At 39.7% G+C, this 72,089-nt stretch overlaps 1 long non-coding RNA gene across 1 annotated transcript; it reads left to right on the top strand.

Annotated features, from left to right (window-relative positions):
* The first annotated feature begins 432 nt into the window (after positions 1–432).
* Positions 433–52,014, top strand: Gm46823. Its single transcript, XR_001783983.1, has 3 exons — positions 433–499; positions 1,416–1,534; positions 51,749–52,014. It is a non-coding gene; the product is annotated as a predicted gene, 46823 (long non-coding RNA).
* Positions 52,015–72,089: the final 20,075 nt, after the last annotated feature.

Consider the following 72,089-nt stretch of genomic DNA (forward strand, 5'->3'; position numbering starts at 1 on the left):
ACGGGTATGTGGACAACCATAAAATAAGATCCATTTTATTATGAAAGTCCTTTTTTTTCTCAATATTTGCTAAGGTTTCAAAGGACACTGATGAAATATTTTAGAAAGTAGGCTGAATTATCCTGACAAATACCATTTCTAAGCCATAAAATAGATTGAAAATCAGACTGTTCTGTGATATTTTATACTTATTTTAGACTTCTGTTCTCTGTTTGTGTCATCCAAGACTTTTCTACAAGATTATTCTGCTGTGTTTTGTTTACTGGATATAAAAGTAACTCGGTGTTCTTAGAAATAGAAGGAATATAAAGTACAGAAAAGAAAATGAGAATCAAATTTTAATATCCAGGGAAGTGATTATAGTTAACATTTATTAAGATCTTTCTTCGTGTGAACACTTGTGTCCTAGTTTCTGTTCTATTGCTGTGAGGAGGTACTGTGACCAAGGCAACTGAAGAAATACAGCATTTCATGGGGGGCTTGGCTGCAGTTTCAGAGGGTGAGTTCATGAACATCATGGTGGATATTATAGGAGCAGGCATGCAGGCAGGGTGCTGGAGCAGTAGCTGAGTGCTCACATCTGATCCTTAAGTTGTAGAAAAAGAGGAAAGGAGAGAAGGAGGGAGGGAGGAATGGAGGAAAGAAGAGAAGGAGGAAGAAACAGGAAGAGAGGGAGGGAGAGGGGGTGGAAAGGAACTGGGCCTGGCATGAGTTTTTGAAACCAAAAAGCCCATTCCCACTGACACATTTCCTCCAACAAGGCCTCGTCTCCTAATCATTCTTCAACAGTTCCAGGAACTAGAGACCAAGCATTCAAACATATGTACCTATGATAGCCATTCTCATTCAAACCACCGTAACTTGCTTCATAATTCCCAGCAAGAGGACGAGGAAGAACACACTGTTTAACCCTACTTTAGAGCTGAAGAGAATATGGCTCAGTGAGGCTCATTAAATGATTCCCTAAATAGCACTAATAAGGGCAAATTTGGGACACTTGATGTAGTATGTCAATTTTATTTATTTGTTCATTTTCGATATGTATTAGAGCATGGACTATATATAAAAATAGAGATAGATGGTCCCTTCATTATTAGTAGCCTTACAGCTGAAACCTGATTCTGCTATGTGCAATTATGGGTTTCTACCTATTCTGAAAATTTTACAAGCATTTAAAATCCTGCTGCCTTGCCCAGAATTGTTTTGAGCTGGACAATGAGACATCCTTCACAGACAATTTTAACACAGTAAACAAATAAAGAATGAGTTTCCTTAGAAGAACTGCAGGGGTAGGCAGAAGAACGCATAGATAATTTTGTAAGATATGAGCAGGGACCTGGTCATCTTTCTTCTCTGTCATCCTGAACAGTCAGGTCCTTCTCCTCCTGTTACATTTTGTTCTTGTCATATTTTAGAAACAAGTAAAAGAAGGGGAAATGAGAAACACGCCTGCAGCCTCTCACACGCGGAAGACCCTCCTACACTACAAGCTACATCTGGTGCACGTAGTGTTTATGCTACCTGCTACTGCATGGTAAGTCACTCCAGTTCTCCACAAGGAAATGACACGTGTCTGCCATCTGGATACGTATCAAGAGGGAAAGGCTAAGCTCTGGTCTGTCCAGGCAATATCATTTGAAATAGCAATGTGGGCACTGGAAGATGAAAACAGGGCTGCCCCTAACTCCCGCCAACCCCCCACCCCCCCCCCCCCCCACACACACACACAAATCCATCACCCACAATAAAGTTCTGGCTGGTCCTTTCTTGTTCTCCTTATAAATTCTCGTATTATAAATTTTTTCTAGACAGGTGATTGACACTCTTCATATGATTAGAGGCTCTCTAAGAGATGTTAAATGGAAACTACTAAGTGTGTGAATATGTTTTCTCAATTAATTTTTCAAAGTTAGCATGCAGAGTAGCAGGCATCATTACAGCATTTTCTTTTTCTTTTTTTCTCTTTTTTATTAGATATTTTCTTCATTTACATTTCAAATGCTATCTCCAAAGTCCCCTATAGCCTCCCCCTGCCCTGCTCCCCCAACCTACCCACTCCTGTGTTCCTGGCCCTGGCATTCCCCTGTACTGGGGCATATGATCTTCTCAAGACCAAGGTCCTCTCTTTCCATTGATGGCCGACTAGGCCATTCTCTGCTACATAGGCAACTAGAGACACAGCTCTGGGGGGTAGTGGTGAGTTCATATTGTTGATCCTCCTATAGGGTTGCCAACACCTTTAGCTCCTTGGGTATTTTCTCTAGCTCCTTCTTTAGGGGCCTACGGCATTTTCATACATAAGGTCATTATACTTTGTTGCAATTCATCTTTCTGACTTCAGTGCCCTCCTTCGTGCCTCTGTTCTCTTCATCTGGCCAGACCTTTTCTTCTCCAAAGTCTTCTCATGACATAGGAATTCCATTATCTCTCCTTTCTTTCCTCCCTTTAGTTTCTCTCTCTCTCTCTCTCTCTCTCTCTCTCTCTCTCTCTCTCTCTCTCTCTCTCTTTCTGAAGGATTCCTGTTCTGATTTACACACACACACACACACACACACACACACACACACACACACACACACCACATACCTACAAACATCTATGTTATTTTTCAATATAGGATCAACATATAAGGAAAAGCATAGTGTTTATCTTTCTCAGACCTCCTTATTTTGTTTAACAGTGATTTCCAATATCATCCATTTTCCTCACAATGTGATTTTTAATAGTTAAGTAAAATTCCATTGTGTGTATTCCCTATCCATTTTCTATAGGCTATTTCCATTTCCTGGCTATTGTGAATAATGAAGCAATAATCATGATGTGCAAGAATTTATGGGTGTTGAACTGAGTCTTGATATGTACAGAGGCTGAGATAACTGGGTCACATGACAGCTCTATTTTTCAGTTCTTTGAGAAACTTCCACCCTGAACTGTATACTGATGACAGAGAAATCTACTCTTTGCTTGAATGGCCAGCAGCAATAGCTACTGTATATAGAATTGGTATCATAGTTTTCAGTTTCATCCACAATTGCTAAGACAATTTCAATCTTAACGATAAGGCAGCCTGTTTCACTAGATTTTTGTAATGTTGCTGTTCAACATTATAATAATTGTTTGTGACCTGTGAAGCCCCACCTTATCAGTTATCTGTTTAGACAAGCGGGGCAAAAATGTTTCATTTGCATACTTGATTTCTATAATTTCAGTAGAGCCCACTTTCCTGAAAAAATCAAAGGATTTAAGGACAAAAGAAAGAGATTTTTACCTTCAAATCAACAAAAGGCATACACGTCCAGGGATGAAATCCCACAATGGCCATCTTCACTAAGATAAAATCATGTAAAAAAATAATATTAATTGTACAATTTATTTTTAGCTTTAAGAATAGGAGAGGAGGGATGGAGAGATGGCTCAGTGGTTAAGAGCACCGACTGCTCTTCCAAAGGTCCTGAGTTGAAATCCCAGCAACCACATGGTAGCTCACAACCATCCGTAATGAGATCTGACATCCTCTTCTGGTGCATCTGAAGACAGCTACAGTGTACTTAGATATAATAATAAATAAATCTTAAAAAAAAAAAAGAATAGAGGAAAGCACACATTTGAAAAGAGTTTTCTGGGTAGATGGCTTATAATGATAACAGAAGAAAAATTGAGATTCTCCACTTAGGAGTCTTTTTTTTTCATTTATTTTATTTTTTTATTTTTATTAGATATTTTCTTCATTTACATTACAAATGCTATCCCAAAAGTCCCCTGTACCCTCCCCCCACCCCCGCCCTGCTCCCCTACCCACCCACTTCCACTTCTTGGCCCTGGCGTTCCCCTGTACTGGGGCATATAAAGTTTGAAGGACCAAGGGGCCTCTCTTCCCAATGATGGCAGACTAGGCCTTCTTCTGCTACATATGCAGCTAGAGACACAAGCTCTCACTAACAAAAGAAAGTAGGAGCAGACAAAAATGCATGCTCAAGGATGCTAAAATATAAACCAACCAGTACTCCCAGAGCTCCTAGGGACTAAACCAACAACCAAAGAGTACACATGAAGCAACTCATGGCTCCAGCCGCATATGTAGCAGAGGATGGTCTTGCTGGTCATCGATGGGAGGAGAGGCCTTTGTTCCTGTGAAGTTTCTATGCCCCAGTGTAGGGGGATGCCTGGATCAGGAAGCAAGAGTGGGTGGGTTGATTTGCAGGGGGTTGGGCGAGAGGATGGAGGTTTTCAGAGGGGAAACGAGGAAAGGGGATAATAATTGAAATGTAAATAAAGAAAGTATCTAATAAAAAAATGAAAAAAAAAAAAAGAAAGAAAAGCCCTGAGGCAGGCAAGCTGTAATATCAACAGCTCCCAAGAAGAGTAGAATGGAGAAAAGAAAGGAAGAATGTCAGCTATTGAGTAAAGCAGGCAGATGAGGACCACTTGGCAGGGAGAAGAGCCTTGGAGATTCAGTAACCAAGCCCTCTGTGTTAGAGAAAGCATACTGAGACAAGACATTAGAGAGAAAACATGGAGAGGTGTGTTTGCCTACTCAGAAAAGTGGGCAACAATGCCTGATTAGCCAGAACTTAAAAATAAAATGCTCAATAGAAGGAGTAGGTTACTGTTTTTGGAGTTATTGGCCAGCGTCTATAGACCCCCAATTAATGCTTTTTGTTACCCTTCAGAACTTGGCAGCAAAACTCTGTTGCTGAAGATAACATGTGCTTGCATCATAGAACAATGGAATATCAAATTGATACTCACCTAGACTCTTCATCTCTATTGGCTAGCATTCAATACGCTAAAAGGTGATATGCAGGACACCCGAGAAGAAAACCATCAACAATTCTCACCCTGTTGTGGACCCTGAAATTTAGAGTACGTGCCTGCTGGTAACATACTAGATCAAATGCCACACATGGGAGTAACCAACTTCTTTCTTGGAGACACTTAATGTATATCATGTTGCTAACAAAAGAACATTTTTGTCTAATTTGCTTCAAAAAAAGTTATTACCTTTTTAATCTAACATCTTATATGTTGACCTGAATCTCAGAATACAGTCCTGTGATTTGCCTCATTCACATAGTGGCTCATTTCCCTCTTCTAGTCTGTGTTAGAGTCTGATATTTTTCTATTTTAAAACATTAAAATAAGTTGACATAGTCATCACATTTTTCTAATGTTTCTCAGACTTTTTAATATGAGGAAATTTTTCCTGCCTGCCCCACTGACCTTTCCTTCCCTCTCCCTTTCTCTGCTGTGTATTGGCAGTGCAAATTTTGCCTTCCTAACCACTACAAAGGTTCAAACCATGGTCACTCACTAGCTGTTTCAGAAGTACATGAATAACTGACATAGTTTTCAGTCAGAGATCTGTCTCTGTAGAGTGATTATTGAACAAACAGGGATGTGTTTGTTCAATAAGCATATCCAGCAGGCCTGCTGCCATATTTGTTTATTGCACAAGGCCACTTTTAACGTTAAGGAGTGTCATCTCCTCTGAATGAGAACTCTTGACTTGCTTGTTTCGGCTGCTTACTATCTTCAAACTGTAACCTGGAGAGAGTTGGCCTCTTTGCTCATGTGAACTTTAGAAAGAAAGGTTGACAAGGTCAGAGCAGGAGGAAACCACTCTTTTCTCAAATCAGTGATGTTCCCTAATAAATTGTAAGATCTGACTACCTTAAGAGCACAGATCTTATATTTTGGCTGTGAGCCTAGCATTTGAGGGCTGAACCATCTCTCCAGCCCAAGAGCACAGATCTAATAGAACCTTTGTTCTTGCCTTTTTTCCTAAGCTGATCCATTCCAATTTTTAAAAACAAAAGCAAGTACTACGAGATAAATATTGCATCATTGCTAGAGTACTTCTGGACATGCCCCCAAAGAGTGAGCTGATAATGCCAAATTGTATCATTTTGTTGTTTAGAAAACAAGTGTGTTAAGTATTTATAAAGAAAAGCTGATGGTTAATTCCTACTGTAAGCTTGACTTTATGGAGAAATGACAAAGACACTAGAAAAAGTACCCAAGTGTGTGTCCGAGATGCCTTCCCTAGACATCTACTTGGGCGCTCTAGCTCAAGAGCAGTGGGCTCCAGTGATGACTCAAAATCTGAACAAAACAACTGGAGAGGGAATGAACAGATGCAGCTGAGTGAAGGAAGTGGGTCAGTGGAGGCCCATCCTTGGCCTCAGTTCCCTAGGGCTAGGTGTCCCTACTGTGGCATCACAGCCATCATGTGAGCTACTTCACTTGGCTCAGCTTCTCAAAAGTAAACTAAGACCTCTGAACCTCAACAACAACCAAAAACACCAATGCCTTCCTTCTTTCATTTGGCTGTATCAGCTGTTTTTCCCATAGCAATGTAAAGCCTGATAGGGGATAATTCAGGACTGTCTGTGATGTGTGAATGGTTTCAGAGACAAGCCCCATTTTTTTCATTGTATATAAATCATTAGCATATGGATGCTGCTTTTGTGTGTTAAAATTAATGTTTCAAAAATTATTACAGGAGAAATTCTAGACAGATACAGTGCTAGGTAATAAACAGAATATCAAGGAATAAGTCGTTTTGATATAAGATTCACAGTTAGGCTCGCATGTATAGGACTTAGGGAAGAAAGGGGCATGCAAATTAAAATTTTTCTAATTCCGTATTACCTCTCAGAGGGAGCCTAGACAGTCATGAATGGTATAAACTATAACAAAAGTTGACCAGGAAATTAAGTGGCTGTGTTTGGTTCTAAAAATACATATAGCATTTTCTAAATGACACCAGCACTCTTTCATAGAAGCGAAATGTCATAAGAAATCAGATATCATTTGTGAACAATGTTTCTGTAGCTATATTTATATCTTGAATCAATTCTTTCTTCATAACAAATTATAAATAAAATATGAAACCTCTGCCTCACACATTCATAGCAAATGCATGTACAGTGAATGCCCAAATTAGTTTTCACTCTGCTCAATGAATCCAGCCCTGATATGGAATAAGTACTTGCTATTTTAAAAGTCTATAGCCTAGTTTAATCTAAACTAACACACACTAGAGAGAAATCATTTCTAAAAGATGGCCAAGCTCACAGAGAAGATTGAAATCTAATGGCTCTCATAGAGAGCTAAGCCGGGTATAGCATCAGCTGACACTGCCTCCCTAGGTTACCTGAAATTCAATCTTTCAGTGACTCTGGGACTGACTTCCAGAAACTCTAGATCGATGAGGAGAATGAGAAGAGATGAAAGCCACTGGATGCTTTTCAAGACCCAAACTGACAGTATTGCAGAGCAGTTTTCAGTATTAAGCTTTCTTTTATCTACATTGGTACATGTATATGTGTTTTACCTATAGGTGTTTATATGGGCATGTAACCACTTACACATGCATTCTCATTATCCCTGAATACATCATGAAGCATTTCATTTAACCCTATGTCTTTGTGTCAAAGGAGATCTTGTGAATTGTCAATGGATGCAGTAACGCTTTGAAATTTGAGTGTGGGCTTTGGGACACTAACACATGAAAATGTTCTGAAACTTAGAAAATTTATTAAAACAGAAGACACAAGAAAATATATAAAACAATGGTTTCAATTATATTCCAATAGCATGACTAAAACAGTATTAAATATAATTGTTGTAAAATTATGTTTATACAGAGTGGATATATGTGCATATAAGGCATTAGTTCCCATATACATATGTTTTTATTTCATAATTTTAAATATGTAAATTCATATATAATCATTTAAATAGGTTATATGCATATAATACTGTGTACTCATCCCATTTTATTGCTAACTAATTCTTGCAACAATTATGTATATAGTATTAATAAATATTATTGTTACTCCCACTTTTTTAATACACAAATTGGAAGGAGAGAGAAGATCAATAACCTGACCAAAGGTGCACACATAGTAGTGATGGACCAGAGGGATTTAAACATAGGCAGTCCTGTATCAACATCCTTACTCCTAAACTACTTAAAAAGTATATTTCAGGATATACTTTTTCCTGGATATATGTATATTTCATGACATATATATATATATGTGTGTGTGTGTATATACATTATGTGTGTATATGATGTATACGTGATGCACATAGATACAGAATTGTTACTACCATTTTATAGTAGTTGGTTTTTGGGGATTGTCTTAGTTTTCCTGTTGGCTTTTTCTTTTCTTTTTAGACACTGTCTTGCTATGCAAGCATAGCTAGCCTGAAACATACTATGTAGTACAGGTTGGTCTCTAAATTAAGGTAACCCTCCTGCCTCATCCTTCCAATTGCTGAGATTACAGGCTTACAGGCATTCACTACTACTATTTGCTAGAAACAATTTCCAAATAGAGGGAGAAGTTATGTGACTAAATAACAACATGGTTAAGCATGCATACAAACACACACACACACACACACACACACACACACACACACACACACACACACACAAACCTATTGCATTATTAGCCCCTAAAAATCTAAACAGAGTACATGTGTCTGCATGTGTACTTGACTGTACCTGTGTTGGTTTCATGTGTGAAGTGTTTACAGATAAGTTTAAAAGAGCATCTGAGTGAGAAAGTTACTGCTTAAGGAACATCCACTGTCTATCTACTAGACTACCAAGTTGATCAGGGATTCTTTTTTCCTGCTTTTTAACCAGAAGGTTGGACCCTAAAGTGGATTTGTGCATTCAGTTGGACATTCTTCATCCATTCACAGCATCTTTCTAGATTCAACCTCCACCCTTCTCTGTCTAATCTTTTATCCTATATCACTTGCTATGGAATATTCATGTGTAAAACTCATCAATAATTAAGATCTCTTGTCCTGTGAAATCAATTTCGGCTTTGTCTACAAATGACAAATAATATTTTGAATTCTCACTTCTTTTCTTGGAATGTAAACCCCCTTGGAGGATTTTTACTTCTTTCTATAACCCACAGAATCAGCTAAAGTGCTTTGCTTGAAACATAAATAGTAATTAAAGTCATTATCATGAGAGAATCTCCATCATGTCTTTTCATTTGACCACGTATCTCCATGTCAAAGGAAATCACTTGAGTTGTTGGCAGTTGTGGTAAGGCTTCAGTGTGTGGACTTCTGAAACTTAGAAAATGTATTAAAACAGAAGACACATAAAAATACACAAAATAATGGTTTCATTTATGTCCCACGAACATTTAAATATGAATATTTTATTCCTCATTAAGTGGTATTATTACTTCTCATTCCTATTTTATGCTTGAGTTTCAGCTCTAAGTAGCCCCTGGGCAAGAACACAGAATGGCAAAATAATTTGTAAAGTAAAACTAATTGTTCATTAATTCTCCAAGGAATTCAGTTTTTAATATTAACTTTTTCATTACCTCACACCTTTCATAACCCAACACTTTATAAAAAATAAATCTATTAAATTACATAGCTTCTATAAAGTAATTTCCCCTTAAACTTATGTTATCATTTGTCTCTTGAGAAAAATATATTTTTAAAAATTAATATTAGAGATATTATCAGTTCAAGCCTTATGTAATGCAAATATAGAAGTTGCATTCAACACTGCTGCTTTCTCACTTATTCATAATGTGAAGAGTTCCATTTAAGCAAACCTGCTTAACACCATGCTCTGGTTCCAGTGCATAAACAACAGGATGTGAACAGCCTCAAGAAAGAAGTAGCTTAAGGCATATTAAAACTTACACTGTCTTGGTTTTTTGTTTTTAATTCATTTCTCTTACTTGTGTGTGTGGGGGGGTAATATCTTTTGGTGAGAGAAATAATTAGATAAACAGGACAAGTCAAGAAAAGAAATAGCAGCAATAAAGCAAAAGTGATGAACAGATTAAATTCTACGTCGGCCATGCTAACAGCACGTTGGTTTTAGGCATTTAATGTGCAGATGATTATGGTTTGAATACCCAACAGGATAATATGTTGAAAGTTTGGTCCTCATTAGTGGCAGGATTTGAGGACATGGTTGAAGCTTCAGGAGTAAAGACTAGCTGGAGGAAGTAGGTTCCTGAGAGGTGTGCCTTTGAGAACGATACATAGTCTGGTGGTTTGAATAGGAATGGCCCCCATAGGCTCAGAGATTCCAATGCTTGGTCACCAGGAAGTGACGCTATTAATATGGTGGTCTGGCTTTGTTGCAGGTAGTGTGCCATTGCAGGTGGGATTGAGGTTTCTAATGTTAATGCCAGGTCAAGCCAGTCTCTCTCTCTCTCTCTCTCTCTCTCTCTCTCTCTCTCTCTCTCTCTCTCTCTCTCTCTCTCCTTTCTCTCTCCTTCTCTAGCACCTGTGTCTACTGCACTCAGTAATGCTTTCTGTCCCATGGTGATAATAGACTAAACCTCTGAAACATAAATCAACACTAATTAAATGCTAAATGCCTTCCTTTATAAGAGTTTCTCTGGTCATGGTGTCTCTTTACAGCAGTAGGACATTACCTTAGACACATAGTCCCTAGTCTCTCTCTCTCTCTCTCTCTCTCTCTCTCATTCTGCATCTCTCCATCCCTCTTTCCCTATCCTCAGCCCTCTCCTGTCTCTTGACTTTAAAAACCTCTTTTACCACATATAATGTTCTTCCCAAAGGCATAGGACCAAGGATACATGCACCAAGCCTTCTGAAGTTTTAATTCAAAATAAATCCCTTTTCCCTCAAGGTGTTCATGTGTTCTGTTTTCTAGCAGGAATGTAAAACCTGGCTAAAACAGAAAATTGATACCAGAAAAAAAATGTGATTTCTATGACTACTTGACCACTTGATTCAGAAGCCTCAGAAACAGCTTTGAAAATGTGGGTTATATAAGCTCTGGTTAGCTATAACACAGAGTAATGGGTGATTCTGGTGAGAGTAGAAAAGAACAGAATGTTGACAAAAATGCAAACAATGAAGTCTGTGAGATTTCAAATGGGAACAAAGACTCTGTATGGACCTGGACTTCAGGTCCTTTGTCTTATATTCTGGCAAAGAGCATTATGTTGAGGTAGATCCTGAGACACTAAGGAAGGCTGAATTTGATGGTGGCTAATTAACTCAGCAGAAGAAAGTCCAAGGCTTTCAAGATACGTTATGGTTTGATAACTATTGTAAGGCTGGCTCACTTATAAAAAAAAAAGTGGAAAGCTTTATAAATGGAGGAATAAAATGTGCAGAGAAGTTGGTGTAAAGTTGAGGTGCTGGAAGCAATAGTTTCAGAAAAAATCTATGCCAACACAAAGAAACCAAGTTCTTTGTATTACCACAACAGGGCAGATGCTTTGAGGACATCTCAGGAATTAGCCTGACCCCATTCAAAAGTCCCCACCCATCCCAAATTCATGTCACAAATAGAACCATGGTCTGCAGGTATCGCAGTTCCCACTGGATATGTCCACAAACTGACATCCATCATTTATGTCAGCTTCTCAGCCATATGAAAATCAGTCATGGGGTCATGGAGACTTGCTCCCAAATTTACAGGAAGACATGAGATGTAGTGTAATGTGTAACAACATCAGGCTCCTGCAGGAGATTCCTGAGATGATGTGCAAAGCTCTGAGGGTGAAATCCTAGCCACAGTGAGGCATCTAAGAGGTGGGAAGTGACAGAATGCTGGAACATACACTAGAAAGGCTGTAGGCAATCAGTAGTCCCAAGACAATAGAGCACTACATGGGATGCAGCCAACGTGGGTAAAGGACAAGGGCTTCTAATCCTTGGGAACTCACATCATGTGCCACATGCCTCTAAGTAAAGACAAGGAACTATAGGACTTAGTGTTTGTCCTTCTAGACTCAATTGATCTTCATTCCTTATTCTTCTCATGTTGTTCCTTCTTTGAATAGGAACACTTACTTAGCGTCAGTGAATGGTGGAAGTATGTAACCTATTTCTATGTTTAAAGGTGCTCACAATTAAGGGTTTAACTTGTTTTAAAGCAGTCTTTTATTTAACACTTTCAAGCAATAGTGGAATTTTTATATTTGGACTCTTGGAAATGGATTAGATATACTTTTATTATGAGAGGAACATGAGCTTTTACATAACATATTATAGCTTACATATGAAATGTCCATGCAAAACACCCATGGAGTAGAGGCTTGGTTCCCAGCTACAGGCATTATTTTAAAGTGTGCCTCAGAAGTGTGATATAACTGATATAATATTCCTCAGAATATTATAAAAAATTAATGATATAAAAACCTCAGAAGTGTGATATAACTGATATAATATTCTCCTGGCATGTAGGCATCTGGGTTTGGGATGATTATAGCCTAGGTTCATCCTCAGGTATGTAGCACTAAACCTGTCGTGGTCTCCCTTTCTTCTCTTACCTTATTCCTAATGGATCACAAAACCTGCTCTTCTAACCTTCCTTCTCCTAACTCATCCCAGCACAGTATCCCAGGCTCCAACACCAGTAGGCACTCACTGTGAACACATGATCTGGGCAGGCCACGAAAACAAGCAACACACACATGTCACACTATCTGAAAATCCAGATAGGAAATAGAAACCAAGGAATAAAATACTCACCCAACAAAGACAAATCCAGAAATCAGAACCTAGAAGATAATCATCCCAAATCCAGATGCCTACATGCCAAGGTAATATGACATCACCAGAGCCTAGCTATACTACCATGCTAGGCTCTAGATATTCTAAATTAGTTGAAGCACAAGAAAAGGGCCTTAAAATAGCCTTTATGAAGTAGATACCAGGTCCTTAAAATTGACAAATCCCTTTTAAAATCCAGGAAAACATGAACAAGCTGTGGAAAGAGAAGGAAATGAATAAAAGTGTTTCATACCTGAAATTAGAAGTAGAATCAATAAAGAAAACACAAACTGACAAAATTCTGGAAATGAAGTATTTAAGAAAGCAAATAGAAACTATAGAGGCAAGCTTTGTCAATAAAGTACAAGAGATGGAAGAGAGACTCTTGGTCATTGAAGATACAATAAAAGAAATAGATACATCTATCAAAGAAAATGTTAAATCTAAAATACTTCTGACCCCAAACATCCAGGAAATCTGAGACATAAAAAGACTAGCCCTAAGATTAATAAGAATAAAATATAGGCAAGAATACAGCTCAAAGTCCAGAAAAAAGTTTTAATAAAATTATAGAAGAAAAATTTTCTAACCTAAATGAAATGCCTATAAAGTTATAAGAAGCATACAGAGCACCAAATAGATTAGACCTGAAAAGAAAGCACCCTTGCCAAATAATCAAAACAATAAACATACAGAACAAAGAAAAATATTAAAAGCTGTAAGGGAAAAAGACCAAATAACATATAAAGGCAGACCTATTAAAATTACATATGACTTCTCAAAGGAGATTCCAAAAGCCAGAAAGGCCTGTACAGTTGAGCTGCAGACTCAAAGAAACCACAGATGTCAGTCAGACTACTATACCTATCAAAACTTGCATTCATTATTGACAAAGAAAATAAGATACTCTCTGATAAAGTGAAATTTAAGCCATATCTAGCTACAAATTTAGCCCCACAAAAGATGCTAGAAGAAAAGCTCCAACCTAAGGAGGTAAACTACACCCAAGAAAACATAGGAAATAAATTATCTCACACCAGCAAAATTTAAAGAAGAGACACATACACACACAAACACACACACATATACACACATGCACACGCACAAACACACACAGACATACATACATGCACACAAACATACTACCACTACTACCTCTTGCAAACAAAATGATAGGAATAAAAAAATCATTGGTCATTGATATTTCTTGATATCAATGGTTTCAATTCAGAGACTAACAGAATAGATTAAGAAACAGCATACATCCCTCTACTGTATCCACAAAACACAACTCAACATCAAGAAGAGGCCTCATAGTAAAAGGTTGGAAATAGATATTCCAAGAAAATAGACTTAAGAATACCGGTAGCACAATCACTGAGATTGACAATTAATCAGTGGTACCTCATGAAACTGAACAGCTTCTGTAAGCCAAACGATACCATCAGTCAGACAAAGCAGCAGCCTAGAGAATGGGAAAGGATTTTACAAACTCTACATCCAATAGTGCACTAATATAGAAAATATAAAAAGAAGTCAAGAAATTAGATGCCAAAAGCCCAAATAATCTCATTTTAAAATGGAGTACAAATCTAAACAGAATTCTTAACAGGGGAATCTCAAATGACTAAGAAACACTTAAAGAAGTGTTCAACATCCTTAGTAATCAAGGAAATGCAAATCAAAACTACTCTGAGATTCATTCTTACACCTGTCAGAATGACTAAGATCAGCAACATAAGTGACAGCTCATGATGATGAGGGTATGCAGCAATGAGAACACTCCTTCATTGCTAGTGAGAGTTCAAACTTATACAGCCACTATGGAAATCAATATGGTGCTTCATCAGAAAACTGGGAATCCATATACCTCAAGACCCAGCTATATAACTCTTGGGCATATACCAAAAGGATGCTCTATCCTATTACAAGGACATTTGCTCAACCATGTTCATAGTGCCTTCATTCATAATATCCAGAAACTGAAAACAATTTAGATAACTCTCAAGAGAAGAATGAATAATGGAATTATGGTACATTTACATAATAGAATATTACTCAGCTGTTTAAAAAAGTGACATCAGGAAATTTGCAGGCAAATGACTGGAACTCAAAAAAAAGAAAGAAAAAAAACAAACAAAAACAAACAAACAAACAAAAAAACCCACCACTACCACCACCAATAAAAGCATCCTGAGTGAGATAACACAGACCAAGAAAGATAAATATCTTTGCATTCAGTTATAAGTGGATATTAGTCATTAAATAAATGATAACTAAGCTACAATCCATAGACCCAGAGAGATCTGGTAAAGAAGAGGGGTCTAGGAGGGAGCATATGGATATCCTGTGGATGGGGAAATAGAATAAATTTATGGGTAAAGTGAGGGGGGTGGTGAAGAAGAGGGTGGGGATCAGATGTTGGGGGAGATAGGATAGAGGGAAAGAGTGCAGGAAGAGACAGCTAGAATTTGGGAGGGGGTAGGGCATTTGGGAATAGTATGGAACCCTAGTGCAGTGAGAACTTCCTGGAGTCTATGAAGGTGATACTAATGAAGACTCCTACTAATGGGAGAGATGGACTCTACATTGGCTATATTTTATAGCCAGGAAAAGCTTCCAGTGGAGGGACTGGGCTGCATTCAATTGATATTTTTTGCCAAGCGTATCCCATGTAAATTCCCAAATAATCCAGGCTGATGCTAAGACAAAGGGTAGCTCTGTGCAAGCCAAGATCAGAGCCCCATTGCTGAAGACAATACCCATGCAATTCAATAAACATGGAGGAGTTGAGCTGGCCTGTACATGGAGCCTTTACCCCTACATACTACACTCTGGTGTTGGAAGGTACACAGAAGGCTATCAAAAAGAAACATGGACACCAACCCAGTCACAAAACCAACCTACAATCTGTCCTGCTTGAAAAATACCCTAGAGCAGGGGTGGTACAGAACTTGTGGGAGTAGCCAAACAATGTCTGATCTGACTTAAGGTTCACTCCACAAAAAGGAACCCATACTGCTTGGGTAACTAAGAACCAGCAACTAGATAGCCCAAAGTCCTAGAGTAAAACCAAATACAACTGGTCTAAACAAAATAGTATCAATAATGGCCTCCTAATGTTATTCTGCTATACTAATGGGTCAGTGTCTCCTGATATGTCTTATCATCAGAAAAGCTTCCTCCAGCCTCAGATAAGGACCAACAGCCAAATATTACATGGAAAGAAAGTCTAAATGGGAGGCCTCCACCAAATTCCTCCTTCAGAGTGCAGGGAATCCAGAAGAAGATGAAGCAGAGATTATAAGAGACTGAGAGGGTAGAGGACTACAGGAGAACAAGATTCTTGAAATCAACTAAGCAGGGTACATACAAGCTCATAGAGACTAAAGCAGCAAGCACAGTGTTTACATAGCTGTACACAAGACCCTCTGCTTTTACTATAGCTATTAGCTTAGTATTTTTATGTCATTCTTTTCTGTGAAAACAAATTGGTCTCTGACGCTTGAGCCTGCTCTTGGGACTGTTTTCCTTGTGTTGGGTTGCCATGTCCAACTTTTATAAGATAGGGGTTTTTCATCTTATATGTTTTTCCTTTTTATTGAATAATTTCTTTATTTATATTTCAAATTATATCCTCTTTTCCTGTTTCTTCCTTGGAAAACCCCTATCCCATCCCCTCTTCCCCTGCGTCTATGAGTGTGTTCCCCCACCTACCCAATTCCCTCCTCCCCACCTTGACATTCCCTTACCCTGTCTTTCACAGGACAAAGGGCCTCCTCCCATGAATGTTCAACAAGGCCATCCTCTGCTACTTATGCAGCTGGGACCATGGGTTCCTCCATGTGTACTCTTTAGTTGGTGATTTAGTCCCTGTGAGTTTTGAGGAGTCTGGTTGTTTCATATTTTTGTTCTTCCTATGGGGTTGCAAACCCCTTCAGCTCCTTCAGTCCTTTCTTTAACTCCTAATTGGGGATCCCATGCTCATCCCAGTGGTTGACTGTGAGCATCCACTTCTGTATTTGTCAGGCTCAAGCAGGGCCTCTCAGAAGACAGCTATGTCAGGGTCCTGTCAGCAAGCACTTGTTGGCATCTGCAATAGCATCTGCTTTTGGTGACTATTTATGGAATGGATCCCCAGGTGGGGCAGTCTCTGGATGGCCTTTCCTTCAGTCTCTGCTCCACACTTTGTCTCCATATTTTCTCCCATGTCTATTTTGTTCCCCCTTTGAAGAAGGACCAAAGTATCCACACTTTGGTCTTCCTTCTTCTTGAGCTTCATGTGGTCTGTGAATTGTATCTTGGGTATTCTGAGCTTTAGGGCTAATATCCACTTATCAGTGAGTGTATACCATGTGTTGTATTTTGTGACTGGGTTTCTAGTTCTATCCATTTGCCTAAGAATTTCATGAAGTCGTTGTTTTTAATAGCTGAATAACATGGCCTATTGTGTAAATGTACCACATTTTCTGTATCCTCTGTTGAAGGACATCTGGGTTTTTTCCAGTTTTCGGCTATTTACAAATAAGGCTGCTATGAACATAGTGGAGCATGTGTCCTTGTTGGAGCATCTTCTGGGTATATGCCCAGGAGTGGTATAGCTGGGTCCTCAGGTAGTACTCAACAATAAAAGAACATCTGGGGGAAATCATCATCCCTGACCTCAAGCTGTGTTACAGAGCAATAGTGATAAAAATATAAACAAACAAACAAAAAACAAAACCCAAAAACTGTATGGTACTGGTACAGAGTATATCAATGGAATAGAATTGAAGAGTCAGAAATGAACCTACACACCCATGGTCACTTGATCTTTGACAAAGGAGCTAAAACCATCCAATTGAAAAAAGACAGCATTTTCAATAAATGGTGCTGATTCAACCGGTGGTCTGTGTGTAGAAGAAGGCAAATTGATCCATTCTTATCTCCTTGTACAAAGCTCAAATCCAACTGGATCAAGGACCTCCACATAAAACCAGATACACTGAATCTAATAGAAGAGAAAGTGGGGGAAAGCCTTGGACACATGGGCACAGGGGAAAATTTCCTGAACAAAACACCAATGGCTTATGCTCTAAGATCAACAATAGACAAATGGGACCTCATAAAATTGTAAAGCTTCTGTAAGGCAAAGGACACTGTCAATAAGATAAAACGGCAACCAACAGAATGGAATCATTACCAGTCCTACAACCAATAGAGGGCTAATATCCAATATATGCAAAGAACTCAAGAAGCTAGACTCCAGACAATCAAATAACCCTATTAAAAGTGGGGTAAAGAGTTAAACAAAGATTTCTTAACTGAGGAATATTGTATGGCCAAGAAGCACCTAAAGAAATATTCAACATCCTTAGTCATTAGGGAAATGCAAATCAAAACAACCCTGAGTTTCCACCTCATACCAGTCAGAATGGCTAAGATCAAAAATTCAGGTGACAACAGATGCTGGTGGGGATGTGGAGAAAGAAGAACACTTCTCCATTGTTGATGGGATTGCAACCTGGTACAACTACTCATTTTATATTTTATTTTATTATTTTTATTGTTATCTCTTAGAAATCTGTTCTTTTCTAATGAAAGACAGAAAGGGAGTGGATATGGAGGGAAATAGAGGTCAGAAGGAATTAGGAGAGGTAGAAGGAGGAGATGTATGTCTTTGTACCATGTATTTATGGTACATCTGTCCACCATGTGTCTATGGTACCTTCAGAAGCCAGAAGAGGCTCTCTGATTCTCTGGGATTGGAGAGTATTCTTTTTTTTTTTTCTTTCATTTTTTATTAGGTATTTAGCTCATTTACATTTCCAATGCTATACCAAAAGTCCCCCTTACCCACCCACCCCCACTCCCCTACCCACCCACTACCCCCCTTTGGCCCTGGCGTTCCCCTGTACCGGGGCACACAAAGTCTGCGTGTCCAATGGGCCTCTCTTTCCAGTGATGGCCGACTAGGCCATCTTTTGATACATATGCAGCTAGAGTCAAGAGCTCAGGGGTACTGGTTAGTTCATAATGTTGTTCCACCTATAGGGTTGAAGATCCCTTTAGCTCCTTGGGTACTTTCTCTAGCTCCTCCATTGGGAGCCCTGTGATCCATCCATTAGCTGACTGTGAGCATCCACTTCTGTGTTTGCTAGGCCCCGGCATAGTCTCACAAGAGACAGCTACATCTGGGTCCTTTCGATAAAATCTTGCTAGTATATGCAATGGTGTCAGCGTTTGGATGCTGATTATGGGGTGGATCCCTGGATATGGCAGTCTCTACATGGTCCATCCTTTCATCTCAGCTCCAAACTTTGTTTCTGTAACTCCTTCCATGGGTGTTTTGTTCCCACTTCTAAGGAGGGGCATAGTGTCCACACTTCAGTCTTCATTTTTCTTGAGTTTCATGTGTTAGGAAATTGTATCTTATATCGTGGGTATCCTAGGTTTTGGGCTAGTATCCACTTATCAGTGAGTACATATTGTGTGAGTTCCTTTGTGATTGTGTTACCTCACTCAGGATGATGCTCTCCAGGTCCATCCATTTGGCTAGGAATTTCATAAATTCATTCTTTTTAATAGCTGAGTAGTACTCCATTGTGTAGATGTACCACATTTTCTGTATCCATTCCTCTGTTGAGGGGCATCTGGGTTCTTTCCAGTTTCTGGCTATTATAAATAAGGCTGCTATGAACATAGTGGAGCATGTGTCCTTCTTACCAGTTGGGGCTTCTTCTGGATATATGCCCAGGAGAGGTATTGCTGGATCCTCCGGTAGTACTATGTCCAATTTTCTGAGGAACCGCCAGACTGATTTCCAGAGTGGTTGTACAAGCCTGCAATCCCACCAACAATGGAGGAGTGTTCCTCTTTGGAGAGTATTCTTAACTGCTGGAGGCATCCCTCCAACCTCTACAGCGCCATTTCTCATAGACATAGAAAAACAAATCCTACAATTTATATGGACCTGAAAATGACTCGAAATAGCCAAAGCAAACTTGAAGAGAAAGAACACCAAAGTATCACACTAATTTCAAAATCTACACAAAGGTATCATAATCAGAGTAGCAGAGGAAGGACATTAAATAAGACACATCAACCAAGGAAACAGAATAGTGATTCAGAAATGGACCCACTCAGTTAAAATTATCTGGTTTAAGACAAGTTGCCAAGAGTACACAGTGGAAAAAAGAAAAAATTTTCTCTAGTAATTATTATTTTGTAAACTAGATTTCCATGCATAGAGGAGTGAAATTAGACTCCTCATTTTATATTTTAAAAAAAAGCAACCAAAATGGGTTAAAGATATAAATTCAGGATCTAGGAATTTTAATTCTGCCAGAAGACATAAGGGACAAAGGGAATTCTAGTGACATTGTCGTAGATGTAAACAAGAATCATAGGCAAAAATCCAAAAATAAGCAAACAGAATAATATCAAACCAAAGTATTTCTGCAAAACCAATGCAGATTAAAGAAGCAAGTTAAAGAATGGAAGAGTATTTGAAAGCAAATTGAGCATATAAAGACATGATACATTTGATAAGGAGTATAAATTGACAGCAACTTTAATGTAATAATTAAAACAACAACCAACAACAACAACCACAAAAAGACAAATAGCCTGATTTAAAAATGGGCCAAGGGCCTGCATGTTCGTCACTAATAACCATCATTACACACAAATTGAACCACAATGAAATCTCATCCCACACTCATGAAATGATTATTTTTGAAAGGACAAAATAAAAGTGTTGAAAGGATAGGGAGGAAAAATACCCTTGAACACTGTTGGAGGGGGTCTTTTTAGTTGGATCAAAACTTCATGTAGCAAAAGATGAGATAGTAAAATGTTTAAATTTATTTTTATTCTTCAACAGTTTCATATTTATATGATATACATGATATATACACACATATATGTTTATGTGGCATATATTATGTATCTCACATATATGATGGGTATGTATATTCTATATAAGCATATATATCAGAAATGTATCATATATGATATATATGTTCATGTATATGATATTTGTATATAACATATACATATATGTGTGTAATATATATCATGAATTTGAATCATTTTCACTCCCTATTACCATTTTAGCAGAACATCATTAGGATAATTGCATATGTGGCTCTGATTACATCTAATACTGAAACTTGCACATCTCTACTTACTTTGTTTTTCTTTTTTTTTATTAGGTATTTTCCTCATTTACATTTCCAATGCTATACCAAAAGTCCCCCATACCCTCCCCCCCACTCCCCTACCCACCCACTCCCACTTTTTGGCCCTGGTGTTCCCCTGTACTGAGGCATATAAAGTTTGCAAGTCCAATGGGCCTCTCTTTCCAGTGATGGCTGACTAGGCCATCTTTTGATACATATGCAGCTAGAGTCAAAAGCTCCAGGGTACTGGTTAGTTCATAATGTTGTTCCACCTATAGGGTTGCAGATCCCTTTAGCTCCTTGGGTATTTTCTCTAGCTCCTCCATTGGGGCCCTTTTTGATTGTGCTTTTTTGCTTAAACAATGATAACAATTTTAAAATAAATTGTTAAGTTAAAATACAACCAACACAAAAAACAGTGACATGTCCACCTTAATCATGCTCTGTGCCTGAGAGCAACACGTGGTTCCCATGTGCACTTGGGGCGATGAGTACAGGGTGGTCCCCAGACCCTTGCTGTTCTCCTCTTCTTTGACTCCCTTACATTACACCCAGACGTGTTTGGAGCCATCCCAGTTCCAGACTTTAGCCTTCATTGCAGGACTTGGAAGCCTAGCTCTTCTTCCTAAATTGATCTGAAAGAACTGACAATGAGTTCTTTTGTATAAAGGGCCCCAGCCCTTCATCACCATGTGTAATTTTCCTTGTGGCTGATATTTTATCAAGCTTGGTCCTTGAGATACTGTTGATCTGGCATAGCTACAGCTGGTTAAGCTTCTCCATCAGTGGTCTCCACATTGCAGAAACTGGCTGAACATCTCCAAGGCCTTCCCAGGCACTACTCATTACAGAGATCCTGTTTCTAGAAGTGCCCATATCAATCCCTCTCTTAGGACATTTTTTCTCTATCCACTGACTGACCTGGAGAGTAAGAACAATCACACATTCAAACAGACACACACCTCTTTCAAGATCGTGAACTGGTTCACCTCAGAAAATATGTAAGGACAAAGGAACAGGATTTGGAAACTTGGCACAATGCTACACTAAATGTTTGCCAGTCTTTGATATACTCAAATACACAAACAATCCACAGCATTGACTCCAGCAGTAATTGATAGAGGCTCATAGCAAAATCCTCATGCCTTCATTTTTCAATTTAAAAACCTGACAAGACATACATGGAAGGAAAAATACAAGAAAAAAAAAAGACTCTGGAATCAATACCTTTCATCTGCAGAAGACAGAGAGGGAAGGAGAAACCCTGGCCCTGGGATGGTGTTAATCTCCTTCCTATTCCCTAAGCTCCAGAGACCATGTGGAATAGCAGGGAACAAATAGAACCTGAAAGTATTACAGTACTTCTCTCAGTGTGTTCTGGGAACAGCATGGTCTCTATCTTCCCACAGCTTATAACATCATGGAGAAGACAGAGAAAAGTCAAACAACTAAGTTCATTTTACAAAGGAATGTCACACACACACACACACGATAATGTGTTGTATAATTGTATGTGGGGGGGTATGTCATTCTTTTTTCCTCTTTCTGTTTTTTGTTTGTTTCTTTGGTTGGTTGGTTTTGTTTGTTTGTTTGTTTGTTTTGGATGTTTGTTCTCTTTTTGAGACAGGGTCTTGTGTTTATCAGCTGACCTCAAACTCACTAAGCCAAATACACCTTGAACTCCTGGTCTTCCTGCCTCTACCCTAAGGGGTTACGAAGGCACACCACTTCATGTGTAATGAGGTGCTGGAGATACAACCCAAGGCTCTGCATGACAGGCAAACACTCCAACACCTGAGCTGCATCCATAGCCTGGGAACATCTCTCTTCAGAGAGAACACTGGGTATGGCTAGAGTGAGGTAAAGTCCTATAGACACGTGAGAGGACCCTCGGACAGATGAGAGGAGAAATACAAAACACTTCCCAAGAATGTGCAACACACAAAGAGCAAGAGTAAAAACTGAAAGCTGGTAGGAAATTACTTGAAAATTATGTCTTTGTAAGTTGTGAACTTTTTTTCCCCCCTCAGTGTCAGAGGAAGACATTTTATAGCGACTTAATAACAGGATCAAATATTTCACTTGTATGTAGCACAATTATACATTTAAACTCTTGGCTACATTTTTTTACAGTATCCTTCCATAAGCTTACAATAAATGTCTTCCCATATTCAGTAAATGAGATTTACTTTGGTGAATTGAATGTTAAGCAAAGGTGATATACAGACCTTAAATAATGCTCACATTAGCAGTCTAGGCCTCTAGAGACATTAGTCTGATGACCACTAAAAATTAAACTCCAGATACTCAGTCCTCCTTCACCCAGGGCCCAGAGTCAGACCCATGAAGCACAGCAGATCATGGGAAAACCCAAAGGAGAGCCTCCCCAGCTGTTAATTCTTCCTATGTACAATAAACCTCTGAAGGTCAGGATGATGTGTTAGGCAAGCAAGAGCTGACTGGTACACCACAGGGGAATTTCAGGCAAAGGAATAAGGTAACCTGAGTCCTATTTTTTTTCAGTGATTACTATGAACAGATAGTATAGAACTCTCTGTAACGACAAACGGCAGAGTGAATGGTGTGGAGGTTGCTCAAAGGTCAAAGTGAGTCTTGGTCGTGATATCAGCCATGAGGACAGCAATGGAGCTGATGGGCTTTGTTAGTGATGGAGACAGGGGAGGGAAGGAATGAGCTAAAGCAGTGTTATAATGCTATCTTCCAGTGATTTAATCATCTGGCTTGTTATTTCACCCACCCGACCAGCCCAGCCTACGTTTTTAAGCATAAAAATCAGCACATAAAGAGTGTTTTTGTCAACTATCATATATCCAGGGACACTGTTGCTATAGCAGCCAAGCAATTCTCTTTAGGCAGCCAGGTGGAAACCAAATAGTTCTGCAGAATCCCTAAGCTGGCTGAATAGGTTGTTTTTGTCAACATCACACAAACAAACTTCATAGCTGCCTTTAAAAGCTAAGAATATCTAATTCAAACACTCTGGTTTGACATATAATTATCTTTTGGGTAAATTTGTTTTTTTTCCCCTTTGCATTTTGTACAGAGGGTTTTATAGATTTGTTGATCTACCCTCAGGCCCTCTAATAAGAGGACAGCATGTCTCTCTCCTCAGCTGAGTAAGCTCTTGCAATCCCTCCCTCTTACCCAAGGCTTTGTCTCACACCTCAATCCTCTCTTATAAGCTATGAGACAATACTGGAGCCTTGAAGATCATCTGACCTCTCTGCTACTCTTCCTCTGGCTCCCAGCCAAGGCAAACTCTGGAATCTCAAGCTCCTTTCTTTCCCAGACAGCTTTGCCTCCACTCAGCTCTCCCACCTGCATCCTATGCACTCAGCTCAAATCCTTCAACACTGGATGCTAAATGAAGAGAGATGGCCTATGGCTTAAAATCCCTCATTCAGCCAATAGGATCTCAGCTGCTCACTTCCATTATCTGGAGGATGCCTCGCCCTACATTGAGTACCACCTACCACCTGCGTCTGCATATGCCCCTTGAGATTGCTCCCATGACTCTTATTCGAAAACATCTGTGACCCTCCTCTTTGAACAGATCAGAATAAAGAAGATGAAAGGTTAAATTATTTCATAAATCTGACAACCAGATTGCATTTTAGTATATGAAGCATTATTTTACTGCTTGTGGTGGTTTGAATGAAAATGGCCCCCTTAGGCACAGAGGTAATGGCCCTATTGGGAGTTGTAGACTTGGAGTATGTGTGGGCTTTTGGAGGAAGTATGTCACTCAGGGTGGGAGAACTCAGGATGGGCTTTGAGGTTTCAGAAGCTCAAGCCAGGCCCAATGTCTACCTTCAGGCTTCCAGCCAAGATGTAGAACTCTAGACTCCTTTTCTAGCATTATGTTTGTCTATGTGCCACCTTCAGCAGGATTACAATGGACTAAACTGAAGTATAAGTTAGCCCCAATTAAATGCTTTCCTTTATAAGAGTTACCATGCTTGCAGTATATCTTCTCAGCAACAGAAACCCTAAATAAGATATTTCTATATATTATAGCATTCAGAATTGAAGTTTAAAAATACATAATATCCAACTTCTATTCAGAAAAAGAGTTGATCTCATAGACTGGAAAAAAAAGAACTAGTTCCCAGAGCTCATGGCTATTGAAAATAGCACTGATGTGAGAAGAGACAGCCAAACAATCCATTAAACTCATTAAAGTCCCGAGAAACTTGAGAGCACTCAAAATAAATTACATTTTGGCATAGAAATTACGGTGAAATCTCCGAGGAAAGTGTTTAGAGCTGTTTGTAATCTGTGGGGCCCTGTTTCCTGTGTTTTAAGAAGAAGCTTTGCAAATGTTTAAGAAAGAGTTGTTGTCCTGTTTTTATAGAGCCAGCAAGTGTTAGGGAAATAAGATGCCTTACTGATAAGAAAGCTGATGCTTGTTCTTGCATCCCTGGTAAGTGTGAGTGTGCTATCATACAACAATTAAACACATATTTGTAACACTAAGTTGGCACAGAACTTGCATGATTCAGTCGTATTCCTCAAGTCAATTCATATTGCATGAATTCCTCCCACCATATACTTCCTAATCTTCTCCATGCCAGGGAAAACACACTCCATTTTGCTCTTCTAATTCATTGAAATTTGCAAAAGACATGAGTCTAAATATCTCAGCTAGAATCATCAGCATCTGGTTAGACTAAAGAGTTGATGTCATAATATTCTCTGGAAACAAATCTTCTTATAGCTAGATGAGAGTCCAAAGGTAGATTCTTCAACAACTTTGGAGAACCATGAATTATACAGAGAAAGTGTGACAAATCAGAAAATGTACTTCACTGTGAGTTCACATAGTACCTTGAGCAAAATTCCATTCTTTGCCTCTGTGTCCCTGTTGTTCCTGTCCTTGAGGGCTGTGTGTACTTTTCTTCAATGATGAGAGTTGAGCAAAAGAGGAACAAGAGCACATGAACTTAAATTTCTCATTCATTATATTGACCATGCAGCACTGACTACACTGTGGTTAAATAGTGGTGATAACTTTCAAGTCTTTTATTCCCCTAATGTCCACACATTGACATCATCTCCAGTGAGATAATGAGAAGTGCTATGGAACTTTGACAAAAAGGGGCATCCCAGGGGTTTCCACCTATTAGGTCATTGAGGTGTCTTACCCTTAGAAGGTATTAGAGTATTCTTGGGATCTTTCACTTCTTATAGAAACCTAAGTGTGATTCCTTCCTCCAGTCAGTCTATTGTTTCCTGGTGGATAACAGGTCCTCTTGATACTACCACTCTTGGTGATGTGACATGGCTGAGAAGGTTCTCACTAGAAGCCTTGAAGCCAGAATCCTTTAATCTCAAAAATCCATGAGTTCAATCAATCACAGGCCTTTATGAGATGTCTGCTTCATAAAGCTTATCACAGACCAAAAGCTAGCTAATAACAAATGTTTCATAGATGTAAGACTTCTTACAACAATATAAATATTGACGCCTTAAAACATACACACGATGTCCATCTCCAACTACGTATTAGAAATCTCTAGCATTATGTCCATCAGACCCTCCATCTCAACACATCCAAACCAAAGCTAGTGTTTCCTCCATGGAAACATTTCTAAGATTGCTAACTCAACCTTCATATCACCTTGTCAGGTAATCCAGAACTTGCTGCATTTTCTATTTTCCAATATCCAGTATCCAGTTGCTCAATAAATCCTGGATATTCTGTCTCTAAGAATATCACAGGGATGAAAAGATGTGCCTACTCTAGCAAAGACTACTCTAGACACCAGGGAAGGAGGATACCCTGGGGGGGGGGTCCCACCCTTTATAGGAGAAAAGGAGGGGACATTGGGGAAGGATCTCTGTCAGGGGGTACCAGGAGGGGGACAGTATTTGGGATGTAAATAAATAAATATACATTAAAAAAAAGAACCTCTCTAATGCATTCTCTTTAAATACCATAGTCAGTCCTAGACTCTTAGCTCTTATTTAAATCTAGGCATATATGTGCCAGTCCCAAATATAACCTAGTGTTTTCATGTCTTCCTGACTTTGTACTTGCCTAAAATAACCTTACTACACTCGCCGTCTGGTGCAATCACATTCTTCCTTAGAAACACAATTTGTGTTTAACAAGTTAAGTAATTTCTTTAATGAAGCCTCTCTTAGCAATGTCTTTTTCCAAACAGCACAAACATCTCCTACCTCCGGGTCATCCTTAATATTGTGCTCATCCTATAGTTACCTATGTGTTAAAAAGATTTATACACACAGAGATCTTTACTGTAATCCTTGAATAGGAACACTACATTTCACAGCATAAAGGACATTTAAATACAAGAATTACCATGAATAATACAGATTAATCCAATATCATGACACAAATTCTTTTTTCTTATGCTGGTAAATATGTGTTTTCTTAGAACTTCAATATGAAGGAAATATATGAGGAGCATGTATTTGGAATGTTTTTATTCAACATCACATGGTAGATAAGATAAAATGAGAATAATGAAGTTTAAATTGTGCTTACAGACAACTTTTTAAAAAATATTTTTATTAGGTATTTTCCTCATTTACATTTCCAATGCTATCTCAAAATTCCCCCATACCCTGCCCCCCACTCCCCTACCCACCCATTCCCACTTTTTGGCCCTGGCATTCCCCTGTACTGGGGCATATAAAGTTTGCATGTCCAATGGGCCTCTCTTTCCAGTGATGGCCGACTAGGCAATCTTTTGATACATGTGCAGCTAGAGTCAAGAGCTCCGGGGTACTGGTTAGTTCATATTGTTGTTCCACCTATAGGGTTACAGACCCCTTCAGCTCCTTGGGTACTTTCTCTAGCTCCTCCATTGGGGGCCCTGTGTTCCATCTTATAGCTGACTGTGAGCATCCACTTCTGTGTTTGCTAGGACCCAGCAAAGTCTTACAAAAGACAGCTATATCAGGATGACACAAATTCTTAAAAGTAGAGTTTCCTGTGGCTAGAATCAGAAACATTTGGGAAAAAGCAAGTCATTGAGACTATAAATATGAGAGTCAGCCTGACATTACTGAAAAGGGCTACAAGGAACATGAAAGAAAAAAAGATTAAGGAGGAAAAATAGGCCCAAGGAGGAAAGATGGACAGCCAGCCAAAATACAGACATTAGACCAGCAACCAGAAGAGAGAGAACAGAGCCAACAACGCCGGTGGTCTCGAGAGCTATCTTCCCAGAGTCTTCAAACAAGAAATTCAGTCCAGTCAAACCTGAGACTGCAAGCAAAGGACCCAACAATTTGGCTTATTTTATCAAAGATATAAGTTTCATGCTATCCATGAGACATATGTCCTTACCACTGTGAATAGCCCAGGGAACAAATGCAGTCTTGAGTAAATTGAATGGATTAAGGATCTTTAGGTTGCTCACCTCTATCCCATGAGGGATGTTTATGCTGTGAACTGTTTGTTGTTGTTGTTCTGAGGTGCAAATGGCTTTTCTTCTACTTGAAGATCATCTTAGTACCAGGGTCAAAGAGAATATGGGCTTTCCTTACTTCAAGATGTCCAGGAATTCCCACTTACATCTGTTCCACTGAGTTGAGTTACATTGTTTTCAGAGACTTCCCTAATCTTGACCCAAACACATGTTCTTCTACACATGCCCATTCCACTGCCTACCTAATAGTTGTCTGCCTTGCTATCTTCTAAAGCTTTAGGTATGCTAGGGAATATGGGATCTGCCCTTTTGGTCAGAGCTTGGAAATTCTCCCATGTAAACAGTGAGTTACCCACTGAGCCTTTGTGATCTCTTGACCAAATATTTGGTTATTTTAGCTCAATCAAGGTAACATAAAATTAATAGTCACTGTGCTAAATAACTATAGCCTTTGCATCACAGAGCTCTCCTACTTAGTCTCCTGGTTTAATGTAAAAATATATGTAAGATTATTTACATGAGTCATCTGTTTCTTAACTGTGTATGCCTTTTAGAATGTTACCTTCATTCTCTGTTTTTTTATTTTGAAGGTTTATTTTCTTCAATCCATGCATATTTAACTAGTCACTGCTAAACTTGAAGTACAGCTTTCTGGGGAGAATTCAAAATCATCTTCTTAAAACACATCAAAAGTCAATGCTCTTCCCCTGGAAGTAATTCATAGTGAACCCACAAGAGGATACAAACAAATGGAAATACATTCAGATGAGATTTCCACACTTAACAATATTTTGTGTTGTGTCCGGCCAGCGGCTCACATGTCTGGGTTCTGTTCTGGGAAGGCATCTTGGAATCTGGAAGAGAAGAGGGAGCTAGGCGGACGAGAGAAAGATGAAGCTAAGACAAAATTCTGATCAAAGCTCAATTTTACTAATTCATGCACTGAGTTATGAAGGAGGGGAAGGGGCCCCATTCCCGCCAAATCATCTTGGAGTAAGGTTGCAGGTGAACACGTGATAGCTCCGGAACAGGTAAGGAGACAGGCAGCGGCAGTGTGAGTGGCAGGATGATAGGGCGGCAAGCTCCGCCCCATGCTCTCTAACACTGAAACCTGAGCAAATAGATTTCAGGCTGGGGAGGGGAGGTTACAATCTTGCATGGAATATTACTCTCTGCCTCTTAGTGCAAAGGCAGAGAGGTTCCTACTGAAGATGATGCAGGCATTTCCACTGAGCTTTGTTTGGTGAAATCTCTTACTTTCCATGGGGGCTCTTGGTGACAGCTACCGTTACCCATTAGAAGAGCCTGGGACAGCTACACCTCAAGAAATTCTGGGGAAAGGAACTTCCATTTGTTCACTCTTCATGCCGTTATTCTTGCCATGATCTTTGGAGCATTTCTCAGCCCCAGACAATGTTCTAAATTTTGAGAATAGCTTTGGATATTTGTCCTACAAAGGCAAATTATTTTCTTATCAAGGTTAATACTAAGGCATATGGTAATTTGTGCTTGATGTCCAAAAGCATAATTATTTTTTCTCCTTGTTACCTGATGCAAAGTTCTTTTATCTGAGATGTTGATGTTAAGTTAATTTTTAAAACCATTTTTTCTTTTCAAAATATTTTAAACCGTGAAATTTGTATGTATTCACTGCTGCTAGTGACACAAGGAAAATTCATTAAGAGAAAGCTAATAATTTCTCATGCTGTCTTGAGGAGTCTAATATCAACAACTTGATGTACATTGTTTAACCTCTCCCTAAGGTAATAGCAATACTGAAGGTATTGTACAGTTGCTTGATTTTAGGAATAACATAACACATACTAGCTCAAAGTTGACTTTCCTTATTTAACAATTCTCTATATTAAAAAAAATCTTATAGGTTAATACACAGAAGTGTGTGTATGTGTGTTTCTATGTACTAACACACACATACACACACACACACACACAGAGAGAGAGAGAGAGAGAGAGAGAGAGAGAGAGAGAGAGAGAGAGAGAGATTTTCTGAGCCAGGGGGTTTTTACAGGTAGTTTATTTTGGAAAGTAAACCCGATAAAGGCCAATAGGTGGAAGGTGGAGACAAGAGACAGAGAGTCATCTTGGCAGGTGATTGTCAAGATGATCATAACTGTAAGTAGTGGAGATTTTGAGGAACAGACTAGAACACAATCCTAAATTGCCTACTCAAGAGACAAAGGACATCTTTTTCTTATATGATCCATATTTCCTGATGGTCAAGACTTCCTTGTGCCCTTTGCAATTTCAGGTTCCCATGTAAGCTGGAATAGCTGAAGCTCTTTCTATACATGCAGCAAGTTGACTGAGTAGCTCTGTACACAATGAAAGATATGATGCAGCTCAAGAGCAGTATTGTCAATTATACCTACATACAGCTGGTTGCTACAGCAACAGCTAGAGTACAATTTGGATGAAGAGAATGTGAGATGATGCCCAAAAGATGTCTAAAACAATCATGTTCATAACATTCTATTTCATATCTGTCTAACCATACACAGATAAGCAGCCGTTTATATTCCTAATTTTATCTAATTTTATATTTTTGCCACCGCAATGTTATATTGAATATTCTTAAATGCAGATCCTTATTTGCTAGTACATTTATACATATGTAATGTCTTCCCCAGAGTGAACTTGCTGTTTCAAAGCATCCTCATCTATTAATACATCCATGCCTCCCATAGCAGTCATTATATTCCTGTCTGCTGTATTAAGGTGAGGAACACTAGAGTTGAGGGTGTAAAGACAGAGCAGTTTCATGCTAATGATTACACTCCAAATATATTCTGGGACTTTGAAAAATAAAATACTTGGATAGCATTCACTTTTAATCAGTCATTCATTTTATGTTATTAGGGAGCAAACCTCAGGCATGGTAAATGCCAGACATAGACTTTATTATTGAGCTACATCTTTAGCCCCGTGTTCACTTTCTTAATCTTACATCATGCTTCCTTTCAGCCATTTCACTATCATAACTCTGGGAAAGGGTGTCTGGTTACCGTTCCCAGAAGAGTCTGCTGTGATCTAGCAGAACCCTTCATACAAAAGGATGAAGAGGAAAACCAACCCCAAAAGAATGTTTCCCAGGGGATGGAGGGGAAAATAATCTTTAGCTAAGGACTACAAGGTAGATAGCTGAGCATAGCACCTCAGTGGATGCTGTATTAAACACAATGTCTTCTCCATACCTCAATTACTAGTTTAAAAAGTTAATTAACAGGGTACATTTTATGGTAAAAATAAAATCTCTGGCAAGTTTACTCCTCTAATCTTCCAATCTTCCACCATACATCAAAATGTATTCTATCTATGAGAAATAGCAATTTTTATAGTTATAAAAATTATCTTTAAAAAGGTCAAAGATTTACACATGTAATAATAGCCTGGTTATATGAAATAGGAAATGCATCTTAATATTCTAGTTATGAGACTTTTAGTAAACACTATCAATAAAAGCCTCTTAGGTCTTAGTCTACTTATCATGCTAAAGATTCAGTAATAACAACACTTTACAGACAAGAAGAACTCAAGATAATTTATTTTTTAAGAGCATAAAAAACAAGGATGCTCCAGGGAGATTTAATCAGCCATGGCCAAAAGGAAAGAATTGCCAGACTTACAGAAAGCATGGATATTATTAGTTTAATTTTAAAATAATATGATGTTAATATTTGTTTATCTGAAAAAATACAGTGGGTAGACTTCTAGAAAGTAAAATAGTTTTCATAATAACAAAAAATAATTTATAAGTTCTCAAAAACAGTAGCAATTACCAGATAAAGATGCACTTGAAAGCCAGGAGTTTTTCTTTTTGCAATATAATTTTTGTTCTTGTTTATGTGTTTGTGTTTGTGCTTGCACACATATCTGTGTGGGTACTCACAGGGACTGAAAGGCAATGTCTGACCAACCTCTTAGAGCTGAAGACATAGGCATTTGTAAGGAGGCTAGAATCCAAACGCCAGTGCTCTTACAGCGCAGTAAGTACTCTTAACTGTGGAAACAGCTTTCCTGCCCCCAGGAGTTTTCCCAGTAGTGAAGGTAGTTTGTTTAAATTCAGAAATGTTTTCCCATCTTCATTGTCACCTCTTCCCTCGTGCTATCTATCTAGAAAGTGAGCAATTAAAAGTGTGCAACTGGCACGCAAAGGCTGAGTTCTGCGGCTTGTAAAGCTATCATTCTTGTCTTGCTCATCTGTGGTTTGTGAGGGGTGGGAGCACCTGCCTTTAAGATCTCCTGTGGAGATGAAACAGGATAGTGCAGGAAGGTACAATGGAAATTAAGTTTCTCACAGTTGACAAGCAGGACATGTCAGCTGTTATTGGCACATCGTTCATCACAAGAGGAAGTAGCAGAGTTCTCTCAGAGAAGCAATTATAGTTATTGGGGAATATGATACTGCCAAGGCCAAGAGCACTGAGCATATACCTCACACAGAACCCAGAACAGCAATAAGATTTAACTTCAGTATAGTGAATGAGGGGTTTGCTATATGAATCAAAATGTAAGTTTCCATACGACTTCCTTTATAGGTAATTCTAGCCCTACTAGAAAATGGTAAGAAAGAACACATTGAAAAATAATGCTCTCTAGAGCTCTGCTTCCTTATATGTTTCTGTATTTAATGCAATGGTGTTTATAAACTAAAATCTCTACTGAATAGAAACACAATTCACAATAGCCCACAATGTAGTTTAGCACCGTTGGAACAAGCCCAAAGGTTTTAGTTCCTTAAAGTTCCATAAGGTTTTATTTAAATGTGGTTATAACTGTCACACTCTTCATCTCTGAAGGTGGCAATCGAAAGAAAGCCAAACCATCATGGAATCATGTCATATATGAATTAAAGATTACTATAAAACTCATCATTCAATCCTTCTGTTACATACCTAAGAAAACAGAGACACTGAGAAGCCTACTGTCCAGTAATGTTTTTAATGTAAATTCAAAGCAATGCAATTAATGATATGGTCCCAGTGAGGAGTGATTGTTTTTTTGTTTTTTGTTTTTTTGTTTTTTGTTTTTTATTAAACATTGTCATCAACCTTTAAGCAGAGCAGAACAAGGCAGGATAATATGATGACTCTAAGAAAGACATAACAAAATCCTTAGCAGATACATATCTGGTTTTTTTTCTTTAATCCTATTATGTTGATTACATTTTGTGTTTTCTCAGTTTGCTCAGTTTGCTCAAGCCTTAGATCACAGGCCTCTCATTTAGCAATGGCTCTAACAGGCCGGTGCAGAGTCATGCTTGGTAATGACCTCCTGCTACCATCCCAGACTCGCCAACATATCTAATGAAGCCTGTGCCAGCCTTGCTTCCTGATCATCATCATGTTTAGCCTGTCTATGCAACTGGCCTAATTAACAAAAATCATCATAGAAAGGGAAGGAAGTCCCAAGTGAATGTGTATTCCTGACACGGGCAATCCCACATCAGGAACCCCAAAGCCTCAGGCCCACGAAGTGGAGAATCACCTTTCCTGACTGAGGTTTAGAGGGATGCACAACCTTCCTTGGATCCAAGCATGAGTTCTGGTAGTGTGTGCAGAAAATATGTACCATTGGTTTCTCCACCTAGATGTTTATGATTTGAGGACTTCTCTCCTCCAGATATAGCTCCAACCAAAATTAACCAAACTTGTCTCATTGTTTAATTGTATATAACAACCCACCTCTGTGATCATTTGTATGCAACAACCCAACCTCTCTGTTCGACTGTACAGAATAAACAAGATGAATTTTTGAGTTGCTTGCTGTTTTTCCACCCAAGAGCCCAGTCCACTCAACCCAAGCTTGTTACTGTACATGTATTTGTCTTTCCTTCATTCCCTCATAACTCCTGATCAAGGTTTTGGGACCCACGCAAGAAAGCAACAAATGCTAGCAAAATAAAAATCTCTCACAGGTTTATATTCTATTACAGATGATAATTGCAGTTCTTGGCTTCTGTTCTCTATGCTGCATACTTGTGGCAAACAGTGAGTCACTGACATGATATTAAGTGTCAGCATAAATGATGTGCTGACAAGAATGAGCAAGGCTCCTGGCATTAGGATGATTTGTTTGTTTGCGTGTTTGTTTGTTTGTTTGTTTTTATGAATGTCAATATAGTCTATATCATATTCATAATGTAAGACTTTACCAAAGGAGAAAGAAATCATGCCTCTCAGCTTCCAATGTATAAATAACTTTGATGTGAACAGAATAATCGCTTAAGCTACTGCCAGTTCTGAAAGGGCTAATGGTTGAAGCAAGCTCTCTGACCAAACAGCATTAGAATCTACAGTTCTTGGGAATCTAAGAGAACCCAAGTTTTATATCTTATGGTCGTAACTATGAAGGGGAGCAATAGATTCCTATTCCCCCTTGCAGAAACACTCTGGCATAGTTCTGCAATTATTCTCCAATAAGTCACCTCAGAACTAGAATGTCCTCTCAGAGGTTGATTGCACCACCTAATATGTTTCACTGCCAATATTCAACCTGAGAATCATTTTCAGTCATGCATTCAACTAAAGGCTTGACTTTAGTTAATGTAACCATACAGAAACACTCAAAGGATTCTGATCTTTTAATTATAATAGAGACCCCAGTTGCACACTTTTCACATTAAAATGAATAAAAAAACTGCAATGTCATTTTATCTAAGTCTCACTATTGAGGATATAAATGAGGAAAAATAACACCATGTGTTCTAGTTTACTTTCTGTTGCTATGGGGAGGGGGGAAACAACTTAGAGGAGAAAGGGGTTTATTTGGCTTACATTTCTAGGTCACAATGAGGGAACTCAAGGCAGGAACTTGAAGCATAAAACATGGAGGAGTACTATTTTCTGGCTTCCTTACTGGCTTATGCTCAGCTAGCTTGTTTATGCATTTCAGGACTTAGGGATGATATTGTCCACAGTGGGCTGGACACTCCCACATCAAGTAGCAATGGAGACAATGTCCCACAACCATGCCCAAAGACCAATCTAAGATGTTCTTCAATTGAGGTTCCTTCTTCCCAGGTGATGATAGTCTGTGTCCACTTAATAATAGAAATTAGCTAACATTTACATTAGAATTAAATATCACAGGGTTTCAATATCCAGAGCAGAACTAATCATAATTATTGTCTGCCTTAGTAGTTATTGTGAGTGACTGTACTGTGTATCAGTTTCCTCTGTGATTAAAACCTTCCATCTAAAGAGGAAGCTCAATAAGATATAGGATGTTTATAGAGAGGTGAAACAACAGGATGTCTTAAGGAGAAGTGAAGGATCATTCTATCTCCAGGCAAACTCATTAAACACTGAAGTAAACAACTCAAAATCATTTCAGGAAGTCCCTGAAACTGAACAGATTAATTGGAGCCTCTCTTCCTAGCATACATAGGCAGTGGGGATTCCTGAGGTACACTCTCAAACAAGCAGAACGAGAGACCAGCTAAGTTGCTGGAGAGGTGCCCAACTGAGATGCCTGCAAAGGATATTCTCCAAACTTTTGAGCTTTCTAAAGGTGTTGCATTATGCTTCAGGTTTATAGTTTTTGTGAGCCATCTTTGAGGCATTTCTGCTCCTCTAAATAGCTCTTCACCCATATTCCTCTAAGTGACCCCAATAAAACGCATTGATTCAGCAAGTTGGACTTTGGTGGTATCCATACTTCATTTTATTATTGGTTCCCTATCTGGGGTGAGTAGACATTTGTTCACATCTCTTCAGGAATAGTGTCACACATACATTGATACCTTACAACTTGAACAGATTCAAGTATAAGGCATAATGTGTTTCGAAGGCTTCTGCAACAGTGAATACAGGTCTCTATAGTAATCCTATACCTGAATATTGGTTCTTCTAAGTTCTTCTATGGGTATCATTGGTCAAGTGTCTTGTGCCCTCTCAGTCTCTAACTTATCAAAAGTACACAGAAAACATGCCAGCCATTTCATAAGACCTAATTTTGTTTCTTACTTCTCTCCTGGTTTTGGTTTGTCAAAGTACCAGAATCTTAACTGTTAAATGTATGTCATGTCATGTAAAAATGCTATGTCTAACAGGATCTCTGTATTGGGATCTTATTGCTGTGAAGAAACACTGTTACCATGGCAAATTTTTAAAGGAAAATGTGGTGAGTTTTGCTTTGGCTCCTGGCAGATCGTATGTGTGCACCTACCAGGAGCTATCTTTGGATCCTTGAATGAAAGACACACACATTAGCTTATTTTTTTAAATGCCTTGGCTACCTCAAAGGCTGGACACTCCTAAACCTTTCCCTGCTACCCCAATCCCAATCAGGGAAGTATCCAGTGACTACCCACCCGAATTCTAACAAGGCTTGTTGGCTTTATCTCCTGCCACTCCGAGTCCCATCCTTCTTCCCCTAGTAATGGCGATTCTGCATCTCTGTCTCTCTGCATCCTACCCTGCACAACTCTAAGGATCCTGACCTGTCTCCCTTTGCCCAGCCATGGGCTGCTGGCATCTCTATTGATCTATCAAAAACTAATTGAAGACAAGGACCTTTAACATTTGGACATGCAGATTCTTGATTGAATCAAAGCATTAGAACCAGTCTCCAACAGGAAAACATTTAATTAGGGCTGGCTTACAGTTTCAGAGGTTTAGTGCATTACTGTCATGGCAGCATGTAGGAGGACATGGTGCTGGAGAAGAAGAGTTCTTCATCTTGATCTACAGACAGCAGGAGAACAAGTGAGCCACTGGGCCTGGCTTGAGCTCCCCAAACCTCAAAGACCACCACATTGACACATTGTCCAACAAGGCCACACCTCCTGATGGGGCAACTCCCTGTAAGCTTATGGAAGCCATTTTCATTCAAACCTCCACAATCTCTAAGGGTCATTTCACTAGGACGTTTATGAAAATGTTTAAAGTTATTTAAGCTGGGCAGTGGTGGCGCAAGCCTTTAATTCCAGCACTTGGGAGGCAGAGACAGGCGGATTTCTGAGTTCAAGACCAGCCTGGTCTACAAAGTGAGTTCCAGTACAGCCAGGGCTATACAGAGAAACCCTGTCTTAAAAAAAAAAAACACATTATTTAAATTAACTGTGGCCACATAATGGAAACTATACTAAGCTTTTTGTATAACCTTACATAAACTATACATCCTTGAAAGATTTGGTGATATTTTCACTAAGATCTTATATTTCGATACTTTCACTATCATTCACTAGCCAATTGGTTAGACCTAATGTGTTGGGTTCTTTCTTCCAGTCTTCTAACAGGCAGTTGTTAGACTTTTGGTCTTGAATGAATTATAATTTTGAGGGGCAAACCTGGGAGATGGTTCAGTTATCAATGCTCTTGCCATGTAAGCATGAAGACCTGATTTAATATTCATGTCACCATTATAAAAAGATTTGTGCAATGATCTGTGTATACAAGCACTGGGAGGCAGAGGCAGAAGGAACCCTGGGAACTGCATGCCAGTTAGTCTAAGTGATCCCCAGTCTGTGAGAGTTTCATCTCAAAAATAATGTGAAGAAGGATCAGAAAAGATACCTAATATTGATTCCTGGCCTATATGTACGTGCATATGCACCTACACAAATATATGTCTATACATAAACGTAGACACACACAAGTAATATTAGTCTTCCTTTAACAGATATTTTATATTGCTCTCCCATGTATTAAGTATCCTATCCACTGATTTCTTCAGTCAGCTGAGTTCAACAGGTTTATTGCTCTCTTCATAAGCTTTAACCTGCAAGCCATATGCTGTGAGGTCTTGTTTGTACCTCTCTGCAGAGCCATTATTCTTTCTTATGCTGTGGGACTTCCCAAAATTTAAATGCCTCAGGGCAGGAAAGTGATTTCCTGTTCGAAGCATAAAATGAAATCAGATCCAGATGCTGGGTGCCATTAGACTTCCAATGGACTACATTACACTACTGGCAACAATAGTTCAGAGACATTTCTGTTTAATCACTTCATGCTCACTCTCTTCTTGTGGTTAGTAAATGTTACACAGCATAATGCTGGTGAGATAATATTTTAATGTCAAGTGCAAAGCTTTTAATCCCTGATGCTGTAACCAGAGAGCATGGAATGGTGAGGGGCAGGAAAGAAATAAGTGGCAAACTTGGAGAAATTTGAGGGAGGAACAAATAGAAGAAGCAAGGAAAGAAGTGTTAGTTTAGAGGAAAGAATTAAAGGTGAGCCAAAAGGAACCAGACTAGAAGTATTCATTTTTATTTCTTAAATTTATTTCAGAGTTATATTTTCAAAAGTGTCCTATAACACTTTTCTATTTATCCCTTTAATAATTCTTTCTTCCTTCAAAAAAAGTTTTGAAATTTCAAGATCTCTAATATTATTATTAATTTTAATACAATTAAATTGTGGAAGTGTGTAAATAATAAAGACCCCACCTGAACAAGAATTTGTGAGCAGCAATGAGAGTGAAGCCATTAACTGGTATGATTTTGATGATGGATAAGATCCTGTAAAGACTGGTAGAAATGAATAGATGACAAGAACGGAAAAAAGTTTCCACATGAAAATTATTTTACATGTATTGTTATATAGTTTTCAAATGAAAGACCTCATAGGTAGGTCATGAGATGTTGTGAATGAAGGCACAGCATCACCCCTCTATTGTCCATCATTCATCTATCTTTGTCCAGCATCTACCCTTTATCATCTCTACCACTGTCTACTACTATTGATCTGTCTCTATTTCTCTACCTTACCCATCACGTCTCTGTAGCCTCTACTAGTCTTATATACAGACACACCTTTTTTTTAAAGCTTTGCCTATGTTAAAGAAGTTTAGGTCCCTTATCCACCAACCTGAACACTTCTCATACTTTAAAGTTGTTTGAATTCTGCTTGCTCGACATCTGAACTAAGCATCCTTTGCTCCATACATCTTTGTCACTGGGTTATTGTGTTTTCCTGATTTTTTTCTGCTTATGCATATGCCTTTACCAATATATTACAAAGCCTTGTATATCAATGGCATTTAGACATCTGGTATTATTTGCTCAGTCCATACAAATGTATAGGTAATAAACTGAAATAGTAAAAAAATAAATCTAGGGCAGTCTGCTTTCCCCAGTGGACATCCATTTTCCTGCCATCTCTCCATCCAGCTTCATTAGTACTATGGATCCCAAGTGACACAGACCTGCAGATTCTGAACCATACAAGCCTGTGGATCCCAAACCATACAGACCTGCTGACGCCAGAACCATACAACCCAAGGATACTCATTAGAGGAGTGCTACATCAGGCGCATCAAGGTTAAGCCCCCTCTCAATACTCACAACAGGAACATTCAGGGACCAAAGCCATTCTGATAGCTAAAAAGACTCTCAAAAGAACACAATCAACAAAAAAATAGGGTAATATGACAGCTACCTTACTACAGCAAGCCCTGGATATCCCAACACAACCAAAGCACAATAAGATGACCTTAAATCCAATATTATAAAGATTATAGATGCCCCCCTTCCTCCTGGTCCTTTCTTCTGGGGCAGACTCTTGGCTGGTCTGCTCCACTGAAGACACCATATCCTGATCCATCCTAGAAAACCCTCTGCACTCAGAGCAGTTGAGGACCTGCTAAACTCACAGCAGGAGAGGACACTCTGCACTCAGAGTAGTTGAGGATCAGCTTCACTCAGAGCAATTGGACACACCTTGACTGCTCCACTAAAGACCCAACAGTCTGAAGGCCTCTGAGGAATTCTCTTGCAACCTTGGCAACAGATCAGCAGCTTCTCTGCCCCTGTGAAGAGCTCCCAGATGGAAGGACCCACAGGTGCTCTGATACAGCCAAGGCTGCAGGCTTAAAAGGAAACTTGATGCAAACCAGGGAAAAAAGAGGCAGACTCCAGACAGTCACCCAAAACAACAAACTCCAGGAATATCCAGATAGTGAAAGGCAAGCACAAGACCATAAGCAACATTAGCCAATATACATGAGCATCATCAGAACCCAGTTCTCCCACCACAGCAAACCCTGAATACAACACACCTAAAAATCAGGAAGCTGACCTAAAATCCTATCTCATGTAGATAATAGGGTCCTTTAAGAAGGATATCAATAACTCACTGAAAGAAATACAGGAAAACACAGGGAAACAGGTGAGCGAATTAAATAAAGCAATCCAAGACCTAAAAGTGGAAAGAGAAACAATAAAGAAAACACAAATGGAGGCAAACCTGGGAATAGAAAACCTAGGAAAGAGGTCAGGAGTTACAGATGCAAGTATCACCAACAGAATACAAGAGACAGAAGAGAGAATCTCAGGTGTAGGAAATACCGTAGAAGAGATCGACACAACTGTCAAAGAAAATTCAGAACATAAAAAGCTCCTAACCCAAAGCATCCAAAAAATTCAGGACACAATGAAAAGACCAAATCTAAGAACAATTGGAATAGAGGAGAAAGAAGATTCCCAGCTCAAAGAACCTGAAAACGTTTTCAAGAAAATCATAGAAGAAAACTTTTCCAGCATAAAGAAAGAGAAGGCTATAAAGGTACAAGAAGCCTGTAGAACAACAAATAAATGGAACCAGAAAAGAAAATCCTATCGTCACAGAATAATCAAAACACTAAACACACAGAAAAAAGAAAGAATATTAAAAACTGCAAGGGAAAAGGGCCAAGTAACACACAAAGGTAAACCTATAAGAATTATACAAGACTTCTCAACAGAGACTATGAAGCTAGAAGAGCCTGGTCAGAGGTCATGTAGACTCTAAGAGAACACAAATGCCAGTCCAGGCTACTATACCCAACAAAACTCTCAATCAACATAGAGAAACCAAAATATTCCAGGACAAAATCAAATTCAAACAGTACATACCTACCAATCCAGCCCAATAAAACTCTCAATCAACATAGATAGAGAAACCAAAATATTCCAGGACAAAATCAAGTTCAAACAGTACATACCTACCAATCCAGCCCTATAGAGAATCCTAGAAGGAAAACAGCAAAACAAGGTAGGTACCTGTACCAAAAAAGGACAAGATATTAAGTATCTCACAACAAAGCCAAAAGGAGAGGACCACAAGCACACAAAGTCCCACTTGGTAAAGAGAAGAAAGCAATCACAAGAGGGAAGTTGGAGGGACATGGGGAGGGGAAGGAGTAAGGGAGAGGGGAACCTGATCTGGTATTGGGTGAAGGAAATGGACTAAAGCCCTGAGGACCAGCAGAAAGAATGGAAACAGGCAACCTGGGGAGATAGGAGGTTGGGAGGACGCTCCAACATGCACCACAGTGACACTGTCTCTGCCTGCAGAGACCAGAACAACACAAACACCAAGGCAGGTTCACGCAGCAACTTCTTTACTTGTGGCTTTTTCCCCTAAAGCTCTCTTCCCCAGCAGCTTCTTCTTCTACTCCTTCTTGCAGCTTTACTTACAACAACCTCTTCCACTTAGGGCAAGGACAACAACAACAACTCCTGTACTCGCGCCAACTGACCTCATCTAGCTCCACCCTACCTCATCCATCATCAGAATTCACACACGCTCCAGGCATGAGCTCAGGTCGGTCAACGATAGGCTGACAGGTCCAGATCATGAGGAACAGTCCAGCCTGGCAGGCAGCCCACACATGCAGCCTCACTGCACATGCTAAGACAAGGCAGTAAACATGTGGGGTTCACGGGGCCTGGCAATGGGCCAGGTGCCATCTAGGCCCATGCAGCCGCACCCGCTTCCCACATCTCCCCCTTTTTGTTTTATTAGTAGCTCTGGGATCAACATCTGTCTTAGGTTTCCCCCATCTGTGCCACATCCTTACCTGTCATGGGAGTGAAGAACTCACTTTCGCCATCCTGTCTTAGGTTGGTATGTGGACGTGAGGGTCTTACCCGTCATTGATTACTAATCCAGCATGTTGAGCCAACATTGGGGGGATGTTCCTGCTTCCAAGGCTGCCATAGCCTGCACTAAGGCTCGTTTATCAGCCCTGTGCCGCCTTTGCATATGTGCCATCCACCAAAGCATTCCTCCACACACAACAGTCAGCAGGAGCGCTCAAAAAGCCATTCCTCCCCAATTTTTTAAGAATCCCACAGTTCCCTGGATGATCTCCAGCCATTGCTTTGCAGTTGCAATCTCCACAAGTGTGTTGTTCACGGCAACAATCGATGCTCGCAATTCCTTCATCTTTGTGTTGATATCATGACTCCAATTTCCTAGCCACATGGTACCAATTGCACATGACAGATTTGCAGCTCTGGAAAAATTCTGATACTGAACAGGTTACACACATTCCTGACATATAAGTAATGCAGGAAGCAAATACTAACTGCTCCAAAATACTCATCTGTTCCCACAACCAGTACACTCTTTGGTTAACCATAAGGATACCAGCTTTCATATTTGTATTCCTGTGATGCTGAAGCCCTGGTTTCCTCTTTTCAGTCCCCTTGAAGGGAAGCTAGCATGGTGACTAAGCAAAAGCAAAATTTGAGCAATTCTATCTCCAGGGGAAATGGCAGACACCCCTCTGGGGGAGGAAACCATGATCTTATTTTTGTGAACACCTTATTACTTTCAAAACACAGAAGTACATAAAGAAAAACCTTTTATTCAAACATGGCTATATTCTGTTCTGTGCCCCCATACCACACTGCCTTCTGTTTCCTGCCTGTTCACTAAATGTCTTTTCCATATCTTTACAATGCTTACTGAAATACAGATTTTATAGATATAAATTTGTAACATATTTACATAGAGTATACATATGCATACCTAAGAACATTAAGTGTTTTTATCTTACACAAAACAATGGTCCCTTTCATATTGTTGTTTTCCTTCTAATACTATTGGCTAGTCCTCCCATCCACTATATAAGACCATCTTTTCTCTTTTTTCTTTCATTTAAAGCATTCTCCTTTAATGGCTCAAGTTTCTACTACTGAGTCCTCAGGAGCTTTCCTGCAGGTTGCAATGTTTTATCTTTGAGGAAATTGCTCAAAAAGTACCTAACCTTAACTCTTACTGCCTTTATCGGAGTTTAAACACATGTTCTAGATTTTATAAAGGCAGTCTGGACCCCATAAGTCAAAACTGACTCCTTCAATCTTTGTACAACTTTCCACTCCAGGGGTTCATGATACCGTTGCCCCTGTTGCTCCTGAAATACTGGGAAGGCCCCCGCAATGGCGGGCACATTTTTCCAGACTTTTGCATGAAGACTACACTTTCCCCTTTTGTCTCCCTCATCTTTATAGAGGGGAGGAGAAGGCAACTGGGGGGGGGGGGCTGATGGTTTGGGCGGCCTACCGCACCTCATACTCCAGTGGGACATCTGAATACAGATGTCACTGTCGCTATCAGTCCCGTCACTGTCACTAGTAGACCCTTCAGAGCTAGATTCCTTCTTCTCTTTCTTATCTTTGGTTTGTTGTCTAAGCTGTTTAGGTTTTCGGCGGCTAGCCTGAGAAGCAATCTCCTTAGCCTCCTCAAGCACTGCTGCTCCTTCCTCTATTTCAGCATTGTACTTTCTACTGGCGTCCCTCAAGCATGCCCTGACCAAGTTCCAGATGGCTAACATTTTTACTTTCATTTTAATCGCAGTTGAACCCATATCGTTTAAATTCCCTCCGTCTCTATATCTGAGATCCTTAGTGCTCTGTCCCCTTTTTTCCTGGGAACCTATCAGGCCTATGCTTACTAAAATTTTCAAAGGCCTGTACTTTCTTTACTTATCATTGCCAACACGATGAGTTCCCGGTACGGGCCACCACTTGACACAGTCTCTGCCCGCAAAGACAAGAACAACACAAACACCAAGGCTGGTTCACGCAGCAACTTCTTTACTTGTGGCTTTTTCCCCTAAAGCTCTCTTCCCCAGCAGCTTCTTCTTCTACTCCTTCTTGCAGCTTTACTTACAACAACCTCTTCCACTTAGGGCAAGGGCAACAACAATGACTCCTATACTCGCGCCAACTGACCTCATCTAGCTCCACCCCACCTCATCCAATCAGAATTCACACACACTCCAGGCACAAACTCAGGTCAGTCACCAATAGGCTGACAGATCCAGATCACAAGGAACAGTCCAGCCTGGCAGGCAGCCCACACATGCAGGCTCACTGCGCATGCTAGGACAAGGCAGTAAACATGTGGGGTTCACGGGGCCTGGCAATGGGCCAGGGTGCCATCTAGGCCAATGAGGCTGCACCCACTTCCCGCACCAGAGATCTGGGAGATGAGAGACTTTCAGGACTCAAAGGGAGGGACCTTAGATGAAATACCTGACAGTAGGGAGAGGGAACTTATACAGCCCACCTTCAGCAGGAAGACAGAACATAAAGTGAGGGATGGGGTTGTCATGCCAGTCACAACTGTGACCCATAATTACTCCTGTCTGAAAAAATTACAGAGATGGAAATGGAGAAGAGCCTGAGGAAAAGAAGGCCCAATGACAGGTCCAAAGTGGGATACAACTCAAGCGAAGGTACCAAGGTCTATTACTATTACTGAGGCTATGGAATGCTCACAAAAGTGGGCCTATCATGACTGCCCTCCGAAAGACCCAACAAGCAGCTGAAAGAGTAAGATGCAGATATTTGCACCCAACCAATGGACAGAAGCAGCTGACCCCTGTTGTTGAGTTAGGGAAGCCTGACAGAAACTGAGGAGAAGGGTGATCCTGTAGGAGGACTTAGCAGTCTCAATTAATCTGAACCCCTGAAATCTCTCAAACACTGGAGCACCAAACACCAGCTGATATTAGGCCCCCAACACACATACAGTAGAGGACTTCTGGGTCTTTGTTCATTCAGAGATGATGCACCTAACCCTCAAGAGACTAGAGGCCCCAGGGAGTTTAGAGGTCAGGTGTGGTGGGGGGTGGGTACATCCACATGGAGACATGGGTGTGGAAAGGAGGTATAGGAGGGGTGTGGAACAGTCGGACGGTGGAGGGGGGTGCAGAATAAAATATGGAGTATATAAAATTAATGAATTTAAAAAGATGATAGATGCCTTCAAAGAAGAAATAAATTAATCTCTTAAAGAAATGCAGAAAAAGGTAAATCTAAATGTTCACATATATATCTAGTGGTTTAGTGCCTCCTCAGCATCTTTCTTCCTCCTTTATATTCTTGGGATAACAGTGACTGTTTGCATTGCATCCTGGAATTGCTAAGGGAAATCACATATGCATATTGTTATGTACTGCATCTAAATGCTGTGCGGTGTTCACTAGATGTCCCCAGGAAGCCTGCTCTTTTCAGTGGAAAGACTGGGTTGGGGGTAGACTGGGGAGGGGTAAATGTGGGGGAGTGACTAGGAGGCATGGAGGAAGGAGAAGCTGTAGCCCAGATATGAAGGATGAATAAATGATTAGATAGATAGATAGATAGATAGATAGATAGATAGATAGATAGATAGATAGATACATAGATAGATAGATAGATAGATAGATAGATAGATAGATAGATAGATGGATGATAGATAGAAAGATAGATAGATAGATAATACATAGATAGATAGATAGATAGATAGATAGATAGATAGATAGACAGACAGACAGACAAACAGACAGACTGACTGATAGACAGAGGACTATAATAATGAGAGCTCCAGAACACTCAGCAAAAAACTCAAGAAAAAATGATTCTTGTTATTAAATGAAATGTGTCTTGTTCATAGCCCACCAGAGTTTTGTTCCACAACTATGCAAACTTTACCATACTTTAATGATGCCTTTGAATGAAATAACTGCAGATTTTTAACATGTCTTAATTCAACTCTTTCATGGAGTTCATTCAAATCATCTCCTGAAGAAATGAAGACTAATTCTGACCCCACCATTTTTTTTCTTCTACCTGCCACCCAGATCAGAATTGGTGACCTCCTGAGGTTCCCACACCTCATACCATGGATGACCCATCTATGGAGTCTCTGAAGGACCTTGTGGAATACTTTCTGCCAGGATGCTATCTCTGGAATTTCAGTTACCATGCTTTGGAAAGCCAAACCACATAAAGAGAACATATGGAGATCCTCAGGGGGAGGGCTGTGCCTGAGCCTGCTTTTCAGGTATTCTAGAAGAATGAGGTGTGTGACTTTGCAGCTGAAGTGTCTCTGAGAGATGCCAGTTGGGAGCAGCTTCGTGCTACTTCCACTTTGCACTTCAGAACTCCTGGCCCAGAGAAGCCACAAGCACAACAGAAGTAATCATTCCTGCCACTAAGGATTCATTTTATAACTAACTGGGAAAGACTTTACATACATCATGACAGTTTTACCTCTATCATTTATTAGATGTGTTACTCAGAAAAGGCTAGGTAGCCGAGGAGAAACCAGCAACCAGCAGTCTCAATGGTTTTCATAAAACCACCTTATTTGCTTAAATAACAGAAGAGTATATCTCAGTTTGCTTGGATATGACTTAAATACGTGGTGGGTCAATGGGAAGGCTCACCTCAATCTGGTTGATCAGGGCCCCAGCTAATGAGTCCTGACAATTGTTTAGATATCAGATAACACAATTCTATGAAGTCTTACACCAGTCGTTAAATGCTAGACTTTGAAATGATCCACATCATTTCTGCTCACAATTCAACAGTCAAAAACTAAGAGGTGTAACTCTCCCCACCCACCTTCGGGGAGGGGGAGACAAAAAACCAAAAAGCACCAGATTGTCATGTACTTAAAATGAAGGGACCCAGAAAGACTTGACGAATTTCTCTTGGGGTTTGTGTTTTGATTTTTGCAGTACTGAAGATCAAACCCAGGGCTTATGCATGCTAGGCAAGCCCCCTAGAAGTGATTGGTAAACAGAAAAAGTATTATCTCACAAAGATATTACAATACTAAACTTTTAATCCTAAACCCTTGCCTTAACCTCTGGGCCCAAGATATTACACATTTCTCCCTCCCAATGCCAGTGGCTTTTTATTGCTACCATTTTAACCATACTGAACAACATCTGTGTCTAATCTTACCTATCCTGCTGCACATTATCTGCATGTAAAGCAGTGGTTTAATGGTTTCCATGGAAACCAAGACTATCTGGTGGCTCTGCTAAACCTCGAATCACGGTTTAAGATATCCCCCCCCTCTCTCTCTCTCCCTCTCTCTCTCTCTCTTCATCTCCCTTTCTCTTTCCCTCTCCCTCCCTCCCTCCTCCTTCTTTCCCTCCCTGCTCCTCCCCTTTCTCTCTCCTTCTCTCCCTTCCCCCCCCTCTCTGTCTCCCTCCCTCCCCCTCTCCTTTCTTCCTTCCCTCTCTTTATGTCCCTCTCTCTGTCTCTCCTTCCCTGTCTTTATCAGATTTACATAAAGAATTGATTGACCTTTTAACTTAAAATAAGTAGTAGATCTTGGGTTTACATCTCTGGCTTAAAATTAACTAAGAAGCACAAACAGAAAAGAAAAGATTTTCTGAAAATGAGATTTAAAATAAATATAGGAAAGACGATGAGTAAGATTTGTATGACATAATGTGGGTCTGAATTCTAGGTGAAGTCTTCTCACTTTCTCACACTTTAGTATTGTAAAAGTTTTACATTCCCATACAAGACTGGAAGCTACAGTGCTTCTCACTAAGAAGATAGTTATAACGATTATATAGATTAATTAACCAAGCAAAATTGCATTAAAATAAAAAGTGCCATTCACTTTTGAAGCAATAGCATTACAACTGTTTTAAACAGAAGAATAATGGCTGCTGTAAAGGAGTCTTTGATAGAGTCTGAAGATTTGTAGAAAGCCTTAGAAATTCGCAACCTATAATACATTTTATCTCAAAGATTAAGATTTCTAGGTATAAGGTGATAAATACGAAGCATAAGTGATAGTGTGGGCTGAAATGTCTCCAATTAAGTGCATTAAGGAAAGTCTTGCCAGAGGCAACAATCCAGAAAGGCTGCTCTGACAAAAATTCCTTCCAACAGAACCAGTGGCCTGCAGTATCATTTACTGCCATCTCTTCCTCCTTCACAGTTCAGCAAAAATGTGGCTGACCCTGTTTCCTAGTTCTTTTTGAAATGTTGTATATAGTATTTCCCAATTTGATTCTTTTCTTCAAAAATTTAATGACAGGTGTAGAGTAAACATCACCAAGTTTTTAAGATAAACTTTACGAAATATGCTGTCATTCGTGTGTTGGCTAGTTTTAGGATAACTTGACAGCTCTAGTCATCTGAGAGGAGGGTATCTTGGCTGAAAGAATATATCTGGTTCTAGGCAAGCCTGTAGAGCATTTTCTTCTTTAGTCATTGATGTGGGAGGGCCCAGCCCACTGTGGCTGATGCTGCTCCTAGGCTGGTGGTCTTGGGTTCTGTAAGAAGGCAGGCTGATTAAGGCATGAGGAGCAACCAGGAAGCAGCAGCACTCTTCCATGGCCTCTGTATCAGCTTCTGCCTCCAAGTTCCTGACCTGTTTGAGTACCTGTCCTGACTTCTCTCAGTGGTGAATTGTGGGAGCATGGGCCAAATAATCCCTTTCCTCCTCGCAGTTGCTTTTAATCATGTGTCATCACAGTAATAATAGCCCTAATTAGGACAATTCCTATGACTTCGTTTTGTTATGGGAAACAACGTGGTGCATTTTAGAATGCAATGGGTACAGAGTATATCATGCTAAGCACCCTTCTCTCCAGATGTTTAGCATATTTCCAGCTGAGAGCTTTATCAATTTACTCTGTTAGCAGCAATAGAATGCATGGTGTTAAGTCATTAGCTCTAACAGCTTTCCTTCCTTGGCTCCTGCTCTTCATTCTCCAACACCTTTAAAAAAATTCTCTTTGTTGTGTCCTAAATGTGAAAAGTTCCACAAGGTTCAACCCATGGAAATGACTTGAACCTGCCTTGTTTCAAGACTACTAGGCAAAAGCATACTGTTACTTGCACCTTTATTGGCACGTTCTAAACTTAGGTTTCTCCCTATTCACTAGCAATATTACTAGAAACAAAAATAGCTACCTGCCAATGAGCCACAGCATAGGACTCTGAGGGAGCTTTACCCACCCGATGTCATTTAATCCACACACATAATTATATTTAGACACCATAACTGACTCCACTCTACAAATACGGACCCTAAAGCCAAGGAAGATTAGGAAATTTTCTCCAAAATGTGGGGAAGCAAGCTGCCAAGCCTCAACCTTCTTGTACCTCTAGGTAACTTTTCTTCTTTTCAGATTTTTTTTTCTGATTCACTGGAAGCATCTCAGAATCAAGACATCTAAATTTGAACATCCAAAACTAAAGTATGACCTATTTCTGTTAATCATTTTTATTAATCGCCTAAACTTTATTTATTCTTATTCCTATACATTCATTGGACGTAGGGATGAGTTTCATAAAGATGTGTACACTGTCCTCAAAATTCACATAGCTTTGTCATCTTCAACACCCACCCACTTTCTTTCTCCTCTTCTTGTTCATCTCTTCTTTAGATATTCTCCTCTCTCTTCTGCTTTTCTGTCCTAAACATACATATATAGATATACATTCCAAATGTATGGTTAATACATGAGAGAAAATGTTCATCTCGTTTAATGTATGTGGTTTCACACTTTCCAATGGTCTTCAGTGAGACCGCTTGTACATATATACATTTTAGTCAGGGTGAACAAAGGTTACATATGAACCTTGGAGAATGGGAAGGAGTTCTCAGGGTGAATAAAATAATTAGCTGAAGATTAAAGTACTTAGGAAGGCTCGTTTGCATGGAGAGGCATCCCAGGAATCCCAGGTAATTGCTGGGCAGGTTCTTATCCAGGAAAGAGGAAGCTGAACTTGCATGTTTGCCAAGGACTATGTGACATTCCTCAGGAGTTCAGGCAACACAGATCAGGCAGAGAAGAGGAAACCCCAACTTAGAAAAGGGACTCCTCCATTTTGCTCTGAGCTCAGGAAAGCGTCCTGACATGGTAGACTACAACTTTAGTTGTGAGCAGTGGTATTCACCAGTTGCATCCATTTTCATAGAAATTGTATAATTTTGTTCTTCCTATGGTTGACAAAACTCCAATACGTGTGTGTGTGTGTGTGTGTGTGTGTGTGTGTGTGTGTGTGTGTGTGTGAAACTTTCATTCATGTATACATTCATATATATATATATATATATATATATATATATATATATATATATATATTCCTTTATCCACTACAGATGTCTAAGCTGGTTCTAAAACTTGCTGTTGTAAATATGCTGTTATAAACATAGTCCACTTTAGCCTTGGAGCCCTGAGGCTCCAATGTCTAGGCTAACTATAGGGTCATTCTTCAACACTGAGGCCCAAACTAAAGATTTGGAAAGGCTCAGTGCAGACCCAGGAGCTGAGGAGGACTCAAACACACCAACCTCTAATGGATTCCTAGCATCTCGGTTGTACAAGAAGGCTATAAAAAAAATCTTTCCTGATCAGACTGGTGAACTTCTAAATCAGAGAACTCAAATTGTTAACTGTTGTTTTGGTTCTGTTTTCTGTTGTCATTTTGGTTCCATGTCTTATCTTGTGTCTATACAACTAGGCTAACTGTAGCTTTGTCAGCTTGTCAGCAGTGAGCAACCAACTCCTTCCCCCAAGGCTGTAGCCACCTTGTTAGTTCTTTTAGAGCTATTAGGTCTTTTATTAAGAAAAGGCAAGCTGGGCAGTGGTGGCGCACGCCTTTAATCCCAGCACTTGGGAGGCAGAGACAGGTGGATTTCTGAGTTTGAGGCCAGCCTAGTCTATAAAAGTGAGTTCCGGGACAGCCAGGGCTATACAGAGAAACCCCGACTCAAAAAACTAAAAAACTAAAAAACAAACAAAAAAAAATAACAAAAAAAAAAAGAGAGAGAGAGAGAGAAAGAAAAAAAAAGAAAAGGCAGACAGGTTTGGCTTGCTAACATATTAAATAATAAACAGGTTTCAGAGGTAACTTTTCACTAAAGGAGCATGCCTTGCAACGACTGTTCTCAATAACAACTACTTGTGTCTCTAATAAATGATCAAATGGAAAGAAAAAGTGTTAAAATCTGTGAAAGCTATAAAGGTATAAAATCATTTAAGGGATATGAATAATGGGAAATGTTTTATAGCCCCCCACCAATTGCTATTGTTACACTAAGATTTCAAAGGTTCAGAGTGTTAACATAGATCCACAGAGTTCTGATAGGCTGGCAGAACACTGCTTACTATTCAATCACAAGCTCAAGATTTTAAATGTCCTTTGGTTGTCATCTAGATACAAACTTAAAGATGCATCTCATCGGGCTAAAACCATATATCCAGCTCTTGGACAGGGAAAAACATCTTCATGCTTTTTAACCCAAAGCTGTGGTTTTTGTTATGATTCAGTGTCATGAATCCCCTCCAATGATGTGACGATGTGGATCTCAGTACAGATTGATGCTAATACATCTGGAAGTTTGATCCCTTTTTGTAAAATAAAAATTTATGTAAGCTTTAGGGAGTCAAAGAAAGCATATGACTTGACTTGGGTCCACCTGTCACAGGTCAAATGGATTCCAGAAAGCTACAGCCTAAGTTTCCCTACTCCTAAGGATAGACTCTCCTCAGTTACGAGGACTATGAGCCTGAGAGTTCCAAATGGAAGATTTACCTTGAAGTTCCTATACTTAAATTTCTGACTCTCATCTATTTTCATCTCTGCAGATTTACACTTGGCTGATGGACACCGTCCAGGGATTACCCACAGAACGCAAACTGCCAAGCTTTGGACTTTGTAGAAAAAAATGATGTAAACTAGTCCAGCCTATACAATTGGTCCCTGTGTCTTCATCTAGGTCAGCCAGTCAGACGTTACAGATGAGTGCCCTCTTGCCCAGCCTTTAACCAGGCTTTCAGCCTTCCTGGGCCCTGACAACAATGCCCTACTTCCAACCTATAGGTGGAACAACATTATGAACTAACCAGTACCACGGAGCTCTTGACTCTAGCTGCATATGTATCAAAAGATGGCCTAGTCGGCCATCAATGGAAAGAGAGGCCAATTGGACTTGCAAACTTCATATGCCTCAGTACAGGGGAATGCCAGGGCCAAAAGGTGGGAGTGGGTGGGTAGGGGAGGGGGGGAGGGTATGGGGGACTTTTGGGATAGCATTGGAAATGTAAATGAGGAAAATATCTAATAAAAATATATAAAAAATACTTAGCATTATTTTCTGAGCTTTTGGAAACCTTTCAGAAGTTTTGACATGTGTGTTCATTTTGAAATATTTTCTTTATGTTTTCCTCTGACGGGTTCAGCATTTGAGGTCTTACAATAAGGCCTTTAATCCACTTTGAATTGACTTTTGTACAGGCTGAGAAATAAGGGTTTCATTTCATTGTTCTATATGTAGATAACTCAGTTTCCTCAGCACTGTTTAGAAGAGAGGTAGCCTTTTCTCTAATGTCTGTTTTCAGCATCTTTGTCAAAGCTTAGGTGGCTGTAGCTGTGTGGGTTTATTTCGAGGATCTGTCATCTGTCTTGTTGCCCCAGTGCCATGCTGTTTTTATTACTGTGTCTCTATAGTATAGTTTGAGATTAGATGTTATGATATCTCAGTCATTGTTCTTTTTCCTTAAGAATGTTTTAGCTATAACTCCTTCCATGGGTGTTTTGTTCCCAATTCTAAGAAGGGGCAAAGTGTCCACACTTTGGTCTTCGTTCTTCTTGAGTTTCATGCGTTTAGCAAATTGTATCTTATATCTTGGGTATCCTAAGTTTCTGGGCTAATATCCACTTATCAGTGAGTACATATTGCGGGAGTTCCTTTGTGATTGGATTACCTCACTCAGGATGATGCCCTCCAGGTCCATCCATTTGCCTAGGAATTTCATAAATTCATTCTTTTTAATAGTTGAGTAGTACTCCATTGTGTAAATGTACCACATCCGGGGATCCATCCCATAATCAGCTTCCAAACACGGACACCATTGCACACACTAGCAAGATTTTGCTGAAAGGACCAGATATAGCTCTCTCTTGTGAGACTATGCCAGGGCCTAGCAAACACAGAAGAGGATGATCACAGTCAGCTATTGGATGGGTCACAGGGCCCCCAATGGAGGAGCTAGAGAAAGTACCCAAGGAGCTAAAGGGATCTGCAACCCTATAGGTGGAACAACATTATGAACTAACCAGTACCCTGGAGCTCTTGACTCTAGCTGCATATGTATCAAAAGATGGCCTAGTCGGCCATCAATGGAAAGAGAGGCCAATTGGACTTGCAAACTTTATATGCCCCAGTACAGGGGAATGCCAGGGCCAAAAGGTGAGAGTGGGTGGCTAGGGGAGTAGGGAGAGGGTATGGGGAACTTTTGGGATAGCATTGGAAATGTAAATGAGGAAAATACCTAATAAAATTTATTTTTTAAAAAAAGAATGTTTTAGCTATGAGAGTTTTTTTTTTAATTTTTCTATTGCATGAAGTTTAGATTTTTTTCCTATTTGTAAATAATATGAGAATTTTGATAGAGATTATATTGTATCTATAGACCACCTCTGGTTAATCACAGAGCCATGTTCATATAAATTCTGCTAATGCAAGACCTGGGAAGAATTTTAAACCTTTAATGTCAACCTTTAAGGCCTGGGGAGATGGCTCAGCATAAAAACTGCCTGACAACTTGTATTTGATCTCTGGAAGCCAGTAAAAAGCTATTTGTGGTGTGAGGCTGTAGCCAGACTTTTGGCTACTTTATGGGTTCTTTTTCTACACCCCCTTCTCCAACCTTATTCCACCCTTCCAACTCGACACTAGGTAGGAAAGAATGGTGGCCAGAGTGGAAGAGCCTGATACCATTAGACAATTTCCTGCTGTTCAGAGACATTGAGTTCCTTGGGGGCACTTTGATCTTCACTATCAGGATATCTAATTTCTTCTGTTCTCTTTATACATGACCATTTGACAGAAACTATCTGCAGCTGGGGAAATTGCCCCTACTAGAGCATGAGGCAAATCATACTCAGCTTCTGTGGACAATCTAAAGCATTAGCATATCCCATACCCATTATTAAAATAAAAACATATTCCTAAACGTTTCTGTGATCTCTAAAGAAACCAAAATTCTCCCTATATGAGGGGACCAGCATTACTACAGGAAGGTAGGTGGCAGAGACAAGAGAATCACACAGAAGCTTACTGGCCAGCTCTCTACAAAGCACATTACCAGAAACAACAGGGACCCTGCCTCAAAATCTGTCCTCTCTCTGTCTCTCTATCTCTCTCTCTCTGTCTTTCTCCCTTGCTCTCTCATTCTCTTGCTCACTCATTCTCCCTTTATCTCTTCAGTTCATGTGCACAGAGATGCACACATACAGACAGAATAAAATAATACAAACGGAAAAGTATACCAGCTCATTGGAGATGTCCTTCATTTCCACAGTTAGCTTTACTCATTGGTGTTCATTTTCTTATTGAAGCTATTATGAGCAGAATTGTTTTCCAGTTTCTTCTTCAGCATATCCACTATCGGCACATACGAAAGCTACTGACTCAATTTGTTGATGTTGGATCTTGGTGCTTTGCTAAAGTGGTCTTCATCTTCTCCCTCCTCACTCTGCCCCCAGTACTACATCCTATGATTAAATCGATCTAATATCCTTCAAACCATTCTATGATTGGGATGCTGATCCCCATGATATTCAGCATCAGTACGTCCTAACAGTTTCCCATGTGTCTTAGTGTTTCCATTGCTGCTAAGAAACACCATGCACAAGGCAAGGACACCATTTTATTGGGGCTAGCTTACAAGTTAAGAGGTTCAGGGCGTTATCATCATGGCAGAAAGCATGACAGCACGCAGGCAGGCATGGTGCTGGAGAAGGAGTAGTGAGTTTGACGTCTATAAACAGGAGAAGACTGTCTCCTCTGCACTGAATGGAGCTTCAAAACCCACCCCCACAGTGGCACACTTCCTCCAACAAGGCCACACCTCCTAACGGTGCCACTCCCTGGGGCAAGCATATTCAAACCACTACACCATGTTTCTCTGGACACAATTTTCAGACTATTTCCATTGTCCTCTTCTATATGTGCAATTCCAGGCCCCTGACACTGCTGTCACTAGTGGGTGCTTGACCTGCCACAGAGTTGATTCACATGGTCTATGTATAAGAAGCTCATCTGAACATATCTAATCACAACGGAGTGCTCCTTACTTGCTTCTGCCTTTTTTCACTCCATAAAAATCTCACAACATGCCATGTCGGGGAACTCAAACGCAATTAAAAGTAAACGGCCACACCCCACTCTATAGTAAGATCCTTCTCATTAGCTACAACTCTATTCAAATGCTGTTTGTTCCACAAAGCAGAACATATGCTTCCCAATCAGGTCCACCTCTCTGACTTCATGATTTTCTTATTTATTCTCCTGCTAACGTTCTTACCAGGTATGCCTTTGAGTTCTGCCCTTGTCTGGTATCTCATTTGCTATTCTAGCGTGGTCAGTATCTAGGAAAACGGCTAATTCTCTGCACTGTTGCATTTCTCAGAGTCCCAGTGATGCTTTGCACACACGCAGTGAGATTTGAGCAAATGGAAAAAGGAACTCAGACCTGTAACATGTCTTCAGAAAGATGCCTTATAAAGCACGCAAACAAGAAATTTATATAGATTAAGTTGACAGTTCCATGCGCCCAGTGTGTACTATGATATGCATCACAGTACATATTAGTCAGCAGCAGCTACATCCAACTATTTACCTTTCAGAAGTTACATCTCAGGCAGAAAAGAACTTTGTTTCAGAGATCTTGTCTTTAGTAAATGCTGGCTATCTCACAGTCAACATTGAAGACAAAGTGAAGTAACTATTTCCAAATCTTTCTACAGAAGGAAAGTTAAAAAAAATCATGATGGCTATTTTGTGCAAAATGACAAACTGAGTTATCTGGCTTATAATGCAGTTGAGAACTAAACTTCAGTGAATTTTATACACAAGAATAGCATTTGGAAATGCTAAAATGGTAAAAATAAATGAGTGTCTACTTTTTAAATTTGGTCATCCAACACAGTTTCTGAGACATACCAACATATTTGATGTAATATTTTATTATATTTGTTTGTTAATATGAGAGTCCATGCGTGCCACAGTACCCATATGGAAGATAGGGGACAATTTGTGAAATCTAACTGCCTTCTTTCACCATATTGGTTCCAGAGCTGAATCCGCAGGCTTAGAGGCAATGCCTTTTACCTGATGAGCCATCTTTTTTTTTTCATTTCTTTTATTGAATATTTTCTTTTTTTTCGTTTTTATTAGGTATTTATTTCATTTACATTCCCAATGCTATCCCAAAAGTCCCCCACACCCTCCCACACCCACTCCCCCACCAATGCACTCCCACCTCTTGGTCCTGGCATTCCCCTGTACTGAGGCATATAAGGTCTGCACGACCAATGGGCCTCTTTTTACACTGATGGCCAACCAGGCAATCTTCTGATATATATATATGCAGCTAGAGACACAAGCTCTGGGGCAGGGGGGGTGTTACTGGTTAGTTCATATTGTTGTTCTACCTATAGGGTTGCAGATCCCCCCAGCTCCCTGGGTACTTCCTCCAGCTCCTCCATTGGGGGCCCTGTGATCCATCCAATAGCTGACTGTGCGCATCCACTTCTGTGTTTGCTAGGGCTGGGCATAATCTCACAAGAGGCAGCTATATCAGGGTCCTTTCAGCAAAATCTTGCTAGTGTATGCAATGGTGTCAGCGTTTGGAGGCTGATTATGGGATGGATTCCCCGGGTATGGCAGTCTCATCTTACCAGCCCCAAACATGTTCAACATAAAACCCAAGAAACCCATCACAAAACTGAAAGTTTGGATGAGTACGACTTTCTGTTATTTCTTTAATATTTTATAGCTGTGTTTATTAGAACTATTATCATTCATGAAAAATAAGCAGATACTGTCCTGAGACTTTGGTTGGTAGTACTCAGGAATTATTTAAGTAATGAAGCAGGAGACAAGTTAAAAGGCCATCTCAAGCTTGTAGCTGATACATGGATTTCTATTCATGCAAAACAGAAGGTCTAAATGTCTCTAAGCCTTTCTTCACGAGGTAATCAATTCTATTTTCAGACAGAAGCCACTGGCAGAAAAATTTTTGACAGAATAGTATTCGGTGTTTTAAAGATCGAAGGGTGCTTAAAAGAATGACATTTTAACGACTTAAAGGCAATTATCCCATCTGCCCCCATCAGGGGTATATGTGTGTATGAAGATATGCCCTACTTTTATTCCAAAGAATGTGGTGCTGTGCAGTACCTGCTGTTGTATGACTGTAATATGCCTTTTCTAGAAGTTTGGCTTCTAGATGTGTAGGCAGGTCTACAGATATGTTCAGAGGACAGTACTAACCCACAGTGTGGTTTAATGCCTTAAACTACAGACAATTACAATAGTTGATTGTAGTCTCTCCACAAGAGTCGGGGTGTTGTGCATTCATCCTGCATTTTTTGAGATGAGATATCACAGTTCTGCACCCCCCATGGGTAATAGAAAAGTCTGGTAAGGGGAAATTAATGTGCTATAATGTCTTCCTTGTACACGAAACCACTCACCAAGCTTGATTAATGTTGTAGTAGAGTCCATCTTGCTACTGCCATCATCTTTTCATGCCTAAAACCTGGGTCATCTCAGATTGGTCACTTTAAATACCATGCTATTCATGAGCAAACCAGTAAGCAACATTCTTCCATAGTTACTTTTTGGTTCCTGCCTTGAGTTTCTACTCCAGCTTTGCTGAAAGATAGACTGTTAAAATGTAAAATAAAATAAAACCTTTCCTCCCCAAATTCCATTTGTTCATGGTGTTTATTACAACAACAGAAACAAAACTAGAGAAATAGACATCTCAGAGTAGGGAGAAAAAGGTGGATGCAGGTGGGATCTGTCAAACAGTTGTTGGGGTGGAATGAGTCAACAGAGAGCAGGAGAAAGTTCACATCCAGAGGACTCTTGGCTCTTAGCATCACAGAAGACTCATAGCCACCACCAGGTAACCATGTCCAGGACTGAAAAAAGCTTATTCGTGAATGTTTGTTGGGGCATACTTGAAGGACTGTGGATTTTACATTTGCCTGTACTTATTTGGTTAGTCTCTCTCTCTCTCTCTCTCTCAACTTCACATAAAACTGCATAAGAACTATGCAGTCTTTGTATTCAAGTATCTAGACTACCCTCTAGCATCTGGTAAGTACACAATAGAGTTTTATTTTTTTAATGAAGGAAAGATGAAAACAAATGATGCTAGTGTAAATAAGAATATAAAGTAGTTGAGGACAAGGAATTACGTATGTCTTCACTTTCTGCTGTTCTTGTATGAGACAAGATCTTAGGTATACTAGGATAGTACTGACTCAGGTTCTAGCTAAACTCTTGGTCCTCCTGGCCCCAGTATCCACAAGCTAAGTTATGGGCAAGTACCACCATATCTGGCTCTATCTCCACATTCTTAGCTAATAAAAACTCTACTGTATAGTTTACCGTAACAGTCTTTGCATTTTTCTCAGCTATTAACTTTATTTGTTTTTTACTATTTTTTGTAGACACTGTAAACCAACATGGGACAAAACAGACACCTAAGAAAGACCTTTGAAATAGATTTTTAAAAAATACTATACTACCTAGAGACCACCAATATAGGATTCAATAGATAGCCATACCACTGGATCCTGGCAAGAATAACTGCACAAATATCTAAACGTGGACAGTTCCAGGCTTAAACAAGCCATGTGTTGCATAATAAGCACTAGTCACCCAATGCGGGTGCTCCAAAGCATCCCTAGGTTCTACTCCAAGGAGGGGAAAATATCTCAATGATTTCCCTTTTCTCTTTTCTGCAGCAAATTTGAATATTCACAGGAATAGAATACTCAAAATGTAAAAGTTGATTTCACTCCATTTTTTTTTTATTGAAGCTCTTAAGTGGCTGATTACATACAGTTTCATAGAATGAGCTAATTTGAAAAGGCTTGAGTATATGAGCTCCCTGTGTAACAGCTGAGGGTACACTTCTGACCTTGAATCCTCAAGAAAAAGAGCACTGGGTTGCTCTCCATGGCGAGGAGTCAAGACTGGCATTGATCTCTTGGAATTTCAATGCAGGTAAATTGTTAGTGCTGATATAAATAGTCCCTAACCCATGGTCCTGTAAACACCTCTAATTATGCCCATTTACACACACACACACACACACACACACACACACACACACACACATAGCTTTACTCACAAGCTTCAGAAGCAAGAAACAACTCACAGACCCTTTACTCAATGAGTAAGTCAGCTGTAGAAACTAGATCTTCTAAAATGGAATTAAGTAGCTTTAAGAATAAAAAATTTGCAAGGATACATTTAAAGAACCAGTGACTGGCAGTGTGTCCTTGGGAGGGTATATAGTAGGCAGCTTATGGATGAAGGCATCGAGTTCTCTATCTGTCATTAAGGTGTCCTTTGACACTGGCTCATTCTTGGTGAGCAGTACTTTGTCCGTCAGAACATTAATGTCCCTCCAGGATATTTTTCTCAGCAGTCAACTGAAATGAAGTAGTCTGTCCAAAAGCAACTGTGTTATAAATATGAACAGCGTTGCAATTACCAGAGAAGATGGAAAATGGTCTTGTATCCTTGAAAACAATTTTATGTAGAAATTCATCCTCAAAGCCCCACTAGAGCACACCCAACAGCAGTAAACTGCACTCGGTTCCCTACACACGATTTTCTTGCCCACATCTCTGCCTACATTCACTGAGGCCTGCTGGCACCAGGGATAACCAAGTAAGACCCTCTCCCAACCTGCTGACTGCTAGGTACCCCTGGGTCACACTCAGCAGGAATGAGCTGTGCCCTATTCCTGCACTTCATTTTCCAGCCTATGGCTCCGACTGTATTCTCTGAGGTCTGCTGGTACCAAGGACAAACAGATGGCTAAAGGCCTGCTTAGGAACACAAGCAACAGGGGATATAGTGGGCCATCTCCAGAAAGAGATGGGATAAGCGAGGTGCCCAAGAATCAATGTGGATCTTCTTAGCTGTGACTCAAAGCACTCAGAATATAGAACCTGGGGAAGCTACCCCCTGTGGCCAGGCAGGAACCCCCATGGGGTGATAGGGACACCAACCCATCCACAAAACTTTTGACCCAAAACTTATCCTGTCTACAAGAAAAACAGGGATTGGGGATGAAGCAGAGATTGAGGGAACAGCCATCCAATAACTGGCCCAACTTGAGATCCATTCCATGGGCAAGCATCAATCCCTGACACTACTAATGATACTTTGTTATGTTTGCAGACAGGAGTTAGCATGGCTGTTCTCTGAGATGCTCCACCTACAAGCTGACTCAGACAGATGCAGACACTCACAACCAGTGAGTGGAGCTTGGGGACTCTTATGAAAGAGTAGGAGGAAGAATTGCAGTCCCTAATGAAACAGGAAGAGCAGCAGAATCAACTAATCTGGACCCTTGGGGCTTCCAGAGACCGAACTGGCAACCAAACAACATACACAGGCTGGACCAAGGCCTGCCAGCACATAAGTAGCAGACATGCAGCTTGGCTTTCATATGGGTCCCGAATGAACAAATGAAATGGGGGCCATCCCAAAAGCTGTTGCCTGTCTGTGTGATATATTCTTCTAGCTTGACTGCCTTGTCTGGCCTCAGTGGGAGAGGATGTAAGCCTCACAGACTTAATGTGTGAGGATTGGGGATACCTGGAGTGGCCCCCACCTGCTCAGAGGAGATGGGGGTGGGATTGTGGGACAGGGTGACTGGGATGGTGGCCGTTAACTGGATGTAACGTCGATATGTAAAATAATAATAATAACTTACAAAACACAATCAACAAGGGCAATGTGACACCACTAGAGCCATCTATCCTGCTATAGCAAGCCCTGGATGTGCTAATACAACTGAAGTACAAGAAAACAACCTTAATTCCAACCTTATGAAGATAATAAAAGCCTTTTAAAAGGAAATTAATACATTCCTAAAAGTAATACAGGAAAATACAATCTAGTATGTGAGGGAAATTAATAATACTGTTCAAGACCTGAAGATAAAAGCAATAATAAAAACATAGACTGAGGGAATCCTGGAGATGGTAAACCTAGGTAAAAGAACAGAAGCAACAGATGCAAGCATCTCCAACACAATAGAGGAGATGGAAGAAAGACTCTCAGATGTAAAAAAGTACAATAGAAGAAATTGAAACACTGGTCAAAGAAATGTTAAATCTAAAGAGTTTCTAACACTAGCATCCAGGAAATTTGGGATGCTATAAAAAGACCAAACTTAAGAATAGAGGAATAGAAGGAGAAGATTCTCACTTCAAAGTTCCAGAAAATATTTTCTACAAAATCATCACCTGAAGAATCATTAGGTCTTACTTCGAAAACATGTATTTCACAAAATTACAAAATCTAAATGAAATGGATGATTTTCTTGACAGATGTCACATATCAAAGCTAAATCAAGATCATATAAATAGTCTAAATAGACCTATAGCCCCAAAGGAAATAGAAGCAGTCATTAAAAGTCTACCAACCAAAAAAGCCCAGGGCCAGATGGTTTTAGTGCAGAATTCTACCAGACTTTCAAAAAAAAATGTAATACCAACACTCCTCAAGTTATTCCACAAAATAAAAACAGAAGGAACATTGCCAAATTCATTTAATGAGCCCACAATCACCCTGATACCTAAATCACACAAAGACTAATCCAAGAAAAAGTTTTATACCAGTCTCCTCTATGGCCATTGATGTAAAAATATTCAACAAAATTCTTACAAAGTGAAGCAAAGAACACATCAAAAACATTTCCCATCCTGATCAAGTAGGCTTCATCCAGGGATGAAGGGTTGGTTCAACATATAAACAATCCATAAATGTAATCTACCATAAAAACAAACTGAAAGAAAAATAAAACCACATAATTATCTCATTATATCATTAGATGCTGAAAAAGCTTTTGAGAAAATCCAATACCTCTTCATAATAAAAGTCATGGAGAGACCAAGAATATAAGGCCTATACTTAAGCACAATAAAGGCAGAATATAGCATGCCTATAGCCAATATCAAATTAAATAGAGAGAAGATTAAAACAATTTCACTAAAATCAGGGACAAGATAAGGCTGTCCACTTTCTCCATATCTATTTATTCAATATAGTACTTGAAGTTTTAGCTAGATCAATTAAACAACTAAAGGAGATCAAGGGGATACAAATTGGAAGAGAAGATGTCAAAGCAGTGTTGTTTGCAGATGATATGGTACACATAAGTGACCCCCAAATTCTACCAGAGAACTCCTACAACTGATAAACAACCTTAGCAAAGTGGCCAGATGCAAAGTGAACTTTTAAAAAAATCACTAGCTCTCCTATACACAATGGTTAATGGGTGAGAAAGAAATTATGGAAATAATACTTGTCCAATAGCCACAAATATAACATAAAATATCTTGGTCTAACTCTAACCAAGGAAGTGAAAGAGAGTGGGCTTAGATTTTTTTTTTCAAAATCTACTTTGCTTAAGGTTCTTTTTTATTAATCTCTCTCTCTCTTGGATTTTTTCAAGACAGGGTTTCTCTGTGTAGCCTTAGCTGTCCTGGAACTCACTTTGTAGACCAGGCTGGCCTCAAATTCAGAAATCTGCCTGCCTCTGCCTCCTGCTTAAGGTTCTTAAATGCTTCAATCCCCCTTCTAACTTCTGTTCTTTATTGTCAAGATAGCAGCATTCCAGTAAAATAGCAAACATAAAACACAAATCATTAGTAATGTCAGAAACAGCAAGACTCTACTCAGCAGCCAGAATCAGCCAGAATACCATAAGTTCTTTGTCATGGTTCTCTCTACAAAATGAAGACCAATGAAGACCAGCAAAGACCAGCAAGTGTTGCATGGCATAGCAATGCAGAATGTCTTCTCATTGTTTGTGGGGTTCCATTTATAGTCTCTCTAAACATCATGCCCCCTCTTACATGTCTGTTTTCAGCAAAACATCACATGCCATCTCACAAGGCAGCTTTCAGCAAAACATCACATGACACAGCTGAGTTCTTGAAGAAACCAGAAATTTCCAGTTCAAAAGACATGTTTGATTAAAAACTTCAAGTCTTTAAAGAAAGAAATTAAAGGAGATATCAGAAGACAGAAAGCACTCCCATGCTCTTGGATTGGTAGGATTAACATACTAAAAATGGCCTTTTTACTAAAAGCAATCTACAGATTCAATGCAATCCCCATCAAAATTCCAATACAATTCTTTAAAGACCTTGAAAAAGCAACCCTCAACATAATATGGAAAAACAGAAAACCCAAGATAGCTAAAACAATCCTATACAATAAAAGAACTTCTGGGGGTGTCACCATCCCTGATTTCAAGCTGTACTACCGATCAATAGTAATAAAAAAATCACTTGATACTGATATAAAAAAAAGTTTGATCAATGGACTCATATCAAAGAATCAGAATCGAATCAAATCATAAATTCACACACCTATGGAGACTTGGTTTTTTTTTTTTTTTACAAAGAAGTCTATACAGTCAAGTATAAAATTGAAAAAAAAGAAAGCATCTTCAACAAATAGTGCTGGTCTAACTGGATGTCTGTCTGTACAAAAATGCAAACAGATCCAAATTTGTCACCCTGCATAAAACACAAGTCCAATCAAAGACCTTAATATGAACTATGTTAAATCTGATAGAAGAGAAAGTGGGGATAGCCTTGAATGCATAGGCACAGGAGACAACTTCCTAAACAGCACCAACAGCTCTGGCACTAAGATTATTAATTAATAAATGGGACTTCATGAAAATGAAAAGCTTCTGTAAGACAAAAGATGCCATCAATAGGGTAAAATGGCAACCTATAGTATGGGGGAAGATGTTCACTAACTTTACATCCAACAGAATGCTAACATCCAAAACATACAAATAACTTAAGATATTATATGCCAACAAGCCAAATAACCTAATTTAAAATGGAGTACAGAACTAAACAGAATTCCCAAAAGAGGGTTCTTGAATGGCTGAAAAGCACTTAAACAAATGTTCAATGTCATTAATCATCAGGGACATGCATATCAAAATAACCTTGAGATTCCATCTTACCCCTGTCGGAATGGCTAATATCAAAAACTCAAGCGACAGCTCATGCTGGCAAGGATGTGGAGCAAGGAGAGCACTTACCCATTGCTGAATTGATCTATCTCAATACCTTAAGGAGCTATGCCTTTTCTGGGCATAAAAGAAGTTCCACCATACCACAAGGACACATACTCAGCCATGCTCATAACAGCTTTATTCCTTATAGCCAGACACTGGAAACAACCTATATATCCTTCAACTAAAGAATGGATAAAGAAAATGTGGTATGGGACTGGAGAGATAGCTTAGCAGTTAAGAGCACTATTTGTTTTTCCAGAGGTCCTAAGTTCAGTTCCTAGCAACTGCATGTTGGAACACAGACATTTGTAATGGAAGCTGAAGCCCTCTTCTGGCATGTAGGTGTACATGCAGACAGGACACTCATACATAAAATAAATAAATAAATCTTTAAAATAAAAGGAAAAGAAATGTGGTAGTGTTATTTAACCATTAAAAGCAATGACATCATGGAACTTACAGTCAAATGGATGGAACTAAAAAAGATCATGAGTGAGGTAACCCAGACCCAGAAAGACAAATATAGTATGTAATCACTTAAAGTGAATATTAGGCATAAAGTAAGAATAGCCATGCTACAATCCATAGTAGCTAAGTAATAAGAAGATCTCAAGGGGGCTGAGGGTGAAGAGACATTGAATCTCACTGAGAAAAAGAAATAGATTGGACATCAGAGATAGAGGGAGGGAGAAGACTAGGAGGGGGATAGGATAGGAACAGGAAGGGGGAGATGCAGGGAGGACAGAGGGAGAGAGTACTGAGAGAGACAATTGGATTGGTTGGGCATCTCTAGGATGAGCTAGAAACCTAGGACAATGGATTCTCCAGGAATCTATGAGAGTGAAAGAGATAAGACTTGTAGCAATGGGGAATTTGAAGCTTGTACTGTCCATCTCCTGTAACCAGGAAAGACGTACAATGTAGGTCTTGGTCCACTACCCAGCCACAAAACCTTAGAACCATATTTGTCCTCCTCACAACATGTGCACTGGTAAAAGATGGAGCAGAATTTGACAGAAGTGCTAACCAATGATTGGCCAACCTTGAGACCCATGCCATGAGAGATAGCCTTCCCCTGACATTATTAATGATACACTGCTATACTTGCAGACAGGAGCCTTGCGTGACTGTCATCGGACAGTCCATCCAACAGCATGACTTCACCCAATAACTGATGAAAACTGATGAAGATACCCATAGCCAAACATTAAGTGGAGCCTGTGGAACCCTGTAGAAGGGCAGGAAGGATTGAAGGAGCCAGAGGGTTCATAGACACCACAAGAAAACCTACAGAATCATCTAAGAGCTCACAGAAAGTGAACTGACAACCAGAGAGCATGCATAGGACAGACCTAGACCCTATGTACATACCTAACAGTTGTGCACCTGGACCTTCGTGTAGGACTCCTAACATCAGGAGCAGGGGCTGTCTCTGACTACATTGCCAGCCTTGGATCCCCTTCCCTTAACTGGGCTGCCTAAATAGAAGAACACGCACCTAGCCTTATTGCAACTTCATTATGCCGAAGCTGGTTGATAACCACGGGAGGTTGCCCCCTTTTCTGAGGAGAAGGGGAGCAAGGGTAGATGGGTGTGGTGAGGTGAGAGGGAAGGTCTGGGAGGAAAGGAGAGAAGGTAAACTTCAATCAGGATGTGAAGCAAATAAATAACTTAATACAAAAGAAATCAGCATTGTGAGTGGGAGAAAGGAAGTCTAATGGGCTGCATCTCTAGTCCTACGTGGGTATTTTACAGTTATCACCACCCATTAGCATCTGGAGGATTGTTTTCTTCCACTGAGATGACAGCTCCAGGAAGAAAAAAATAAAATAAAATTAAATAAACCTCCTGCCTAGATGAATAGACAATTCAGCAGTTAATCCAGGGAATGGTTGAGGACATTTTTAACCTGTTATGGTTTAATTTCTGGTTAGTTCTAATCACCAGTCTTACAGTTCTAATTGCTTTGAGCAGCTCTCCTGTACAGGCACAAACACTTGACCTCCAACTTCTATCTTCTCTCTCCAGCATGTCTAAGCACCTTTCAGCAATGTGTCAGCAGCCAGGGCCTCGTTGCTCTCTCTTCCTTCGGGATGGCAACTTTAATTAGGAAGCCTCACCACCTCCCTTCCTCTACTCTGTGCTCAGTAATATTTTACTTGCAATTATCCCAAGCCTCCTACTGATTACCTCACAGAGTGAGCAGACCTTCTCTGACTGGAGTTTTGGTCCCCCCCCCCCCACACACTTTGTTTTTCCTGGCAGATACAGTCTTGCCTTATAATATGTAACACCTACAGTAATTGCTGCTGCTTCAAAAACTCTGTGAGCTCCTTTCTGAACGCTACTGAGCCACACAGAAAGAGAGTTCGCAATATAGAGATATTACTTTGTTTGTATCCCAGCATTCTCAGAGGGAGAAAAGTGCAAAGCCTTTCACCCTGGTGTCTCATTAATTCTGACAGTATCCCTAGAGGCAGAGAGATGACGAGAACCATTATTCTTGTTACTGCGGAGAAAACACTGAAGAACCCGGAGAGGTTAGCTATCTTGTTGAAGGTGACACACAGTTATTTAGAGCCCAGAGGGGATTTTTTTTTTTAATGCACACAAACTTCAGATTTCTGACTCTTAAACAGTTTATCCTTCCTCAGCTCAGCCTTGTGTCTTTTGGCTACGGCCGTTTCACAGTTACTTATTACACACAGGTGACTGTCATTTAATGGAGGGCAAACCCCAGGGGAAAAAAATATCAGGTAACTCCAATCAACATATACATGCTTATATTTACCAATAAGAAGGGTCAAATGTCTAAGCAAGTATTCAGGCATCCAAGTACAAAAGGCAAGTGAAATTCCATGAGAGAAAAAGCTTCGTGTGTTTTGTAATTCACTGCACAGTGCACATAGCTGAGTTTCAGTTCATTCTTGTTCTATGAAAACTGTGAACGTATGGATATGCACAAAGATGGCTGCTGGGAGTATAGGCTTGTGAGTTAAGTCTAGGATTCAGCTAAGACTATCCTGGTAAGGTTGGCTGGCTCTCCAAGATACAGACTTCAGAACTGGTCTGCTGTCTCCTTTCAAATTTCCAACCACAACATTACGTCTTGTCCCCAATAACAACAGCTTCTTTCACTACAGTAGCCTTTCTAGTCTCATTCCTGCCCAGAATTCACAGTGACACCTTCTTATCTTGACTTAAGGACAAAAATCTACAGGGGAGGGGGGGAGTCATGGCCTTACATCTAGTCATGTCCTTCATAGATAACACCATAATCTACAAACATCCTCTATTAATTTGCTTTTCCTTGTTATTGTCTCTCTTTCTGTCTTGGTCCCTGCCCCAACCCTAATAGCATGTGAAAATTACAGGGTTCCAAACACACTCAGTGAGTCAATGTGGCAAGACACCAGACTCCTCCCATGGCTGCTTTGTCTGGAGTGATTTCAGAAACATGAGACTAAAATCTGAATTTCTGAATTTACAACAGAAACCTTCTACTTGTGGCAATCAATTCAATCAATAGCTTTCTACATTGTCATTATGAATAAAAAAATAAATAAAACCCAGCCTTTATGGTGCCTTTTCCATAAGCTTATGTAAGTATAAAATGATATGCTACACAAGATCTTTAGCAGTTGGAAGGCAAAATGCTAATGTTATTTATAGCACAGCCCTTAATAGTAGTACTGACATTTATGGTAAAGACTATGCCTGTCTGTTTACCTGAAGTCACTGCTGAAACTGTCCTGAGCTGATAGTACTGGAACCTGTGCAATTTCCATAGAAAAAAAAATATCATCTCTCCAGGCATTTTTTTTAGAAGACACGTGGTCTATAAAAATCAAGGGATTTTTCCTTGCTTTCCTGGCAAAGCTTCTTTCCACAGGCTGTCACTGGTGCAGGGGACTGATGCTCACTTACCTTGGTTGTTACCATTTTCCACAGAGCTCTTCTTTTCACCTATGCTCATTCCTACCTCCTTCAGATCACAATTTCTTCCTGTAAACATTTTTCTTCCTTGGCACTTTATTGGACTTCCCATGGGCCTCTGTTCCTTAGCAGGATGTATGTGGAAGGAGTCTGAGGGATGAATGGACAAAGGAAGGTAAGTAGGCTTGTGGGTTGGGAGTTTGGGGGGGAAATGGGACAGCAGGAAAACAGAGGGTTCATTGTTGTTATTATTCCTGGGTTGTTTTTCCCCAAGGAAGAGACAGAGGGGATAAGTCAGTAGCAAACAGGGAAACGGGAAACTGATAGCAACTAGAAAAATCTATGAGCCACAGTAAGTCCTCACTTCCAGTCCCTTCCAGTCTGTTCCTTCTCACTTTTCCTTAACAGGCCTATGCTGACACTTTTGTTTTGTTTTAGTGGCATGGACATGAAAAGTAAAGTGAGCGCCATTCACTCTGAAACTCTGAAAGAAGAGGATAGTGCCCACTCTGGTTTCTGACAAATCGTGAAGAAGCACTAAATTCAAAAAGACCATTTTACCTAGATCTTATATAGACAACAAAATATAACTGAATGTTAATGGCCTGCCAAGACCTACACCAAGGGCTTTACAAATATCACAGCCTCATTTAGTTCTGTAACAACTCTATTCATATGCCTGTTATACCATTTTATAGGTTAGAACACTGATGTCCAGAGAGGCTAAATAATTTGCATAAGGTTTCACAGCTAGTAAATAACAGACTGACTTCTAACACCATGTTCTTAATAACTACACTTATTCCTCTGCACACTGAGATGAGCTTAAGGGGCACAATGTTTACATATAATCCAGGAATTTACTAAATAAATATTCTCTTTTTAATCATGTGATGCACACACAGAAAGACAAAAGGAAAGGGCTATAAAGATGGAGGGGTGGTTAAGAGCACTTGCTGGTCTTGTTGGAGGCCTTACGCTCAGTTTCTAACACTCACATAGCAGACTAACACTAACTGTAACTCCTATTCCAGGGCATCTGACAGCTTCTTCTGTTTTCTGTGTATACAAAACATGTATGTGGTGCTCTCATACATACAAAGACACATACATGCATGCATACAAACACACAAGGCACCCACATATATAAATGCTGCTGTCTACTCCAGTATTCGTAGTCCATCAGAACTTCCCAACCAGCTGGGCGGTGGTGGCACACGCCTTTAATCCCAGCACTTGGGAGGCAGAGGCAGAGGCAGGTGAATTTCAGAGTTCGAGGCCAGCCTGGTCTACAAAGTGAGTCCCAGGACAGCCAGGGCTATACAGAGAAACCCTGTCTCTGAAAATATGAAGAAGAAGAAGAAGAAGAAGAAGAAGAAGAAGAACTCCAACCTTTTTAAATTGTGATTCTATGTCATTTTCTCTTTCTACAAAGTCCATGCTCTAGACCATGTGACAAGGAAAAGAATTCTCAGAGTTGTTTAAGTAAGTTGTGTTAGGCTGCATTAGAAGGTTTCCTGAGCTGGACGGAGCTCTATCTAAGGGTTAGCCAAGCCTGGAAGTGATTATTCTCAGCATCAGGGACACTAATGAATAAATCCCTCTAGCTGTATGGGCATACTTTACCACCATCTTCCAATCATCCTGCCTTTTGTAGATAGGATTCATAAACACACAGACTAATTTGAACTGCATATACAGTGAGAAGGGTCTCAGCTAAGTAAGTAGCCTAACTCCCTATTCCTTATACTCCTTGTATGTAACTAGAAATAATACCATTGAAATCCTATGGAAATTAAATTTCTGTTTCCTTAGAATTTACTGTTTTTCTCACAGAAAACAACTTATACAGATCATCTTTGTAGTTATGATTTGCTACTACTGTCAATAAAGTCGTAACACACAGATATCCATAACCAAGAATTCAGTCTGGGCCCATTCTGAAACGTTCTTTCTGAGCTAACAAATTTCAAGATTTTTTGGATCTAAGTTTTAGGAAAAGAAGGAGGAGGAGGAGGAGGAGGAAGAGGAGGAGGAGGAGGAGGAGGAGGAGCAGGAGGAGAAATCAGGCATTGACTTCAGTGATAATTAGGTGCACTGTGAGAGTAACTAGTAGGCACATCAGCTTCAACTTAAAATGACACTTTTAAATCATTTACTTTTATTGCTGCAAGACCTACACCGTAGGTTGGTCAGACTTTTTACATTTCTGCACTTTGCATACCTAGAAGTTATTGAAATATTTAGAATATTGACTCTTGCATTATTTAAATTTAATCAGCTTTGTGGATAGATTGAAATTGTGGAAATAATAAACACCTCCTGTCCCAGGGCCAGCGTGTGACTGTGCAACAATTCTCAGCTAGACATCTGCGGCTCCTCGTCTTGCTCCCTCACAAAAGAGCCGTACCTGAGTTCTGGTTTGGGATTTTGTTTTCAAACAAATAAGTTAAAATTCTTTGCACATACTCACACATAGAAAGTACGGTTTACAAAATGTTTCCAATAAAAAAAAATTGATGGAAAACTCGTGCAAAATCTGTAAGGAAGTATGGCTGGGATAATAACACAGTATAAACAGACGAGCTGTGGGCAGGCGACAAAGGAAGCCCTCCAAGAAAGGTAGTCAGTTCACACCATCGCATATTCGAGTGTAATTTTAGCATCCATTAAGACGACATTGCCAGAAATTTTGAGCTTTATTGTGCATCTTCTTCTCTTTCTAAGTAGCAGTCATCTCTCTCTGTGCACAAAGGTACAGAGAGGAAGACCAAGCTATCTGGTGTCTTTTTAAAGGAGCACTGATCCCACCAGGAAGCCCCACCCTCACGATGGTATGTGTCAGTAATCATCCCAAAGCCATCCCTTTGGGATTAGGATCCCAACCTATGATGTCTAAAGAGTATAAACTTTCAACCTCTCATGCACTCGGTCTAAATAACTTGAGACGTATTATCTCATTTAACCCTTCAGGCCTCCCAATGAGCTTGAGTCAATTCAATTGTTTTTATTTTTCAGAAATAAAGAATCTGTGGTCTTAGGGGTGAAGTGTATTGTATAATATTCACACAGCTAATAAATAAACATTTTTTACATTTTTCACAAATAGCCTTTCTTCCTGTGCTTTTGTCTATTTTTCTTGTTTCTGCTGGCTGATTGGTCTGCTGGCTTCCTGAGTGGGTGAGTAAGGAGATGGGCTTTAGTTTTTTTTGTTTTTTTCAGCAAGTGTTCTGAGTCCCAGGATATGGATAGTTTGTAACTCCCCTTGACAAGAATGAATGTCTAGAGATAACTCAGTTTTTCTCATAGGTAAAAATGTAAGAGATGGTAGGCCAAATTCACGTTTTGCTTTTCTCTTCAAATATTTTTATTTTTACATGTAAATACTACTTATTAAAGTACAGCAGCATACTTAACAACACCAAAAAACAAACAAACAAACAACAACAACAACAACAACAAAAAAAAAAACCACCAACCCGCCCAATTTACAATCTATGGGTCAAAACATTTATTTTACTCTGAATTGTTTTTATATTCCCAAAGGCCATCAGAATCTTCGGAAACAAACCAATTATCCCAGTTAAGGCAATCCTGCTACCTCAGTCTCAAGCTCCACTTAGAAATATAACTCACAAGTGAAACATGTTCGATATTACTCTCATAACCTAGAGTAAAATACTGAACTAAGAAACGGTGCAGGCTAAGCAGAGTTTGGAGTTGTATGCTTATCGGGGTAGTTCTTTGTGTTTACTCCAGTGTGTTTCTGGAGAGAACAGAAAGAAAGCAAGAGAGACCTAGGAGAACTGAGAAAAACCAGATCCAGCACGCCTCCCTGCCAACCACTTAAGATGAAGTGTTTCTCTGCCTGTCCTTCCATCCTTCAGAGCCCTGACCTGCT

Source organism: Mus musculus, chromosome 3, assembly GCF_000001635.26.
Source record: "Mus musculus strain C57BL/6J chromosome 3, GRCm38.p6 C57BL/6J".
Taxonomy (NCBI): domain Eukaryota; kingdom Metazoa; phylum Chordata; class Mammalia; order Rodentia; family Muridae; genus Mus; species Mus musculus.